General features: G+C 46.1%; 4 protein-coding genes across 4 annotated transcripts; 3 read left to right on the top strand and 1 right to left on the bottom strand.

The window, feature by feature from the left end:
* Nucleotides 1–497: 497 nt before the first annotated feature.
* On the top strand, nucleotides 498–9,507 carry Zyx (zyxin). Its single transcript, XM_032906654.1, has 11 exons — nucleotides 498–825; nucleotides 960–1,182; nucleotides 1,652–1,854; nucleotides 1,999–2,091; nucleotides 2,208–2,717; nucleotides 3,038–3,045; nucleotides 6,816–6,913; nucleotides 7,038–7,207; nucleotides 7,308–7,486; nucleotides 8,194–8,314; nucleotides 8,729–9,507. Exons 1-11 carry the CDS (start codon nucleotides 532–534, stop codon nucleotides 8,831–8,833), a joined length of 2,004 nt encoding a protein of 667 aa, XP_032762545.1. The 5' UTR covers nucleotides 498–531; the 3' UTR covers nucleotides 8,834–9,507.
* Nucleotides 9,508–9,600: 93 nt separating this feature from the next.
* Epha1 (EPH receptor A1) lies at nucleotides 9,601–23,775 on the bottom strand. Its single transcript, XM_032906653.1, is given in 18 exon segments — nucleotides 9,601–9,696; nucleotides 9,791–9,946; nucleotides 11,405–11,598; nucleotides 11,801–11,950; nucleotides 12,077–12,444; nucleotides 12,572–12,757; nucleotides 13,516–13,641; nucleotides 14,499–14,557; nucleotides 14,752–14,848; nucleotides 15,107–15,257; nucleotides 15,483–15,532; nucleotides 15,535–15,609; nucleotides 15,716–16,060; nucleotides 16,346–16,501; nucleotides 16,688–17,090; nucleotides 18,304–18,585; nucleotides 22,676–22,743; nucleotides 23,607–23,775. Coding segments are annotated over 18 exon segments (3,030 nt in total). The 5' UTR covers nucleotides 23,692–23,775; the 3' UTR covers nucleotides 9,601–9,617.
* Nucleotides 23,776–48,762: 24,987 nt separating this feature from the next.
* Nucleotides 48,763–49,647, top strand: LOC116902866 (taste receptor type 2 member 143). The gene has a single exon (XM_032905196.1). It carries the CDS (start codon nucleotides 48,763–48,765, stop codon nucleotides 49,645–49,647), a length of 885 nt encoding a protein of 294 aa, XP_032761087.1.
* Nucleotides 49,648–54,164: 4,517 nt separating this feature from the next.
* Nucleotides 54,165–55,115, top strand: Tas2r60 (taste 2 receptor member 60). Its single transcript, XM_032905226.1, has one exon. The coding sequence runs from the start codon at nucleotides 54,165–54,167 to the stop codon at nucleotides 55,113–55,115; it is 951 nt and encodes a 316-aa protein (XP_032761117.1).
* Nucleotides 55,116–60,948: the final 5,833 nt, after the last annotated feature.

The raw sequence follows: 60,948 nt of genomic DNA, 5'->3' as shown, positions 1-60,948 counted from the left end.
ACCTCCATTCCTGGACTCAAAGCACTGGACACTCTCCCCGGGGCAACAAATTTGCAGGCGGGTCTAGCTCTAAGCGAATTCCTAGAAGCCTTAAGAGGCAGTTTAGCTCAGGAAGTTAGCATTCCCCTAGAGCGCTTAGGCTCCTACTCACACACTAGTGCGTTACAGAAGGCCGGCCTGGGAGCCGGGTGCCAGCAGAGCGAACGTCCCCTCACCATCCCCGCCCACCCACGAGTAGGGTCCCATCTCAGTCCTACGTTCCGGGACTGACCACTGGACACGTGGGACGCGGAGCTGAAGCTGCAGGGAGGGGCGGGGTCAGTCAATGGTAGACAGGCCCGGGAAGCGGGACTGAGCAGCTTCGGGACCTCTGGGATACTCGCCGGCCTGCACAGCCGGGGAGTGCGGACGGTGAGTCAGTTCTCCAGCCCTCGCCGGTCGGGAGGGGGGATAGGGGGTAGGTGGCAGGTCAGGAAATGACATCAGAGGCCTGTGCTGGGGAAGGGTGGTCTGTGCCCGGCGGGGGCGGTGATGCGTAGGGAGGCCGCAGGCGGACCTTTGCAGAGCCTGCAGCCCAGGGCAGGACCCGGGCCCCTTCCTGGGGGAGTTTCCTGCCCGGTCCTCCCTCCCCGGCCTCTCCCCGCCCCCTCTCCGGGCCGCTCCTTGTATGGTCTGAGCGCCGCTCTCTCCCCGCCCCCTCCCTCCCTTCCCTTGCGCGTCGTCCCTCCCCGCTTGGCTAGAAGCTGCTCCGGACCGGGACGCAGAGTCCGCGGACTCGGCGCCGAGGCGGTCATCCGAGACGCGGCTCTCACGCTCCTGCCCGCGGTGAGGCGCGGGGAGAAGCTCCGCAGCCCCGGGAAGGGGACGCGGGGAGGCGAGGGTGGGGTCACCGAGGGGCTCTTGGACCGAGGAGTGTCAGCCCGGCACCGCTCTGCGTAACCTGACGACCCACCCCCCAGCAGCCCGGCCTGACTATGGCGGCCCCCCGCCCGCCTCCCGCGATCTCCGTCTCCGTCTCGGCCCCCGCGTTTTACGCCCCGCAGAAGAAGTTCGCCCCGGTTGTGGCCCCGAAGCCCAAAGTGAATCCTTTCCGGCCTGGGGACAGCGAGTCTCCTGTGGCAGCCGGGGCCCAGAGAGCACAGATGGGCCGGGTGGGCGAGATCCCCCCACCGCCCCCGGAAGGTATGCGGCTGGGATTGGGGGCCCCGATTCTTCTCGGGCGCCAGGTGGGGGGTCGGTGGTTTGGGGAATTTGGGGTTGTCTGGAAAGGCTGTTGTGGAGGGGGCTGGGCTCTGGGTGGCTACCCTGTCCTGAGCAGATGTTCTTACCTCATCTTGGAGCTCCTGGCTGGGAGCCAGAACCCTTGGGACTGTTCCAAGACTCCCGCCTGGGGGTAGGAGGCGGGAATGTGGGCCAGGAATCTTCCCCTCTGGATCCGTTCTCTGAAGTGTAACGGGAGCTGCACGGTTCTTCAACCTAGCTCGTTCTCACTCGACCTGCTTCGCCCAGGGCATCCTGAGCCCCTGTTATGGTCTGCACACGCTCTTGGGATGCAGAAAAAGAGTTCTTGGATTAGGGGGTTAAAACAGTAGGCTGAGGAGAGGAGGAACGAGGGCCGGTACTGATAGCCTTCTCTCTCCTTCCTACCCAGACTTTCCTTTGCCCCCTCCTCCCGTTATTGGGGAGGGCGACGACTCAGAGGGGGCCCTGGGAGGTGCCTTCCCACCTCCACCTCCCCCGTTGATCGAGGAACCATTCCCCCCTGCTCCTCTGGAGGAGGACATCTTCCCCTCCCCTCCACCTCCACTGGAGGAGGAGGGAGGACCTGAGGCCCCTACCCAGCTCCCACCGCAGGTAGGGAGGGCTTGGAGGGCAGCTTTGCTGGAGATGGGGTGGGGGACACCTCCATGGGCTGGAGAGGAGTCTTTAACTCTCTCCCGATGGGAGTGGGACGACAAGGGAAGACTGGGATGGGTGCTCTGACCCCTGACCCTCCAGCCCAGGGAGAAAGTGAGCAGTATTGACCTGGAGATCGACTCTCTGTCCTCACTGCTGGATGACATGACCAAGAACGATCCCTTCAAAGCCCGGGTAAGGGGCAGGACAGTAGGAAAGTCTGGGCCTAGAAGGAGAGGAGGGGATACAGGAAGAGATGTCCACCTCCTCTAAGTACATTTCTCCCCCCCCCCTTCTGCTTCTCCTTGCAGGTGTCATCTGGATATGTACCCCCACCAGTTGCTACTCCATTTGTTCCCAAGCCTAGTACCAAGCCTGCCCCTGTGGGCACAGCACCCTTACCTCCTTGGAAGGCCCCTTCTAGCTCCCAGCCACCACCTCAGCCGCAGGCCAAGCCTCAGGTCCAGCTCCATGCCCAGCCTCAGGCCAAGCCCCATGTCCAACCCCAGCCTGTGTCTTCCGCTAATACACAGCCCCGAGGTCCCCTTTCTCAGGCTCCAACTCCAGCACCTAAGTTTGCTCCAGTGGCGCCTAAATTTACTCCCGTGGCTTCCAAATTCAGCCCTGGTGCTCCAAGTGGACCTGGGCCACAGCCCAGTCAAAAATCGGTGCCTCTGGAAGCTCCTTCTTCTGTGGGCACAGGCTCCCCTCAGCCCCCTAGCTTCACCTATGCTCAGCAGAAGGAGAAGCCCCTAGTTCAAGAGAAGCAGCAACCGCTGCCTCCACCAGCTCAAAACCAAAACCAGGTGAGGAAGCCACAGGCTGAGGCCAGGGGCTGGATGAAATAGGACTGCAGAAAAAAGAGGGCAAGAGGGTGAGGGTGGGGTAGAGAACTAGAGGAGCCAGAGTGGGTGTGGTGGTGGGGGAAGTGTAGGGTTATCTGTCCTGGCAGAGAGAAAGTTCTTCTGGAGGAAGTCTGGGAGTAGCTGGGGCCTGGGTCAATCGTTACAGCAGCTGGGGTTTAGAAGTAAGAGGATACAACGTTTCCCCTGTGCCTCTGCCCTAGAATGTTAGAGAGGAGAATGAGATCACTAGCCCATCCTTAGTTTTTCCCATTCTTGGGCCTTGACTAAATCCCTAGGCTCCTGGGTTTTCTGAGCACTTCATTGCCTGAGGGCCCATCTAGAGATAAAAGTATAGTCAGCACCAGGAAACACTTGCTGGGCCAGCATCAGCTGAGTGCCAGGCACTGCTCCGTGCTCTGGAGGCTGGGCCTATGGGCTAGAGAGATCTCTCCAACAGGTTCAGTCTTCTGAAGTCACAGGTTCAGGGTAGAATTTCTAGCCTGTTTCTCACAAGTTGTTAGGCCCTAGTAAAATTGGGTGAACTTTGAACACACACACACACACACATACACACACACACACACACACACACACACACACACACACACACACACCACACACCCATCTTTGAAATAGCTACCCATCCCAAACAATGGTGGAGTGCAAGTCAGCTTATCTTCTTAGTCTAGCACATAAGAGCTCAAAATAGAAACAGACAGTACAGTTGTTGCCTGTTAGTTCAGAGAAAGAGATCTTCTGAGTTGAAGGGATTTTCTGGTTATCTGACTGGTAACTGTAAACGTCTGGATGTACTCAGACACAGTGTAGGAATAAGTGTAGCTGGATTCTGATAGCTCAGAATCTGAGTTACAGGGATTTGAAACTATGACCCAGCATGGGGGCTGGCAACTTAGGAACAGCTTCACAAGGTTGGTCTGCCTTCAGGTACTTGAGGACTTGAGAATCCAGAAGGGATTGAGAAGAGGATTAGGTGGATAGATCTTGTGGAGAATTCCAGGGTACGGATAACACAGGAGGGCTATTTGGAGAACAGAAAGCACAAGGCTCCTAGCAGACAGACTTTGAGCTGTGCTTGAGATGGGTGGAGATTTGTGGCAGAAGCACTAGAGAACAAAATCTCCAGTAGGGAGCTTGTGCGCATTGGAGAATCACTGATGGTGTCTCAGTTGTGTGTGGTTTGGCCAGGAACACTGGTGAAAAGTAATACTGCAAAGCTTTTCCAGCCGAGGTGCATATTAGAGGTAGGGAGATCTGGGATGCAGGTGAGTTCACTCCTGGGCCACAGTAGTATTAGTTGCAGTGAGAAATAAGATCCATGGATGAGAGCTGTTCCAATGGAAGGGCCTACAGGAGGCTGCAACTGAGAGCAGCTGGGGTGGGAGAACACAAATGCCAGGGAGGCTCAGAGCTGGGTATGTTGAGGAGTAACAATATTACTGACAAAATAGAGAAGTGCAGATGGGGAAATGGTTTGAACGGGAAGAGGAGGGGTCTAGATGTCATCGTGTTGAGCAACAGGCTTCAGGAGCACTTGCCTTCAGCTGGAACTGTCATTCAGCTAACGTGGGACTGTAACACAAGGGCAGGCCTCAAGTTAGAGGTAGCTGACAAGTCTTCCAAGAATTCCATAGCAGGAAGTTAAGAGCCTCAGGGACCTTGGGCCACTTTGTGCTGTGCAGAGAGAATGGAGGAAGATCCCAGGACGGGATTCTTAGAAGTGGATGATGTGACCTTGGGAACTTCATGTAGGTTTAGGGAGCATGACTTAGATAAGCAGGGGTTCAACTCTTAGGACTTCGTAGATGGCCTCAGGACTATTTGGACTATATATGGTGGTGACAGAGGTTGAATGAATAATTGGTGGAAACATGGAAGTTGGTAGTGTAGCCTGATCTCAAAGTTTAGCCGTGAAGTTGAGTATGGTAGTCTGTAAGATACAGAACATGGAAAGTTGAGGCAGGAGGATTACTAAGAGTTCCAGTCAGACTAGAGTGTGAGTCTCAGTCCCCCCCGTGTGTGTGTGTGTGTGTGTGTGTGTGTGTCTCACCAGCTTCAACTTAGGGGAAGAGAATCCAAGTATACATTTCAATCAGGAGGCAAAAGCCAGTGGGGAAGAAGCCAGAGATCTCAGAGAGCAGCAGTTGACCCCAGAGAGGCACTGAAGGGAGGAAGGACAGGGTGACACACAGTGTTTGATTGGAGAGAAAGAAGGACGAGGGAAGTTAAACTGGCTAGCTGCCAGGCATTTAAGGGGTGAGCTCATCGCTGTGTGTGATGAGGGGTGGGGACTGTTGGGGGCTCGGGGAGATGGAAAAAGTTTGGAACAGCTGCTGTGGGGAAGGCAACTGGGAATCTGGCAGATCCAAATACCAGAGAGGTTGGGGCTGGAGGGTGGGAGGGTGTGGCAGGTGCTGCAGTGTTTTGGGAACTCTGCAGTGTTCAGTGGTCTCTCCACCTACTTTCTGCAGTGTGGAGGCAAAACAGGAAACAGGCAGTGCTGTGGCCCAGGGTTAGAGATTGGACCAGATAGCCTAGGGTGGTAGAAGAAGCCTTTGTTGAAAAAGCTAGACCAAGGCACTTGATTGACAAGGCACGTGGGCAGGCCCTGGGACACTCAAGACCTTCTGTTTGGCTGTTAGAATGGGTGGTGAAAGGAGAGGTGGGAATATTTGGGGAGGATCTTGGGACCAAAGTTCTGATAAGCGTAGGTCCAAGGTCCAAGATGTCCTGCGGTAGATGATATGGAAGAAGAGAATTTTGAAGCCGAGGGAGTTGAACAATGACATTGCTGCTGACTGGCAGAGAAGGCAGCAGCTGATAGTGTCCTGCAGGAAGGACACGCGTACCCACAGGGAGACGTGTGGTTGAGCAGTTTATCCTTCCAAACGTGGGAATGGCCATTTATAGTAGCATTCACTAGAGAGCAAGGATGAGCTGCGTCCGTGTCCGTTTCCCTGTACTCAAAGGGCAGGGAAGGGAACTTGGAAGAAGTGAAAGGTGAAGCTTGCATTCAAGGACTCCTGTTAGTGAAGAGTAGAGGGACTGCAGGAGTCAGTTTTAGGGAAGGTGACTAAGGTCTGGGGGACTTTTGTGCTTTTCTTGGGAAGGTGCAGCATGGGAGGTAGAACTCTGAGTACTAGAGAGGAGATAGTGAAGGGCTCCAGAGGTGGAGGGATGGAGGCATCAGAAGATGATTCAGGCCACAGTGTCCTGAGTGCATGTAAATCCTGCAGTCGACTAGACTCACCCGGACACGCTGGGACAGGTCATAGAGTCCCTCAAGTTCTTGCCCTTAACCAAAGAATGTTCTCTCCCCTCAAGGATTCTTAGCCCTCAGGGTCTTCTACATAGGAGGAGTGGGCTGGCTTAGGAACTGACGTTTTGCCCTCCCCTGGAGACTTTACTGGGGAAGGACTGGGGTCAGATAGACTAGAAAGCCCTCACTTTGATCACGATGTCTGTTTGAAAAGCTTAGGGCTGGCCTCCTACACACAGCTTTTGGGGTTTAACCTATGCTTTCGACCTATGTTACATCCTCATACTGACGGGCCACTCAACAGCAGGCAGGGTGTGTGTGTGTGTGTGTGTGTGTGTGTGTGTGTGTGTGCGTGTGCGCGCGCGCGTGCATATGGTGCGGCATTTGTGGTAGGAGGAGGGGGCTGTCTGAGCAGGCCCTGTGAAATTGGTGTTGTGGTCTGGTATATCTGATGCTTTTGTGATCTGAGCTGCTGTGTGTGTGATTCCCACTGCTTAGTTGGTCTGGCCTGACTGAATGCCAGGGGTTGCAAGGGTTTGTATTATATAAATGAAGATGTCCCACACAGTAGGAGATGGAGGCTAAGGATAGTCCTGTCCCCACGTGTGGTGCTAGGGGTCAGGAAAGGGAGCCGGGGAGAGAGGAGCTTGAGGAGACCAAGCATCACGGGAGGAGGTAAAAGCTGAGTTCAGTGTAAGAAGGGGTCAGCAGGTCCATCTGGGAGGATTTAGAGAACATAAAAGAGTGCTTTGGTTTGGTTTTTCTTTTTATTTTTAAGGCGTTCTCCTGAGGCCCAGGCCCTTGACCCTGAAGGAGGTGGAAGAGTTGGAGCAGCTGACCCAGCAGCTGATGCAGGACATGGAGCACCCTCAGAGGCAGAGCGTGGCGGTAAATGGTGAGTCCAGCACCCGCTCTTCGGGGACACCTCACCTATTGGTGTGTTGGCTGGCCATGAACTTCCAAGAGCTCTCGTGAGCTTCTGTCCTTCTGGTTGAGATGCAATTTTTTGGTCCTCCCAGAGTCCTGTGGCAAATGCAGTCAGCCACTGGCCCGCGCACAGCCTGCAGTCCGTGCACTGGGACAACTGTTCCATATCACCTGCTTCACTTGTCATCAGTGTCAGCAGCAGCTGCAGGGACAGCAGTTCTATAGCCTGGAGGGGGCACCGTATTGTGAGGGCTGCTACACTGTAAGTCTGTCTGGGGACTTCCGGTTGGGGTGGGGCTGGATGAATCCTGGAAGAGACTTGGGTACTCTGGTTCCTTCACAACCTGCTAACTGTCTCCCAGGACACTCTGGAGAAGTGCAACACTTGTGGGCAGCCCATCACGGACCGCATGCTGAGGGCCACTGGCAAAGCCTACCACCCACATTGCTTCACCTGTGTGGTCTGCGCCTGTCCCCTGGAGGGCACTTCCTTCATTGTGGACCAGGCCAATCAGCCCCACTGTGTTCCTGACTATCACAAGTGAGGATCTGTCGTGTCTGTTTTCTGTTCCATCCATGTTTTGTCTTGTAGCCAGGCCCCCACCTGGCTGTAGGTCAGCCATAGAGCACAGATCTTGGTTGCTGGCCATAATTGTGGCCTTAGGCTGTTTCCACGTTAGCCTCGACTCCCTTGGGCTGCATGGGATGTGCCTTGTGTTCAGCAGTTGGTCCTAGAGTGGCTAGATTCACATGTAGGCTGGGTTCTCAGAGTTCCTGTGGAGCACAGCTGCTTGGGGTGCTAGCTTTTTCTCAGAACTAAATAGTCTGTTACCGGCTTGGACTGTATGTCTGGGGCATTTTTTGGGGGTGACTAGGATTCCCTCTTCTTTCTCTGGGGTCAGGCTGGAGACCTGCACATGCAGGTATCTTGTGTTCCACTTTAGGGTTCCTGGTAAAGTGTAGTGTGGGTGGGGTAAGGGTGTGGAGGAACACCTGTGACCGAGGTGTGGGAGATGGAGCATTGTGTGAGTAGAGAGGCAGGAAATTTCTCTTGATAAGGACCTGCTGTGTGCTACTTGTTCTTTGGCCTTTCTCATGAACTTGCTCCACCCATATGTGTAGAATAAGCAGGTGTTCCTTGTGGCCACACAACCCGTGCTTCCTTATCCTGTGCCCTCCTGAGGGCTAAATGCCTGACAGGGTGCCTGGATCCACTGAACCTTCTGGAACTGCTTTCTGACCCTTTAGGCAATATGCTCCGAGGTGCTCTGTCTGCTCGGAGCCCATCATGCCTGAGCCTGGCCGGGATGAGACGGTGCGAGTAGTCGCGCTGGATAAGAACTTTCATATGAAGTGTTACAAGTGTGAGGTCAGTTGTCCCTTCTGTCTTGAGAGATCTCTTTGAGCCTTGGGAAAACTAAGGGACTTGCCAATGGGAGGGAAGAGTTGTGGGTTTGCCTTTTTTTTTGAGTGTGTATGTGCATGTATGCACTGGAATTGGGGGTGTTGTAGCAGTGAGACGCAGTCAGAATGGAGTTGGGATAGGATGGGATAGGCTCCAGCCCTGTGGTGGGATGGCAGTGGGGAGGTTCCCTGCAGACTGTACTACAGAAGAGGCCTGGTAAGGAGCAGGGAAGGTACTGTGATCAGGAAGACAATGCAAGGCCAGGACGTCAGCCCTAGGCACACTTGGTCTTCCCACTTCAGGTGCAGCTGCAGCACAGTAGTGGGTGAAGCAGGCACCTTCCTGGCCAGCTTTCCTCACACCTTTCCCCCTTTCCAGGACTGTGGGAAAGCCCTGTCCATTGAGGCAGATGACAACGGCTGTTTCCCTCTGGATGGCCATGTCCTTTGTCGGAAGTGCCACTCTGCTAGAGCCCAGACCTGAGTTGAAGATGGACCTCCTTCCACACCACAGGTCCATCCCCCACCATGGACCACCCACAGAGGCCAGTCCTTGCCTCCACCCTCCCTGCATTCCAAATCCCTCCCTTGTGTCTCAAGTGCCCTGACCCAGGGCCCCAGCATGGCCTAGAAGTACTGAGGCTCCGTCTTGGTGCTGAGGCCTAGCCCTGGGCCCCAACCCTTGCCTCTTCTGCAGGGATCACCTATCATCCTGAGGTCCCCAACCCAAGGGTCACATTTAGTGCTGCTGCTTTCACTGCTGCACCAATGCCCTTGGCTGGCCTGAGCAGCCTATGCAATGTGCTTGCTGAGGGTGGAAGCCCTAACCCTCCGGGAGCGTGGCTCCAGCAGCCTGGACACCCACCTTGCTCTGTGCTGCTAGGTTGTGGCCACAGCTAAGATTATAAAACCTCATTTTCCAGAATTGCTAGCACTTGGTTTTTTGATAATACCCTATACTCTTGGAGTTGAAATAGAGGGACTCGATGGGGAAAAAGATCAAGGGGAGGGATAAAAACTCAACTCTGTTTATTTACAAAAATAGATAATGCATATGTAAGTATATATATTAAACCCTCCCCAGCACCCACCCACACACGGTCCCCTTCACTTGTACCCCACCCACCCCCTTTATAAACAAAGGCTCCTTGGTCCAAAGGCAGAGTTCTGATTGACTGGGCAGGAGCAGCACCAATAGCCTACATTTCGTAGGCTGAGGAAAGGCCCAGGGAGTGGACAGAGGGCTGGAACATCTTTTCAGTGGATGCTCAGTCCTTAAATCCTTGAATACTGCAGAGAATGCGCTTCTGGTGCCCTGGCAATGTGATTCCCATCTGCGTCAGGTCCCTGTGGAAGAGAGGAGGAGGCTGTGAGACTAGAAGCTCAACCTCAGCCACCCTCCCATGCCCATGTTGGTGCCGCCTGGCCCCAGCGTTCTCACTCGGCTGTCAGCTCCAGCACACACTCCATGGTGTCCAGGCCTGCCGAGCGGAAGTGCAGGATGTAGCGCTTCATGCGTATGGATTCAAGCCACTCAGAGACACTTCGATAAGGGATCCCATCAGAGCCGCTCAGGCTGGGCAGACGGAGGGTCACCCTATGGGAAACGATGTCATGTTTGTACCCCTGAAGTACAGGAGCTGGCTGGCCTGGGCCACCACATGGCAGCCAGCATTGAGTCAGATGCTTGTGTTAGCTCATCTAGGCTCTGCACATAAACTGGCTGCTACTTGAGCTTACTTCCTGGCCTGTTTCCTGGTACGCTCTGCTCTCTCAAAGCAGCAGGCAGGCAGCACGCTGACCTGTCCCTTAGGTAGATCTAGAGGGTGGTTGCCGTGGCCATCTCTAGTGCAGTGAATCCTTTAGACATGAATGCTTGACTGAGAAACCAGGCGGCAAGAGAAGGGGCTACGGCAGGGTGCTCCCTTCTCCTAAGATGTCCACCTAGGAGCAGCCCTCACTTGCCATATTCAACCCGGACTGTTATTCTTACACTCTGATAACCACAATACAATGAGTGTTCCTGTAGGAAAGCCAGCCAGAGCCAAAAACCATTAGCAAAGTAAATCTGCTGGGGGAAAAATATCCAGCATTCCAGAAAGATTAGCACACACAGTCTCCAGCGTCTGAGGGAGTTGTGCTCCAAAAGATAGTCTCAAAAGTTGGAACATGAAAACAATTTCTCCCAGAAACAAGGTTATATATGGTGGATTTGATACTCGGGCGGGTACACCAAGCTGCTTTTCCCGATAAAGCACTTGAAGTCCAGCCTCGCCTGGCTCCCAGCTTGACTCCCTCCCTCCTTCCACTTCATTCTCTACATTCTGGCCATGTTTCTGGACAAAGACAGTTTTGGGAAACTGGTCACCATCTCTTGTTCTCACAAAGGGCTACCTTTTCAGCATGGCTGGTCCTCTGTCCTGACCTTGGCTGCCTACCATTCTCAGGGCTGCAGCCTCTGCTATTCTGTCCTGTCTGTGATCCCGTGTTCCTGCCAGACTGGCCATGTAGTCAGAGGCCCCCTCAGACTCCCTTCTGTCCCTACCCTAATCCAGCTGCCTATGTTCTCGGGAGCAAGTTCGAGGCTGTAGCAAAAGAGCTTGAGCTAGTACGTCCTCCAAGATGTGTCAAATCTGTGACCTTTCCTCCACATTTGAGAATATGTGTGTGGGGAAAGGGAAATATCCCAATTTTCAGATGGCCACAGGAAGTGAGGCCAGAGGTGAGGGCCCAGTCATTAATTAACATAGTAGGGGTGACAAGCAAGAGTGACTCTAAAGGTTCCAAGGGAAAGAGTGAGAGGTGGGTAACCTACGTCTGACTCTTTAAACCGTACGTGCTCTCGGCTTTTTACCTTGCATCAAGTTAACACCATGGTAGCTGATCCTACCTCTGTCAGCCTGAGTTTCCCCAGAAGACACGGACTGGGTGCTATCTCATGCTGGATTCTGTCCAGTGCTCCCCAGGGCCCAACACTCAGTGGATAGGATGGAATGTCCATTCTTATTTTTCCAGATTTGACCTCCAAACCCCCATCCTTCTTGGACATACTTACCTAGGGTCAAAGTTGGCAATTGTCCTTAGGGAATGGGGGTCCGTGAGCAGCTGTTCCAGATGTGCCTGCAGCTGGAGGAAGTGGGGCCGACGGGCATGGTCATAAGCCCAGCAGTTCTTCATGAGTTCATACAAGGGGGCAGGACAATCCACAGGAGGGGGCAGCCGGTACCCATCCTCAATGCTTTTCATTACCTGGTAAAAGAGATGGAGAGACACCTGTAAGTAACCCCAGCCAGGATAGCAAAGAAGTAACAGGGAAGGGAGCACAGGAACTAGTGCCAAAGGTTGGAGTTGAAAAGTAATACTCATAGGAAAAGACCGTGGGTGTCGGGGGTGGGCTTAGAAGAGACAGGAATTGTATCAGGGATGACATGGGGAAACAGTCCAGGTTTACCTCTTGATTGCTCATCTCCCCATAGGGTTTGTCGCCAAAACTCAACACCTCCCACATTACAATCCCAAAGCTCCACACATCACTGGCTGTGGTGAAGATCCGATGGGCAATAGCTTCTGGGGCTGTCCAACGGATAGGGATCTTTCCTCCCTAAGAAGGCATTGCAAAGAAGAGTGCTGTTTCAGGGCACGGACTAGTACAAAACTGGAAAGGAAATCTTGCTTGAGCATGGGTCAGCAAAAGAAGTGTACATGTGAATGTGGATGGGGCTCCAACCTGGGTTTCATAGGTGCCATCGAAGTCATCCAGGAGGCGGGTCAGGCCAAAGTCAGATACCTTGCAGCACAAGTTCTGATTCACCAAGATGTTCCTGGCAGCCAGGTCTCTATGGACATAATTGTGGCCACTGAGGTAGTTCATGCCTGATGCTATGCCCAGCAGCATAGCCACTAGCTGACCAGGAACGAGCTGGTCCTCCCGTTCCTGTAGTAGGGCGAATGTATATATCAGAGGATGAAAAGTCTGTGAGACATGAGACTCCAAGGTGTGACCCCTCCTGAACTGACCCTCTGCCAGCCTCACCTTCAGAAAGGCATCCAGGGCTCCGTTTTCCATAAATTCTGTGATGATCATGATCGGCTTTCCTGGGACACAGCACACACATCACAGCTAGACCCCGGTTTTCTCCACTAACAGCCTACTCCCCTCCTCCATCACTCGCACCCCTCTCCCACACATTCCACTCCAGTTCTTGGGGACCACTGCACATACTTTTCGTGATGACACCTTCTAGGCGTAGAATGTGTGGGTGGTTGAACTGGCCCATGATAGTTGCTTCTCGAAGGAAATTCCACCAGTAGCCATCTGGGGATGTGTCTTTCAAGGTCTTAATGGCCACAGTCTTGCAGTCTTGGCTGGGGATTCTCAGGGCTCCCCGATACACTTCCCCAAACTCCCCTAGATGAGAGGAAAATAAGGTTGTGGCTTGATGCATTCAGACTATCCCATGATCAGGTGGTGTCACCTCCAGTCCTCCGGTTTCTCCTCATTGGGAATCTGAGGAAGGACAGAGCTCAGGTTGCCCTTCCAAAAAAGCGACAGTCTGGAACCAGCACGAAGCTCTTCGACCCAACCAGTGCTGTCTTCCATGGCTAGCATGGACCTAGGCGTACGTCAGGTATTCAGTAACTATGCACTGTGTTTATGAAGGATAAGTTGGTCCAGGGCTAATGACCGCATAACAGAAGGCCTGCCTGTTTCCTGTGAGTGAGATCCCTGGTCACAGCTCTTGCTGGCTCAGTTGCACCACTGACAAGGACACTGCTAGGCTTTGTTCTCAGTTGAGATCTATTTTCCTTGGTGACCCAGGGGATTGGGGCAGCCCAAGGACACTGGGCCCCTGATGGGGTAGAATGCTCACTTAGGTAGGCTCTGAATCTCTCCTGCTTTGGGAATCCTCTGAGAACAATCTGCACCTTGTCATGTTCACACCTCTATGGGTAGAAATGGTGTATTTAACATTCTTTATCAGAAACCCCAAAACCACAGAGCAAAGTGTGTAGGAGGAAGAGGCTGCTCCAGGGCATAGAAATTCAAGGATACAGGATAAATCAGGCATGGGCTCACATGGGAACTCAAGGCTCGAAGAAAGGAACCTGGTAGCGGCCATGTGCCCCCAACCGAGGAGACCAGATGGGGGTCACAGCAGAGCTTACCTTCTCCTATGACAGTGTCCACAATCAGCCAGGCAGGGTCCAGTTCCTGGGCAAAGTCTAAGGCTCCCTGTGCAGGGTCCTCATAGGCCTGGAGGTCCACATAGGGTTTTAGCCACAGCTTGTCCTCTGGGGGAAGGGGGCGGGAGAACAAGAGGGCTCAGCCACTGTAGCACAGGGATCAGAGCACGGGAGGGAGGGGGCTAGGAAGGGCAGACAGCTGAGCCCATTCCCAGTACTTCTTTGCTCTCTGAGGTGAGCCTGGCTTTAGCTCAAACAGAGAAAATCTCTATTCTTAGCCATAAAGCTACCATATGGACCCCAGCCTTTTTCTTGTCTATTTTCCAGGCTTTTTTGTCCTACTCTTCAGGGTACAGCAGTGGCTAGAATTCAGATCCTGCAGTAAATTCCCTGCCCTGAGTTACCCGATATTCCTATGACTTGTGACCCAGCTTCTGTCCCCATGTTGTCCAAGTCACTTACAGCTCATTCACTCCCAGATGAAGCCTCCCTTCAGTGCCAGCTACTCGGATAGACAGCAAATGCTCCCTCTGGCAGAGACAACTAATGAGGTGACAAGCAGGAAGCCTGCTACATATCTCAGAGGACTTCAACCTCTTCCTGCCTGGCCTTAGCCCATAGACCTGGCCACCAGGCTGGGGAACATGGTACAGAGCCCAGAGAAGCTGTGCACTGGTACCGAGAACTCGTAGATAATTGCATCAGAGCTGCTTGCTGACAGCTATCAGGGCAGAGTTAATTAACCAAAATTAATTAGGTGGCAAAACACACGATCCTTAGGGACAATATATTGCACCAGCATTCCCAGAGTTGACCTGGGTGTCTGTCAGTCTGTCTGTCTATTTGCCTCTCTCTCTTTCTCTCTTCCCCCTCCCCCTCCCCCTATCCCCTCTCCCTTCCCCTCTCCTTCTTCCTCTCTCCCTCTCTCTCACCCCCCCTCTCACCCATTCACACTCCTGGCTCACCTCGATCGACATTGGTGGTGCGTTCACGCTGCCTCTGCTGTCTCTGTCGCTGGCCTCTCCTGTGGAAGTAGGGCAACTTCTTCAGGGACTCGGGGAAACCTCAGTGGTCCAATGAGCTCTGGCTGAATTTGCCACAGACATGAGAACTGGGTGTAGGGCTTTGGTTTTAGGGGACAGGAGGATCATTAGGGGGTACGGCCTTCTAACAAAGTAAAGGGACCCCGGATGAATGGGTAGGGAGGACAGCCAGCACCTTGAACGGAAGACATAAATCCCGATCAGCAGAGCTATTCCAAGCAGCAATCCAAAGATGATGGCCACAATCTCTCCTCCAGTCAGGCTTCTGGAAACTGGGTGTCAGAGTTCAGAAGGCTGAGGGCTCACAGCCATTAGAGGTAAAAAAGGCTAAAAGTAGGGTCCCAAGTCTACCCAGGGTCAGTTTCTAAATGGACATTGGGCCTATGCTTCCCTTAACAGACATTATTGAATGGGCACATTATGTACATAAACACAGAGAAGAGCAAGGGACACTTAAAAATCGGAGCTGAAGTGTCTGCAGGAGATGACAACTGTGTATGTTTGGGTGGGACACAAGATAAGTAACCTACCTGGTGGGCTTGTCCGGAACTCATGGTCAGGGGAGAAAGGGCCAGGCCCCAGTGGGGTCAGTGTTCGTACTCTGACAATGTATGTGGTATCTGGCTGAAGTTTTGTCAGCAAGACCCTGGGTTCCAGCACCATTTGGTGCCATTCTTCATCCTGTGGGCGGGACTTGCATTAATGAGGCTGTGTTGAGCCAGGCTTGATAAAGAAGATAGACATGGAAGGGCCTGGACAGGGTGGGCTGTCACAGTAAGGTCAGGGTCCTTCGCAGACCCTTTCTCTATCCTGAGAGAGTTTGCTTTGGCTATTTCTCCCCATCCTATACCCCAAGTGAGGAATGTAACCCAAACCCTGAATGGTGTCTCCCAAGTGTTTTCTGACCTGGTTCAGCACGTGCAGCTCATAGCTCAGATTCCCCCCAGGTTTTGGAGTCGGGACCCTGCCCAAGTCAGCTCCAGCTGCCTCGGCTCTTTCTTCACCAGCTTCAGTGACAGGCCAGAGAGTGACTCTGGACACCCGGAATGACAGCGTTGAATGGGGAAGAAGGAATGACTTAAGTTGTACCTCTGCTGCTTCCTGTCCATCACCCATCCCTGTGGTCTGAGGTGCCTCACCTGCTTGCCCCATGTTGATACTGAGAGAAGCGCTGCTAGGGCTGGAACTGTCCAGTCCCGACACTCTGTTCTGGGATTTGATGGTAAACGTGTAGTTGGCATAAGGCTCGAGGCCTTCAACTTGCACAGTAGATGCGGTGAGCCCGGAAGCTGCCGGGGAAAAGTGCACACCTTTTCCACAGGGTTGGCAGGGACCCCCATCCTGTGCAATGCCCTGACACTGCAAGCACTCCACACTGTATCTGATATCTTGGCGTCCCCCTGTATCTCTTGGGGGCTCCCAGCGTAGGGAGAGCTGAGTGCCTGATGCAGAGAAGCTCAGATTTTGGGGAGCTGATGGGGGACCTGTGGGAGAAGAGGCATTATGAAATTAGTGTCCGTTTGCTCTCACCCAAGCCACTGACCCCTGCTTCTGTCCATCATCCCAATTACGTTTCCCAGTGAACTCTACCACAGAGGATGTAGTATATAACACACTTCTGCATTGTAGAGAGAACAGAGGGCAGGGGCAGCTATAATCAGTGCCCCACTAACTGGGTCCCCATTACTTGGTAAGCTCTGGAAGTTCTGGCCCCAAGTAGGGCCCTAGCACCTGTTGCCAGATCACCAGGCCCTGACGGCAAGACTTACGCGTGCATGCTACCTGGGGGCCCTCCCCAGGGGCTCGGTAATGTCCATTCTCACAGGTACAGATGGTAGACCCCTCAGACTCTGCTACGCTATGTTGGGGGCACTTGAGACAGTGGAGAGTATTCATGTCCATTCGATAGAAACCAGTAGGACAGGCTGGAGAGAGAAGGTAGAAGCATGGTTTCTGTTGTTTTATTTTACACGAAGAACAAACCCTTTAGCCCCTTCCTTATCCCCCTTTGGTGGAATTGGAACACCCCCACAGACATCCCACTCGGGTTAAAAAATCATGGAAGCCCCACCCAGGTGGTCCCTGGGGTTTCCCACGTCCCCATTTCTTACCAGTGCATCCCACATTTCCACCGCTTTCCTCATAGCCAGGCTCGCACTGGCACTGACCCACAGGCACCAACCACTCGCCATCAGGGCTGCAATGCATGCGTGGTGTACCTGAGGACCCCAGGCTGATCTGTGCATGGGAGAGGCAGGTTCCAGCTACTTCTACCAACCCTGCAGGTCCAGGGAGAGTGTGAGGGAAGTGGGCCAAGCCATGCACAGTCTCTGCGCAGCGCTGGTAGAACACCCTTACAGACACGAGCGCCACACAGGATCCCGGGTTGTGGAAAGCTAGGTAGAGACCACGGCGGGTGAGGTGACCCAAGGAGCAGCGCTCTACGTTCAGCTTTACAGAGCCAGAGGCCAGGTCTCTGATGGTGAAGCTCTGGTCTGCTGCCACAGTTGTTACCTAGGCGAGAAGAAGGAATGATGTTAAGCCCCTGCTTTATCCTGTATAATAAACAACTCTTGATTTAATATAGGATGGCTACCTCTAATCCAAAGATCTAAACCACAAAGAGCTTCCAAACCTGGCAATGCCTATAACATGCCCCAACCGGAAACTTTCTACATACGTGATCAATCACAGTGAAAGAATGGAATCGAACTAAAAAAAAACTGTCTAAAATTCCTTCAAGCTACATGTATAAAACATAAATAAATTCATAATTAGAATTAGGTCCCATTCCCAAAATATGTCTATATAAATACTCCAAAGTCTGAAATCTGAAACACTTTAGACCCCAAGCATTGTGGATAAGGAACACCCAATGTATCCAGCCGTGACGGACAGGACCAGCTCGTGATGTGCAAGGTCCCCAGGTGAGCATTTTATGGACTCGTTTTTTTGGCTCAGGCAATAACCCTGTGAGACAAGATGCCTTACCATTTTACCTGACAGAAAAGGAAATTAAGGCTACAGCAAACAAGTTCTTCTAACAGACAGTATAGCTATGACACAATGGAGCTAGGACTGGAACCCAGACAGCGGAATGCTACAGACCATAAAATTTCCACCACTGGGAAGTGTTCCCAAGCCTGATGCCAATGAGGTGATCAGTTACAGAGTGTGTCATAACTAATTTATTACCAATAACAAACTTTACAACCTTCGCTCTTTGGAAAGAAATGAGAGCACATCCTATAATAATAAGCTCGAGACTGGTTTGTATTCTAGCATGTTTCCACACTATGAGAGAACGGCGTAGGACTGGTGAGTAGCGGTCTGGAACTGTCCTGTGTAGTTCCAAGCAATACTCTTGGGGGCATGTCACCTATGAAAATCATGGGCACCAAAGTGAAACATCTGAAAATCTTCACACTATGCTTTCCCTTCCAACAACAGCATCAAGCTATTTCAATGGATGCCAGCAATAAGGATATTATATGATGAGGTAACTCCTGTTCGGAGAGGTTAAATGATGCCCTTAAAGCCAGTGCACAGCCAGTGGTACTCAGTACAGCCTTTCTGTACTGGTGTCCGGTCCTGCCTTCTTATTCTACATTCGCACTTGTTTCCAGTTTCTTCTCGGTTTCTCCTTGGCTGAGCTGGGTCATGTTGAGGACCGAAGTAAAGACCTATATCAGAGAAGGGATGGCACGGCACGAAGGGGTGGCAGCACCTTTTGGAACAAAGGCCGTCGGAGTTGAATGCCCACATCCTGGTCACTCTCCATGTAGAAAAGGTTGAAGGTCTCTTTGCATCCTAGAGGCCCAGCTCCCCCTGGGAAACTTTTACAGTCCCGCACAGTGAACTGCAGCTCTACGTGGACACGTGAGGCTTCCTCTCCTCGGTAGATCCAGTTGGAGCGAAGCCAGTGGTCAGTATCTCCACCTTCCTGAATTGGGCAGTCTTGGTACATGTACAGGGGTGTCCCGTTCAGCATTTGTTGCACCTCACTCCACTGCAAGAAGAGAATCAGACTCAGTGACCAGAGCTGATGAAGAGGAACATGGAGTCAGAGCTCCAGGTTAATGGACCTCACTGGACCTTCCAGCCCAGGATGGACTGGGAGAGATAAGATAGCAACCCTTTAAGAACCTACCCAGCCCTGGTTGGTCCCTTAATTTCTTCTGCTTCAAATACAAGGGTATGGGTAGGAATTTTGTCCTACTTAGTCAGCAGAACTGTTAGGTACCCATAAAGGCAAAGCTCATTCGAAAGCTATCCTTCAGTTTCTTTAGAGCCTTATTTTTCAAACAGTAAAGTGTCTGCCCTTGGAGAGCGGGCAAGCAAAGAACTGTTTACCCAGGGATCTCACCATCTCCGATGTGCCTCCTACTCATAGCCACTTCCAAAATCTCAACAGTTAGCTGGGCTCCCATGTACCATCTAGTCTACCCCTTGACTTTCTTTTCACATTGAGAGGATTCTTAAATCTACTTATCATAATGGCTGGCATTACCATAACTTGCCACAGGCCACTGATACAGAGCCAGTGTGGAGTGGCTTGCCCGATAACTGAGGCAGAGCTGGGGTGCAAAGGCAGGTACTCCAGGCACAGAATTTATGCTCTAACTTCACATCTAGCAGGTTCAGGAATTGACAGACAAAGGTTAGGTCTCCACATCCTTCCACCTTCATTCAAGCCATTATTTATGGTTGGAAATAAAGCTGTCTAGACCACCTTCAAAGCCTCCTGAGAGATAGTCTAGATGGTTCTGCCTTGTTAGAATAAATGTCATACAAGGGTTATTCTGTAACCTCTTCTGTTGTAACAAATGATGCCCTCAAACTATGCCTATAGACTACATACAGACTCGTCTCTTGCTGCAGTCTATAAACAGCATATGAGTATATGGATGCACCATAATCATTAACCATTCGCCTGTTGTTGGATAATTACTTAGCTTCTAGCTTTTTTTTTTTTTTTCCATTTTATTCTAGGAAAGCAGACTGATGAATGTGAGATTTCCAAGAGTCGCTGAATCAATAGATAGGTCTCAAATTTTATAAGATGTTGCTAACTTGGCCTCCAAAGGTTCTTATCAGTTTACACTTCCGTGACAAGTGCAAGAGAGTTCATTTTCTAAAAGGTTTGTCAGGAGAGATATTAATGTTCTTCTTACATTTTGCCAGGTCTGTTGCCAAGGCAGCCTCGTTGTATGCTTGACCGTACGTTTCTCTTTTGTTCATCGGCTATGAATGTTTACTGAAGTCTGTTATTCACTTGGGCGAGTTTTTAAAAAAGTGCAGTATAAATGCTAATTATTTGCTTGATATCTATGCTTCAAATACTCTCAGTCATGCCACAATTCTCAGTCATGCCACATTTTTGCTAATGGTATCTTTTATGTGAAAACACATTTTCATTTTTTGCATAATAACATCATGGATTTAGGGCTGTGTGTTTTGGCTGAGATCATAAAATTCTTTTTATCTGTTGGCTTGAAATTTTTGTAGTTTTTTTTTTTTTTTGGTTTAAACTTTATTCTTACTAGAATTTATTTTCGTATGTGCTCATGGAACAAGGAGCAGAGTTTTTCCTTTTTTCTGTCACAAACCTTAGAGACATCCAGTTGGCAGTATGGTGACCAATCAGTACGTTTGAGGGTCAGTGCACACCCTCAACTATATTTATGTGGCATTGTTTGAGATGATTACTAGGAAAAAACTATAGATGCAGGATTCGCTCATACAAGCTGCCCTTTGGTAAAAGAAACTTACATCTTTGGAAGGGATTTAAATTAGTGAGCTAACACTGCCAGGAAGAAGGCTGCTCACAGAAAACTTCTCTAACCCCAGAGACTTGTAAACTGGGCACGGCAGGACAGCCTTTGTTCATTTCACACTTGGGCCTGTCACTACCTCCCCACCCCAACTCCTTTCCAAAGCTCAGGGTAATATGCACGCTTCAATCCTCTGAACTTTGCTAGAACTTCATCCTGTGTGAGTAAAGGTAATTAAAATAGTGTTTCTCCCGTTCATTCATCATCCGTTGTCACTTTCAGAGGCTCACTGAGGGGGAGGGTAGGAAGTATTTCTGTCCCAGCAGTACTTTCCACATTGACTAGAAACTCCATGGTCACCCGCATGAGAACACTGTACATGTGGATCCTGTGTTTGGACTTTCTACTCTGTCCCACTGGCCTGGGTTTCTCATCATCATTCCAAGTTTTGATTACTGTTGATGTTCTGATTATCTGTGGGGACAGATACCGCACTTCTTCAGTACCATTCTTTCTCTTAGGTGTTTCTTTGGCTAGATGTAGTTATGAAAGGCCACAGATTTCACAAAGTAGTTTACTGATATTTGGGATGTCATCCCATAACTCGATGGAGAAGAGACTGAGAACCTAAGAAAGTTCACTCTGAGATTTTATTCCACTCCAGCGAGTGGGCCCTCATGACTTAAAAAAAAGAAAAAAGTATCACTAATTAAGAATTGATGGGGTGGAGCCATTTCGAAGCATATAATTCTGTATTATGTCAGAGTTCAAAGGTGAAGAGGGGAGTCCAAAGGCCACAAAGCTGGAATGAGAGGACGCCTGGAGTCTACTGAGGGCAAACTTTGCTAGGAGCCTAAGAGGAAGGCCCAGGGCCCAGGCAGGTGGACGGGGTGATTGTGGTACAGTGGCAGACCAGTAGCCAGACTGCCAAGGCTGCAGCTGGAGCCTAGGGAAACAGATGCTCCCAGCTGTAACTGTCTCTTCCAGCTCCAACAGTGACAGATGGGGACAACTCTGGGGCCAGGAACAGCACTGAGGATCCTTTCACTTGACACTCAGGAGCGGTTGGTTGCTACACGGGTGTATTTTGGGAGCTTGGCTCCAAGGACTTAATCTGTTTTAGAAAGAGGGAAGGGACATGAAAGAGGGTCGGAGTACAGTTGCTGGTGCGTTGCCCTTCTAGCATCGGACAGGAAAGGGGCCTTGCTTCCACTGGGGCTCAATTAGGGACGAGTTATTTGGGTGGGGCTGGTGGAGCTTAAAAAAGAGCCAGTGGGAGCTAGCAGATGGTCCTGCTGCCTTCCTTGTGGGTGATTAGCTGGTTTATGAGATGAGGCACCTATTAAAGCTGGCCTAATCCAGGATTTTCCAAATGGCCCCTCCTAGAGGATACATTATGATTTAGTCTATTAACTCTAATTGTAGGCCACTCTGTGGAAGAGCTCAAAGGGGAGCCTCGACCCTCCGGTCCAAGAGAGAAAGAAGGCAATAACCCCAATCCCAGAAACAGCAGCAGCACATTTCTTAGGTATTGGAGGAAGGAAGGAAACCAGAGAATAGGTCCAGGACCAGTAAGTCTCCAACCCTAGAGGTACCATTCTGTGGTTCAGAGGCAGCTCTACTGGGTTCCAGCAAGGGTGTCTCTGGATTTTGGGTCTGAATGCAGTCATTATGACACAGTAACTGTCCACCTCTGCTCACTGGGTCTCAGGGACATCTAAGGAGGTTAGCCACTTGGAGCTGTATTTTTTTCTTTCTCAAACAGCTGGAATACATGGTGTTTGTGGAGCCTGCCTGGGAGGGGTGGAGAACAAGCCTAGTGTGCTGGGGCCTTGGACGGGAGCAGCTTTTAAGTTTGAGGGAGTCAAAATACCTTTGAAGACTTTGATGAAAATTTTGGCTCTCTCCTTCAGGAAGAAAAACCCATACATCATTTACACGTTTATGGAGCCCTCTAATGTTCTGAAATCCATCCACATGACTCCACCGTAATGAATAGAGCTGAGACTGGGGGATGCTTTCCAGGTGTCTCAGCTCTCGGCCAGCCTCCCTTAGCATAAGCATGCTCTCCCTAGGGGAAGAGAGAGCTCATCCCCCACTATGGAAGGAGGGTGAGGGAGTGGAGATAGTCCCCGCTGAGTGAAGCCTGACACCCCCCAACTACCCAGGAGTACCATTCAGGAGGCTCTGACTCAGCTTCCCCTCCCCCTCTTGAGGAGACACTTCCAGTTTTTCCTGCTCTTTTCCGTTCCTCCACCCACCTCTCCACCCCATTTCCCACTGGCCTTCAGATTTGAACTTCCCCCAGGTCGTTCAGACACTTACCCCAGTCTCTGGGGGATCCAGAAGCCAGCCCAACTCTCCTTGTGCTGTGCTCGTGTCCATTAAAGTGACTGGATAGGGGAGAAAAGGAGGATGTCACCCTAGGGAGGTGTCCAACCCCCTACATTGGGTATTCTGGGACTCCCCAGTCCTAGGCTTCCACAATGTCTTCCTAACTGTGTGACATCCTGAGGCAGAGGAGAAAGGCAGAGTGGGGCACGGGCTGGGGGACTGGTGCCTGAACCAGAGCATTGGAAGAGCAACCCCAGACATGACACCAACAGAGCCCGGGAGAACATCCGCAAGGATGCCAAGGGCAGACGTCAGGGAAGCAAAGCCTAAATAGTCCTGAGTGGGACCCTGGCAGGGGGATCCTTCTGGATTTTGACTCCAGTTATCAGTGGCCTGCTCTGGTAGGTAAGGGTAGAGGAGGTGGGGCGCTAGGCAAAGCTATGATTTTGGGAAGTGGGAGGGGCATGGTCAGAGGGCGTGCAAAACTTTGGGTGTGAGGTTGGACCCCTACACCTGGCAATCCCAAAAGTTCTAACCCTTCCACCATTGGAGGACTATTTTGATCCGGTTAGGCTGGCAGAAGGAGGCTTTCCGCCTCAGACTTCTGAGTGCTGCAAGGTCAGGGGTGGGCACATGGAGGGTCCCATGGTGCTGCAGTGGGAGTGCAGCTTCCTGGCTGTGGTCAGAAACTCCCTCTCCACCCGCAGCGAATAGTGCTGGCCAACAGGGTAGGGGTGACTGATCCCGTAGGCAGGAGTCTAGGGTTAAAGATCAAAGATTGGCCTGGCCGATCGATCTCCCCGCTACTGGGGAGAAGCCAGGGAGAAGTAGTGGGGCGAGGGGAAGAGGGCCTCCTCAGGAATGCCGGCTCTTGCAGGCTGCTGCCCGTCAGCCGGGAAAGGGAGAGGGCGGGGGTCGGTACCTTCCTCGGCGCGCGCCCCCGGGGGCAGCGGGGCGCAGAGCAGCAGCAGCAGCAGTGCGAGCCCCAGGGGCCAGCGCCGCTCCATGGCGCCGGCCGGGACCTGGGACCACGGCCCCTACGGCTGGGCCAGGTCGCGAGGGACTGGGCGATCCAGGCCGGCAAGGCGGGGGCGGAGGGCGGGGCCAGATGAGGGGCGGGGCCTGGGCCTCACCTGGTTCACCTTCTTAAAGGGACAGTAAGACAGGAAGGAAACTTGTTAGACAGGTAATAAACTTTAAAACCTGGAGGCGTCTTAGTAGGAATGAAACTGAGGGCGCCCCCTAGTGGGTGTTGCTAGGAATTGACTAGACATTCTTAAGCGTATCCTAAATCCAACCCAGTTTTGATCCAGCTTTCAATTGAATTCAGCTTGACTTGAAAGAGATCTCCGTTTTACTCCTTTTCTTTTCTGTGGACTCGAGACTTGTCATGCTCACTTGGAAATCTAGGAGTGGGAGACACTCCTTCATCCTTTTCGGCTCCGATGACAACCATGCAAATTGGTACAATCCTTTGCAAAGTCTGGAGGAGTCCTCAGGGAGAAGCTGGCGTGACCAGGGTGTTTAGTGGCAGAGAAAGATTGAGATTGAGAAAGGCCTGCAGGCAGGGAGCCTCAAGGTGTGCTCAGGGAGTGGTACACGAGCCAGTTTGACTGCTGGGGTACAGCACTTGTCTTGGGAGCCAGGGCAGAAAGACAGGTGCGGACCAGAGCCAGGAGGTTTTGGTAAACAAGAGGAGGAGTTTGCACCTCCCACAGAGCATACACCAGGATCTGGATAGCATTCCCAGTATAGTTTTAGTGAAGAAAGGAGCTTGCTACTTAACACGACCTTAGTGGTGGCATATCTGGGCTCTCTTTGGGACTGCCTCCCATCCTACTTAACAGATGTCTGTTCAGCTTTCACTGTGTATGTCCTTTAAGCTCAGAGACAATACAGCCCTTGTCCTAAACAAACTACTTGTCTGAAGGGGTAGGGGGAGCTGAAGTCAGCACGCAGATGACTTAAAGGTAAGCAGGACTGAACCCCAAAGAGGTGAAAACAGGCTGACAGTGTGAGCTATGCAGCCAGTCACTGATAGCTCCCGTCCCTGGGGCCCCTCTTTTTCATCCTTTTCTGGCTTCAACACATTCATGTGACTCACACGTATCTTCTCTACCATTTACACTGTTGCATATTTTGATCATTGTACTGGAGGGGAAGAGGTAGATCCTAGATACTATTAGAATTAATGCTTCTTATTATTTCCCATTGTTAAAAAATACAAGAATTGCTAGACAAATATGATCCCTAATTTCTTGGTCTAGCTTACTCTTGTTGACATAATGTCATATATAACAGTCATTAGGGGAAAAAAAAAACCCATGTTCAATGGGAAGAACTAAGTGTTGAATAGAACTCTCCTTCCCCCACTCTGTAAAATGCCCTAAGTTAATCACCATCTATTTTTCATAGTTCCTCTCAAAAATTTCTCCATGTCTGCGTACTATTTTATACTCCCCACACCCTTTCCCTCCACCCCTCTACACAGACATGCATTTAAATTGTGGGCAGCGGCTAAGGGACAGAGGACACACACTACTTTGCACTGGGGATATCTTCCCCTGATGTTTAGCATCTGGCAAGGAGAAGGCCCATGCCTGCTCTCTCCATGCGGAACTTTGTGATTTCAGCAGGGAGGAATGGATGAAGGGTGCAAAGCCAACAGAAGGGGGGAATGGAGCAGCATTGGACAATCACTGCTAGGAAATAAGCCAGACTCTGGTGAGGTAATGCATGTGCTGTTTTGTGGAGTTTGTTAAAGTTAGAAGACCCTTGGGACTCTAGGGGATGAGGGAATTATGTCATGCAATGGAAGTCGGAGTGTTGTTGAGCAGGGAAAGGAGACTTGCTTTTGTGTTAGGGTAAATTTTCTATCCTGGTGTGCATTTTTTTGTTTTGTTTTGTTTTGTCAACTTGACACAAGCTATAGTTATCTGGGAACAGGCAAACTCAGCTGAAGTACCGCCTCCATCAGATTGGCCTGTGGGCTAGTCTGTGGGGGGATTGCCTAGATTAATGACTAGTGTGGGAGGACCCAGTCCACTGTGGGCGGTGCCATTCCTAGGGCAGGTGGTCCTAGGGAGTATAAGAAAGCAAACTGAATAAACCTTGGGATGCAAGCCAGGAAGCAGTGTTCTTTTATGATCTCTGTGTCAGTTCTTACCCCAGGTTCCTGCCTGGGACATCCCTTCACAATGGTTTGGTCCATAAACTGAAATAAATCCTTTCCTCCCCAAGCTGCATGTATATGGGACCTGAGTCCTTCACCTTCATTCAAGGTGATCTCAAGGTGACATTGCTTTCTGTGTGTTACACACAAGAGGCACTTTCCATTTCGGACTCTGTCTTTGGCTAGCAGTGTGACCCTGTCGAGATATTTACACACCCTGGAATTCACTGAAGCAGCATTATATCTGAGTCTATTTCCAGGGCCTTTCCTGGCCAATGGACAGACATCAGGACTCTGAGTCAGAAAACTTAAGCCAGTTCCCTTAATTGTTCTGTGCTTTGGTTTCCTTGCCTATAAAATGAGGTTAATCAAGCCCAGCTCCCAAATCAGATGGGTGAAAGTCCTTCCTTATCTGTTCTACCCTGAGCAAATGCTAATTTTCTAGAAGAAAAGTGGGGTCTGGGGCTTGGGGTGCTCTCCCATGGGCTTCTTACCTTACTCCTGAGCTCAACAACAACCTCTGTGACTAACATATCATATTTTTTTTTCCTTTCAAAATAAACTTTATTGAGGATGGCCATGAAATAAACTACACCCCTTCTGAGTATACAGTTCAGTAGGCTCTGACAAGTGTGTGTGCCCTCATCACGGCCATCTCAGCACCGATACAAATTGCTCCCACTACTTAGAAACCTTTCCTTGTACGGCTTTGAATGATCCCACTTCTGGCCTCAGGCATCTGTCAGCATAGATAAGCGTGTCCTTTTCCAGAATTTCATTAGTCTCTGGGGTCTGGCTTTTCCTCTTTAGCAGGATGTCACCAAGATTCCTCCCCATTGCACATGTGTCAACTGTTGGCACTTGTTGCTAAGCATCGTCCTCTGTGTGGATGTCCTAAGACATTACTTAACAATTCTAAGTGAAAACGGAAACTTCTCCACTCTGCTTCCCTAGCAGGGTAGGCCTCTGATCTGAGGGCCTTCCACTCGGCCATGGCTCCTTCCTAGTTGAAGTTGTCTGGCTTCATCCCTACCCAGGAAGGAGAGTTGCAGTCTTTGCAATTTGGGCTTCCCCTGAACTCTTGCTTATTCCTGTAACCCTGAACTTCACGCTGCTTTGGTGAGTTGAAACGTCCCCTACTTCATCCCCTGACTGGTTCCTTTCTGACCTAGGATAAGGTTAAATCACACCCAGCTTAGGTGAAGGCCTTGTAAATCCATAAAGCTCTGGTTAAAATGCAACTTAGAGCCCTAGAAGGGTGGCCTATAAGGCAGCTAGTAACCACGCTGAGAGCATTAGTACAAATTAACTTATCAGATCAGAGTCAGGTCTTCTAACAAGGGCTCATGTAGATGGGACCAGAACAGCTCTGCTAGTGAAAAGGGGCTGGCCCATACTTGCAGAAGCAAGATTTAGGAGATTGTGTGGGCTGTGGGAAGGAAACCCAGCTAGTACCTGGGCAGCGTTGGAGTGGATTCTGTACATCTTTGATCATAGTCTGGTCTGGTCCTTCCCTTCCCTTCTTAGCTGTGTGCTTACCTATCTCCCCTCTGATCCTAGTTTACTATCAGGCACAGGGGCGGGGATAATAATAGTTACCGTTTATTACAGCACCTACGCATGCTGCTAGGTACTTTACATATATTATGTCTCTTCTCACACCAACCCTTTGAGCAGTGTATTATTAGTCCATTTTATAGACGGAAAAACCCACGGCAGAGATAGGGGAAGGCACTTGTTAAAGTCACTCAACTGTAGAACCAGTATTGAACTCAGTTCTGTAGGACCCTTTGGCTAACTAACTCGTGCTTTTCAGAAGGAAAGATGTCAGGTTCACTCCTTCAGCTCACTCCCCCCAAGCCCCTGGGCACGCAAACTAACCTGTATCTTAATATAAAGTCTAATCAAATAAGAGTCTCCTAATTTTGCATTTTATAAAAGAATGGAGTCACCTGGAATGAACTTTTTGGCATTTGAGGTCTTTGGTTCATCTTGCAGGTGTGAGATTTAGTCATGTGGTTCCATGTCGATTTCTTCTCCAAGTGCATGATTCACTCTTATTCATTGTATGAAGAACATCTTATTTTTAAAGGCCTCTTGCTCTATGGCTAAGTGTTCTATGCTTGAATTGCTACATTGGGTGACTCCCATTGTTTACCTTGCTTGCCCGTGTGCCTTCCAAGCAGGTTTAATCCCACTGAGAGGAACTTCCATTAAGATTTGGCTAACTTTACATTGATTGATCAACATATACTGAGGCAGCCTGGGCCATTCTCTTTACTCCAGATGTTTTTTCTCTTGATCCACACACCACTTGGCTAGGAGGGAGACACTCACATCGTTCAGGTACCCGAGTCTTTATATCAGAACCAGGTCTGTTCTGAGACAGTGACAGTTGGAAGTTTCTCTGATGTGTCTGGGGAGGTTTTAATACTGTTACCTAATAGCTAGTGTGACATTATGCAAACCACATGCTTCCTTAGCCTCAGTTTTGCTTGTGTACAAAACGAGGGGGGGTGGTGATGCTATGATGTGAAAGTACTCGGTCTACACTTTATGTATTGAGAATTTAATCCCTGGTTCACATACTTGGGGGTCAGGCTTTTGGGAAGCAACTTGGATTAGATGCTATCACTAGGGTAGGTCTCATGAAGGCTTTATACAATGAAGAAGACGCTCAGGTTTTTATTTTTACCCTGTCTCTGTCTTGTCCTGTTGCGATGCAACCAAAAGGCCCTTAGCAGAGGAGTTTTTGCTAAGATACGAACTCTATATTTTGACTTTTCCAGCTCCAGAACCTAAATCAATTTCTCTTTTTCACAAATCACTCAATCTCAGGTATTTTGTTACAGCAACAGAGAAGAGGAGGAGGAGGAGGAAGAGGAGGAGGAAGAGGAGGAGAAAAGAAAAAGAAACTAAGAAAGGTGGCAATAATATTGGTCATAGATAGGGCAAGGAAAATATGAAATATGAGAACAGAAGCTCCTGGAATCGGTATGTGACTTAAAGATAAAGGCATTTCACATGCATGCCCAGGTATACTTGTAAAGAAGGTTTGAGATGTCAATGGTGAAGTCTGCTGAAACAAAGAAGGACACTGATTAAAATTAGTCTCTGGGTTAAACAGAGATGTTTGGCTGAAGCTAGCTGGAGATGAGAACAGACAAAGCTAAAAATAAAAGAGAAACAGAGAGAAACCACTCAGGTCGCCTACGTTAAGAATCATTAGGCGAATAGTACCTGCCACGTTGACACTTCCGAGATATACTGCATATCTCTCTGTGTTTAGTTACACTATATGCTCCCTGTATGTCTCTGAAGTATTAACGCTCTCTAAAGCATTCTGGTTTTCCTGGAATAAAAAGGGAGTGGAGAAGCTGGGAGCCAGTGTTACTTGCTTACTTAGCCTGGGTTATATGGGTTGGGGGGCGAATCTCAGGTTGGAAAATAAGCACAAGGAGCCACAAAAGGGAGGTGAGCTGATTGTGAGGCTGCTAGAAGGGGAGGGGTCAGGCAGGCACTGTGTGGGAATTAGCTCGGGAGTTCTGCCTCACACCCAAGTGTGTATTTAGAGAGGAGCCTTTACCTAAATACCTTCTTATCCACCGTCCTTATCAGATCTCACAACAGAGTGCGAAAGCATCACTACATAGCGACTTTAGTATTTCAATTCATTTCTGCATCATCAGAGTGTGAGAGTGGACAAGTCAGTACTGCGAGGAAGCTATGATTCAGACTCCTTGTGGATAGTACTTGTGTATGTCTTGTGAGAAAGCCTGCCTTCCTACCCTGCCTTGTTTGCATGACAGCCTGAGAAGACAGCAATGCCAACCTGAGGAATTAACGTGTGGTTTTTAGTAACACCCAGGCAGGCAGGTAGATGGGTGGGAGGGAAAGGAAGAGAGCAAATGTCTTAGTGAACCCAGGCATGTTAAAAATTTAATAAGGGCAGGCCGAGGCAAGCTCTGGATACAACCCCCCAGGAACACAGAGAGATCTTGGTCATTGTCAAAAGTTTACTGGTTAGATCTTGGGAGAGGAAAGGAAAATGGCAAACTGCTCGTGGTTTAACGTTGATTTTTAGTTTAGCAAGCACGAGAGAGGAGAGGGCCAAGTATGTCTTCCAGGCTAGTAGAGTTTATTTCTACAATGTGTTGCCAGTCTAGGCTGAAATCTCTCGGGAATTCACTTCTACAGAGAGCCAGGAAGAAAACTGGCATGAGCCACACTTGTTTTCCAAGTTAAAAGTCCCTTAGTTTTAAAATCTTGTTTTGTCTTGTCGAAGAAGTACTTCTAGTACTCGGGAGGCAGAGGCAGGGAGAACCCCGAGTTTCGGGGCCGGCCTTGCCAATACAGTGATTTCCAGAACAGCCAAGGCTACAACAGGGAAATCCTCTCTGTAAAACCAAAACCAACCCTCCCACCCCCAAATTGAAAAGAAGTTAGCAGTGTGAGACCTTTCATTTGAGCATAGATTGCATCTCTTTCAAATCTAATAGATAACTTAAAATCGTGTCTTAGTTAAAACACTTTTTTTTTTACTGTGATATGAGTAAGGCAACCTATGAGGAAGCAGTTTTACTTTGGAATTACAGTTGCAGAAGGTTGAGGTCCATCGTGACACATCACAGCTAGCTGGGGCAGCAGCTGAGAGCTCACCTCTTGGACACCAAACAGGAAGCAGAGGACGAACTTGAAATGGTGTGAATCCTTCGAAATCTCAAATCTGCCCTGCTGACGTCCTCAGGCTTCACTGCCTCATCTGTCCCCATGGAGCCACTCACTAGGAACAAATTCAAATGCCTGAGACTTATGAGGGGCAGCTCATTCAAACCACCACAACTTTCTTCTAATTCTCTTAGAAAGGTACTATTCTGATAAGTCGCTGCTACATATACTATATATTAAAAACACATCTTATAGAGTATTACAGGTGCAGTTTACATTATATGTTCCAAATACTACTATAAAGTTACTATTATACATACTATATATTACACGTATTCTATATACAGTTTTAAAGTTATTATTCTACAGGTGTACTTATGCATACACATTTGCACATAAAGACAATTACACTGCTAAATCTATCCCAGAGCTTCAGAGTCCCCCCCACTCCCAAAACCAGGTCATACAGTCTGAGAGCCACCTAGCGATCAAGGTCGGTAACTGCATCTGCTCGCTAGCATTCCAGGTAGTCCAGCCAGTGAAATTTGTTTACAGGGATCATAGAAAACCAGGTAAACACTTCAGTGAAACGTGTTAGTGATAGGACTTAAACATATTATCATGATTATAAAGATGGGTAATGAGGCAGAACACTTCCTGATTTCCTCATCTCGGTAAGGACGGCCTTCCAACCAGGCCGGGAAGCAAAGGAAAAGTTTGGGATGAAATAGCTTAACTCTTGAACCCAAGGCTTCAGATACAACAAAAAGCAGAGAGCAAGTGGTTGCGGAAGTGCCTGCTGTGATAAAAGGGCAGCCGCTCCGGGCTTTTGGGGCTTCATTCGCCCCAGGAGAGAGGGATTTTACTGGGTTGGAGTATTCTTATGCTAACTAACCTCTGGGTAGGGCAATGATTTACAAAAATGTAGAGTTCTTTTTCTTCCTCCATCCCCCTCACTTTCTTCTCTTTTCATTCATTTCTGTTCTTCCTTCCTCCCTTCTTTTTCTCTTTTTAATTCCCTCTCTTCTCTCCTTGTTTGGAATTCCTATATAATAAAGTAACTGGAAGGCCTGAAACCTGAAGTCCTAGGTGTTTAATGTACTTAATTTTTATTGTTTATTTTAGTGCTCCTGGAGTCATGGAAAGTGCGTAAGACCGTAAACTAACCTTCCCGAGTCAGAGAGACTTTTTCTGATGGAATCCATAGATTTCTATGATCCTTCTACGTCAGTGGCCAATCGCTGCATTATGTGAAAGGCAACCTTGTTAGAGACTGAAAGAGAGGGCCCAGGGAGTGTGGGAAGCTTGTTGGCAGGATATATATGGAAAAGGTGATTTTTATATTCACCCTGGCAGTGTGACTTCAGTTTGGGCCCATTCATTCCACAGAAGTTTACTGAGCTCACCCTGTAGACTGGAAACTGCTCTAAGTGTTGGAGACACAGTGGCAAAGAAAAAGAAAGCCCTAAAGAAGAAGGGGGTTGGGGGGAAGAGGAGGAGAAGACGGTGGAGGAAGAGGAGGAGGAGGAGGAGGAAGAGAGAGAGGAGGAAGAGAAAGGTAGTACCTTAATAAGTAACAAAACACATTTTTCATCTGGTTAAGAAATACTAGGAGACAGTTAAAACAGGTGAAAGGAAAATCAGATTATTGGAGGAGGTGTCTATGATGTAGACAGGAGTGGGGCTTGACCAGAGTGTCAAAGAGTGGGAACATGCTCTATCTGTTATCAGAGGAAGAACAATTGCTGAGGGCAAGGCAGGAAGACGGGACACACAAGGAAAGCATGGCCTAAGCAGAACTTGAAAGGAGAATCCTTGAAACAGGTTTTCAGTGGGGCATGCTGGGACTGGGGACAAGTCAGTTGGATGCAGACACTACTTCAGGCCTGGGCAGGCAGGGTTTGATAAGCATACACTGTGAGAGTAGCATCTGCCCAAGAACTGTTGTGCAGTGTAGTCTGGTGGGCAAGGCTGAGGTCGGTAAGGAGGAGGGGAGATAAACTTAACAACGTGGGCTGGAGCTGGCCTTGGAGACTGGCGTGTGGAGTCTGAACAACCTGCTCTGTAAATCAGAATCAGCAATAATTCTGTACATGGAAGCCATTTGTTTAGATGGATGTTCTTAGCCTGATTGTCTGAATCAAGGAAGAGGAGGGAGAGAGCAGAGGCTGGCCAGAGTAAAGAGTTCAGGGAAGAAATAACAATGGCTCATATGTGGGTTGTTGGGGAGGAGTGATATTCACTTACAGAATCATAGGGCATGTTGGCTGGTTAGAAGTAGAGGTGAGGGATGTTAACAATTTCCTAGCGTCGTGCTGACAGCTGTGGTGTTTATTTTTCTGAATGTGAAAGTAAGAGAGCTGGAATGACTTCCTTTTCCCCCTAGGAAAATGCTTTCAAGGCAAGAGTGAATGGGGAAGGGAGAGGCAGTGTAGCAGTTAAGAGGATTACTGCTTCTGGAGGAACCTGAGTCTGGTTCCCAGAACTCACAAGGCAGCTCACAACCATCTCTAACTCCTATTCTGTAGGATTTTTTAATCTCTTCTGGTGGCTGTGAGTTCACACACACACACACACACACACGAAACACCCATACACACAAAATAAATATAAAAGAGTGAATACATGAGAGAATTACATGAGTTCCTATGGGTTCAAACTCCAATGTGTATGCAGTTTTCAGGAGAATGCTGACTCAGGTGAGCTCAGCAAGAGCTCTCCATGGTCATCTCAGACCCCAAAATAGTTACAGGACATTGTTTCTAGAGCATTCTGTGCCACTATTCAAGAGGGGAATGCCGGGGATGAGGTGGGTGGGTGGGGGAACACCCTCACAGAAGCAGAGGGAGGAGGGATGAGATAGGGAGTTAATGGATGGGGAAACTGGGAAAGGGGATAACATTTGGAATGTAAATTTAAAAATATATCCAATTAAATGTCAGAGTTGGGAAAAAAGAATTAGCAAAGACTAATTAATATACTAATATGGGAAAAGCTGCAAGACTAGTGGTTGACTGAATAAAGTTATTTCAGAAAAATTCACACACATTTACTTTTTTTTTATATATATATATATATATATATATATTTTATTATTAACTTGAATATTTCTTATATACATTTGAGTGTTATTCCCTTTCCCGGTTTCGGGCAAACATCCCCTTCCCTCCCCTCCCTTCCTTATGGGTGTTCCCTCCCAACCCTCCCCCTTGCTTCCCTCTCCCAACAGTCTAGTTCACTGGGGTTCAGTCTTAGCAGGACCCAGGGCTTCCCCTTCCACTGGTGCTCTTACTAGGATATTCATTGCTACCCTATGAGGTCAGAGTCCAGGGTCAGTCCATGTATAGTCTTTAGGTAGTGGCTTAGTCCCTGGAAGCTCTGGTTGCTTGGCACACATTTACTTTTTTATCAATGTAGAAAGTATATACACAAATTGTAGGTGTCTGAGTCAGAGCGGTCTTGAGGTGATGGGGCAAGAAAGAGCATCCCCATCAGAAGCTCGAGGGGCTGTTGCAATGTTAAGGACACCAGAAAATCAAGGACTCCCCCGTGGGCAAGCCTTCCGAATACACTACACTTATATTGCCCAATTTGAAGGAAGATGCTTTACATTTAAAAGATCAATTCGTGTGCAGCCTGGGGGACAGATGTCAGATGACAATGGCACTAGACCTTGTGTACCAAGCCAGCATGTTGAATGGGTCTCCAGTGCGAGGCCCTCCCCTTGTGGGTTTGCACGCCCCCACACAGCTGCTCTAGCCTCTCCCACAGCTGTTGTATTCCCGCTGCTGCTGTCCATCTCCCGCTGCGGCTTCCTGCCCTAAACCTCCCCTAGTCACCCGGCCTCCTGCTGCTCCCAGGAAGAAGGCCCATCTACTAGAAAGATGTTCTCTTCATCACCTTTGGATTTCTGGTTCTTTAAATGACCACTGAGACCTGCCCCCCCCCCAGAAGACTCACTTTAATTTCTTTTGAAGACTTTTCCATTTGGTTTTATGAATATGTTTTAATGTCTGTGCCTGTGTAAGGTTTATGTGCATGTACTGCCTGCAGAGTTCAAAGGGCCAGCGATCTCCTGGAACTGAAGGGACAGGTGTGTTTGTGAGCCACCTGATGGGGGTGCTGGGAACGGAACCTGGGTCCTTGACAAGTGCAGTAAACGCTCTTAACCTCCGAGTCACTGTTCTTTCCCCAGGAGATAGTTTATTTTTATTTTTATATTTTTAGATTTATTTGTTTTATTTTATGTATATGGTGTTTGGCCTTCGTGCATGTATGTGTACCATATGTATGCAGTGCCCAGGAAGTTCAGAAGAGGGCATCAGATCCCCTGGAACTGGAATTATGGATGGTTTAAGCTGCCATGTTTGTGCTGAGAGTCAAACCCAGGTCCTCTGTAAGAGCAGCCAGTGATCTTAACAAGTGAACCACCTTTCTAGCCCCTCATTTGCTCATATGATGGATGAAGAGCTTGAAACCAACAGAGGCCAAGTAATCATCTCCAATAACTCTCCACTAGTGCCTCTACTCTGGTATGAACATGGGCAGGGGTTCCAAAGGCCCTTATAGTAAGGACTGGTCCTCTGGGTAGTTCCTACGAGAAGCTTTGGACACTTTGAGAGCTGGGCACTGGCAGAAGATTTTAAAGCCACTGCTTTAAAATGACTTGAGAAGACATTACTGGACTCAATAAGTCAGTCCTTTCCTCTGTCTTGACCCTTTTCCTAGAGCCTATCTTGCTATTTCTGCCACTATCTGCTACCCTCATGAGGTCAGAGCAGCCAGGCCTTCAGATGTTGGGCTTTGGAACTCCAAGGCTGTGAGCTAACCTAATTTTTTGTTTGTTTTTCTTTTTTTTTAAATCAAATATATTACGTTACTTGTCACACAGCCTTTTTTCCAAGGAAAATCTTAGGGAATGAGTACTATACACTATTGAAATTAATGAATAAGACAGTATTTTAAAAGTATGATTAAAAACTAAAAATAATGTCTTCATTATAACATAAAAGTATAAAGAAAATGTGTTTATCGTAAACAAATATTCGTTTTGATCACTTGTCATGAGTATATACGGGTGACAAAATGGAACACACAGTTGCTTGCCCATGTATAGGGTTCAGATCCAAATATAGGCAGGTTTAAGGTGAGTGTTGGTAACTTAAACGTTGTGGAGGAGTTGTCACCAATCCTTGTCTTTGCTCAGATGATCAAGAACTTACAAGAAAGGTTCAAAGCAAACAAAATTTAAAAACTTCTGGGTTTATTTGGTTGTTCTATTCCTGGAAAAATCATTACATCTTAGAGCAGTGCAAAAATTACTTTGTGTTTATATTTAGTGTAGTTAAATTCTTAGCTCAGATATTTTTCACCCACACAGATGTCTGGTGGAGAAACTCAATGTTATTGCTGGGGGTGGGGGATTTTATTGTTGTGTGGGACAAACACATCTTGGCCTCTGTCAGTAGCAACCCCTCCCTTAACTGACGACCTAGAAACACCTAGATAAATTCCCTAAGAATGTCTAAGGAGGTGGTACTGTCCCCATTTAGTAGAAATGCTTTAATAATGACATTTATTGTTTTCCTTGCCCTTAAACTTTTTTTTTTTTGAAAGAAAGCATCAACTAGTATCTCTATATGTCAGAAAAATCCTCAGGAAGGATGTGGTGTATGGCATTTTAACAAAGGGACCTCATGAGTAGGTTTGAGCATGAGGTCTAACTTCTTCAGAGTAAAGTTTCCCTGTCACACGTTCCTTTCTCCTCTTTGTGTGACTCCAAAATGTAGTTTCACTTGGAAAAATCCAGAATCCTAACTTTAGCCTTTTGAGTCTGCTCTTCTCTGCATGGGGACACAATCATAATTTCAAAGAGCTCTCCCTACTCCATTAAGAGTGATCCCGTCAGGTATTCCAACTCATCTCCTATAATCTAGTACTTGAATTCTTAAAGAGAGGTTTAATCCACATTTGGTGGGTACATGATGACTTGGATAAATGTCAAGTTTAGAATGGGAACAAGATAGGCAGAAGCTAATGTTTTTAGGTTGCCTTTGATGAGTAAGGTAACTTGATTGTGCATATGGAAGATCGCAGATGGCTGGAGGCATTTCTTGGAGAGACAATACTATTTTGGATGTGTGCCCATAGCCCATGTATGGGAGCCCTTCTCTCTAGTGCATTAGCACTGGAAGATAGGACTTTTGAAAAGTGATTAGGTCATAAAGGTTCAGCCTTCATGAACAGATTATTGGCATTTCTGTAACAGTGCATTTGCTGGAATGGTGGGCTATGTCCCTGTTTGTCCTCTCTTGCCCATATCTACCTTCTGCCACAGGATGACAGGGTAAGAAAAGTTCCTTCAGGTGCCAAGCACCACTTCCCTGCATGCCTAGCCTCCAGCACTGTTAGACAAACATTTCAGTGCTTTGTAAATTACCCCGTCTCTGGCGTTTTGCAGTGGGACAATGGTAGGTGGCAAAGTTGGACTTTTTTTCCAGAGAGGCTGATGAAAAGGAAAGAGATCAAGGTTCCTAGACAGTAATGAGAAAAGGCAGGAGTCAGGATCCTGGAGTTACAACTGGCAGGAAGCTTTGAGGATTGGTCTTGGGCTCTGAATGTGATGCTGTGAAGGGGGGAGCCTCTTAGGGTACCAGAGATGAAAGAGGAAGCTACTGAGTGTTCTGAAAGGAAGAAGCAGGACTCCACATTATTGAAAAGATGCGGTTAAAAGACTGGAGATTTATTATATGTTAAAACACAATAATTACTTTTTGTTTAACCCAAGGAAAGCGTATGGGTAAGTTAGCTCTCTGGATAAAGGTGCCTGCTGCCAAACCTAATGACCCGAGTTCAATCCCTGGGACCCATGTGGTGGAAGGAAAGAACTGACAAGTTGTCTCTGACTTCCATCCACGTGTCATGGTATTCCTCCATCCCACACACGTACAAACAAAATAAAACTTTAAAAGCCAACAAGAAAGAAGGCATTCTCGGCTTGCTTTCTGATTCTTCTTTGGATCCACAACGTGTGTGTGTGTGTGTGTGTGTGTGTGTGTGTGTGTGTCTGTGTCTGTGTGTATGTGTGTGTGTGTGTTTGTGTGTGTGCGCGTGCGCGCTGTGTTTATCTTGCCAGTGACTGTAAAGAGCGTAGTGATGCACAAAGCACAAGCCTTTATTTATATACTTATATTATTTAAGACAGGGGCTCACCTATCCTAGGCGAGTCTACAGTTTTCTATAGAGCTGAGGTTGACCTTGAACTTCTGATTTTCTTCTTTCCACCTTCCAAGCACTTGGATCATAGGTGCCCACCCATTGCCATCCAGATTATTTAGTGCTGGGGATTGAGCTTAGAGCCTCATGCAAGCCACGAAGGCATGTTACCCAGTGGGTGGTAGCTGGAAACTGCCCCTAATGTGTTATTGCTTGCTCATGAGCTTGTCTCGTGTTACTATTACAGTGGCTTGAGGAAGAGGCATCTCAGATTAGAACGAGAAAGCAATGGATACCGAACTGAAGGCAGATCAGAATCCGAACTCCGTGCTTCTTTACCACAAACCAGCTCTACGTTCATTAGATTCTGAGACTGTCAAGATGAGCGTTTTTATTTTGCACCTCTCTTTGGAATAATATGTTATTTTCTTAGACTGCTTCTAAATGTTTGCCTGCTTGGGCGTATTTATTCATTGCCACCTGGTGGTAAATAAGAAATATTATGAGGAACAGGAGAAGGAAGAAGGTGAGAAAACAGTTGTTAGTGACTCAGAATGGCAATCTCAGTTCAGAAATGTGAAACAGAGTTAGTCACTGAAAACATGGCAACAGAGATAAAGCCTGCTCGTTTTGGCTAGGATAGGCAGCAGGGAATACAGAGAAGTCCTGCGCTTTTAGGATGCTCAATTCAGGGCAAAGGTGGACTTGCAGAACCTTCCCTGTATTTCTAAGAACACAGTGGAGCCATAGACTATGTATCTAATAATAAAGAGGAAAAGTGGGACCACATATGGCACTTTAAAATACAATTACACAAAGGGAAGATGATTGCAAATGAGCTAAGCACAGTGCCAGCCATACAGCCTTTCAAAATAGGTTAGTCAATTTGAGATCAAGTTTCTTTTCTAGGCCTACTTGAATACCTTGTGATTAATTTTTTTTTTTAATTTTGTTCTACCCTTATGTTTGTTTCCCTGGTATGATGGGAAGAATTGATCTTACCTACCAGCCCTCCTATCTCAAAACACAAAGCTGTTGATTCATACAGAACGTACCTGGTGTTTGTGCAGCCACCGGCCGTCTTTCTCTAAGTTACCCTTTTTAGCCACAGTGGATTCTCTCTTTTTATCTCATGCAGATAAACGCAGAGCTGGGATTTTCTGTAAGGATTGTCAGGGGATGCTGCACTTTGGGGACTTTTTTCTCCACTATGTTCAAGGGAAATTGGGGGAGTTTCCACATTGTTTTAGGGAAACAGTGGGTCCTTCTTAACTTGCCTCTCTTTTATCCTCCAGTTCCCAGCACTAACTCAGACTGGTATGTAGGTCATCATGTTTTGGCCTCACCCCAAGAAGATATTTCTTCACCTGCTACCACCAACACTCCCCTCAGACAGACCTGTACCTGCAAGAAGAGATATGATGGCTGTTTAGGAATGGGAGGAGAGGGAAGGAGGGGAGCAGCAGTCAGAAAAAAAATGAGAAGAAAATTACAATCGGGAGATGGAAATTTTGGGTTATGATTTTCAACGTAAGCAAGAAGATTACGTAACTTTAGCAGATGTGACTCACATTGATTTTTACTCCTTTCTTCTTCCAAATGATTATGAAGATGGAATGAACTTGGAAGATCTGAATGAAATTATGAGAGTTAGATGATTCTTATTCATGGAGGACAAAAGTCCAAAAGTGAATTGAAAGAAGAAAATGAACTTTTACTTTTAGGAGGTACCACCATTGGTAAACATCATGGGAATATAACTTGGCTTTTTTTTTCTTTTTCTTTTTTTGCACATAGCCCTTACTCCAGTTGCTGCCTTTTCTCATTTTCCCCCTGAGATTTTGTCAAAATTACATTTGCATCTGTTCCAAGGAGTCAGATATTTGTACTTGATCTATTTTGAAAAAACAAAACAAAAGGAAAAAAAAAAAAAACCTCTGATAACCTTGATTCTTGTTCTTGTCCTCTTTAATGTTCCCCTTTTAAAGGAAGCCGTTTTGATGTCTTTTAACCTTTTTGTGCACATACATATATGTGTGGGTGTGGGTGTGGGTGTGCATGTGTGTGTACGTAAATTATATACTTGTGAATTTTTGATTTTTCAGTTATGAGCATGCTCTCCACTGTGGAAAATGAAACTCTTCCTGTATCCCACTATTTCCTGTAGTTCTAATATTTTTAAAATACGTATGCAATGTTTGGCTCTGACAGTAGAAATGCTCTTTATATCGAAAGAATGTTTTAAACTAAGACCACTTCTCCCTTTCTGGACACAATTTTTCTCCCAGCTCAACAGTTGCTTGTTTGCGTTTCACTCTTCTACCCGTGTCATCAGTGTAAATCTTTCTTTACAATTTTATAAGCACTAGTGTTCTGGTTAGTTTTTATTGTCAGCTTGACAGAGTAAGAGAAAAGGGGAAGAAAGTCTCAGCTGAGCTATTTCTCAGATCATACTGGCCTGTGGCCACGTCTGCAGGGAATTGTCTCGGCTATGTATTGATGTGGGAAGTCCTATCCGGCTGTGAGCATTGTCACCTATGGGCTGGTGGTCCTGGGTTTTATGAGGAGAGGGACTAAGCAGGAGCCAGAGGAGGACAACCCAGTCAGGAGTGTTTACCCTTGGTTTCAGCTTGAGTTCCTGCTCTGATTTCCCTTGGCAATGAACTCAAAATGTGCACTGAAGTAAACCCTTTCCTTCCTTAAGTTACTTTTGGTCAGAGTGTTTCACCACAGCAACAGGAAAAAACAAAACCAAAACCAAAACCAAACCCAAAAAAAAAACAAAACAAAAAAAAACAAAATAAAACCTAGAATAAGCAGGAGCAGCAGAATTTTATTTGCCTGGGAACATCCTCCCAGAGCCTCTTGGTCTGCCCCAGCTTAGACTTGTCATACTAACACCCTCCTCCTGCCCTCCCTCAGCATGAACCTTCCTCTTCATCTCATCCCCATGGTGTTCCTTTTCTCTTCTACATCTTAGAGCATGTGTTGCTTACCCCTGTTTTCTTTTGCCTCAAGAGATCCTCTAACATTGGAGTACATGTTCTCCAGGGGCTCTCAGGAAAAGTGGATATAGAATAAACTTTTTCTTGATTTTAATTTCTACCCTCCCATAAGCATGATGGATTTTGTCAGAGTATTTATATATATAAACTATATATAAGCATATATATATTTTACATGCCACTATACTCTGTATTTTTGATCTTCTTCCTTCCCTTCTGTCCTCCCCCATCCCATCTCCCTCCCCAATTTTTCCCCTTTCTGCCTTCATGTCTCTTGTACTTCATTTCTCTATTTCTTCCCCATTCCCTTTTCACATTATCGTTTAAGATCTCCTCAATCCCTTTCCAGTTTTCTTGCCACCACTTTTATTTGGATCTGTGTGTATACACACACACACACCCTGTGAATCTAGAATCTTCAAATGAGAGAAATCACGCAGCATTTGTCTTTCTGAGGCTGTCTATTTCTCTTAAATGATCCATTTTCCAGCAACCATAATGACTTTATTTTGTGAATTTACCTTGTATAAAGTTTCTTGGAGCATTTGTCTGTAAAGCCTGCAAAGTTGCTCCTTGACCTACATATGGCCACAGTCCAGGAAAGCCATTGTCAGTTGAAAACAGTGTTAGCTAAAAGTGTGGTAAAACATCTAACCCCACGGGTAGCATTGTTGTCTAGGAACTGCCCAGCATCTTAACAGCATATCACGGCCTCGGAAAAGCTTAACACACAAAATCCAAAGTGCGATTTTAACCAACTTTGTATAGCCTTTGCACCGATGTGATGTCAGAAAAATGGTGGGTTTAACCCTGTAAGTCATGAGTAATTTACCCTTGGCACTGAGCAAGTAGAGAGTTCTAGGTTAGCGCCAATTTTCCTTCAGCGAGGGACACAGGTTTGTTCATCATGAGATTTGCAGTTTTAAGTATGTTCCCCTGTTTCTACTATGACAGTGCCTCTCAAAGAACCTCTTTATGCTCTGCAGAGAATACACATAAATCTTTTCCTAGGGTGAGGGACGGGTGGTTAGCCCCACTTATGCAAAATGCAGGAGATGATCTGGGAACTAAAGTTCTTTCCTCTGCACTCCTTCCCTTCTTTCCTTCCTTTCCTGCCATGTTAAGGGTCAAACCTTGGGCCTTCTGCATGCTGAACCAAAGCTTTAGTTCTGAACCCACTTGGTACAATCCGCATCCTACGTTGACTCTATACTTTCCTCCAGTGGTAGCCAGTGCCATTTTCTCCAAGTGCAGGTCAGGTATACTCCGAACTCTCTCTGCTACTCAGGAAGGATTCAGTTCTCACAGAGAACTTGTCTTTGACAGCTTGTCCACCTACCTTTCAGCTTTCCACGTGTTTTGTTTTCAAGTCTCTTTGTTATTATGACTTGATGCCCTTAAATAATTTATAACAATCTCCGTGCTGCTATTTTAGAAGAGTTTGGAGAAATGAATGAATGAACAACAAAGTCCTGGCTTCTATCTGTCTTTGTCCACTTGGCTGTGTTTTGGTCAAGAACAATAGTTTTGGATTTGATTTCTGCAGTGAAGTCCTGATTTTAAAATCTCCAGTGGAAACTCAGGATATAAAATAATTGTCAAGAGATCAGCTCTGTTGGATGAGAGCACCAAGCTTTTCTTTCTCTACTTCTTTTCAGTTGTGGCCCATAAGAACATACTGGAAACAGAGTCTGCAAACCACTGAGTCAGAGGCTCTGAACATCTTTCCCATATACATGTTGAACTTCATGGCATTAAGAAAGGAGCATTGATTTATTCCTTAAAAGATTTCTGGTATTCTTTCTGGTTATTCAAATGGTGTAAGAAAGCAAGAAAGAGAGCTAGCGAGATGGCTCATTGGTTAAGATTTTATACTGCCCTGGCAGAGGACCTCAGTTTGCTTCCCATCATCCATGTTGGGCAGCTTACAACTGACTGTGACTTCAGTTCCAGAAACCTTTGACTTAGTGTGCATATACTCACCTCCAATGTACACCCAGTTAAAAACACCAAAAATAAACATTAAGAAAGTGTGAAGGCACCATTTAATGATTAAAATAAAAGTGTATGAAGAATCTCCTTACAAGATAATCTTATAATTGTAAAAATAACCTGAAAGTCTTGTTTTTCAGTGGAAAAGAAAGTGTAGAGATTTATTTGAATATTAACAATATTAACCATCTCTAGATTGTGTGTGTGTGTGCTATGCTGAGATTTTGATAGTTAAAAACTGTTTCCTTTTGCTTTTTTAAAGATTTATTTTTATGTATGTGTCCTTGTATGTGGATGTCAGCATGTGTGTTGGTGCTCACAGAGGCTGGGAAAGAATGTCAGATCCCTTGGAGCTGGACTTATAGGCAATCATGAGCTACCTAATATGCAGGGAATCGAACTCTGTTCCTCTGCAAGAGCACTAATCACTTCAACCTCTGAGCCATTTCACTGGCCCCATTTTTTTTTTCCTTTTTGAGACAGGATCTCATTGTATAAATAGTGTAAGTGTGCTTTGCCCTTGAAACCCTCTTGCTCTTGAGGGCTGGAATTAGAGCCTGAAGTCCCACACTCAGATGTATGCCTTGGTGAATGGAGTTATGGGAATTCTCCAAATTCATTCTCAGAGAGCTAAAATTCCATTTTATAGTGACTTTTATTTATTTATTTTTTTATCAGAATCCATGTTACAACCTTAAATTATTTACTTAAAGAGAGTGATGAGAAGTTTGTAGGACCAGACAAAGATATTCAGAACATTTTTAAGGAAAACAATTCTTAACTTTATGCATGGTTTGACCTAAAATGTATATGTGGTTTAAACATTAAAAGAGAATTTCTTTCTCCAACCCCCTTTTCTTGTACAGCTATGCGCAGAAATCCTATAAGAGGGTTGGAGAGATGGCTTAGCAGTTAAGAGCACTGACTGCCCTTCCAGAGGTCCTGAGTTCAATTCCCAGCCATCGCATGATGCCTCAAAACCGTCTGTAATGGGATCTGATGCCCTCTGCTGGTGTGTCTGAAAATAAGATAGATAAATAAATAAATCTTTAAAAATAATAATACAAAAAGAAATTCTGTAAGAATATGGAAGTGTTTATTCACTCACCACAGGGCACACAAAGGTCCCATGGAGAATGAGCTAAAAGATTTAAAAAGCTTGCCAAATGTAGCACATTTTTGTGTGTCTTAAAGATGACACAATGCTTTACAAGTAATAAGGAAAAAGGCAAAACAAAATGAAAAAATTAATGAACAGAAATGAACAAACAGAAACCATTTATTAGTGTAGAGACTTAAAAAGAAGGAGATATGGGTAGCTCTTTGCAGATTTTCCATCTGGAACCTGAGATCTTACTGGGACTTATTTGACACTAGCCCTCTCATAGAGGACCTAGGCTTCATCCTGAGAAATAACATAACCAATTGTGGCACAGCAAAGAAGCTATTAGCTCATCTGGAGGCACCAGACACCTTTAGGAGAAAGAAACACCACCTAAAGTTTTATGAGAGTTGATGTTTTGATTGGTGTTCTGTATTTGAAGGACTGTTGAAAACAGCTAAGCTGATGGGTCTGCTTATACTGTCATTTGTTGGTAGACTGTGAAAGTGTCGGAACTCTGAAACTTGTCAGATGAACCACTGTGAGACAGAATGGTGTTTGAGGAATCCTCCTAATCCTCTTTCTCTTCTTTTTCTTTGTTTTTCTGAGCCTAACTTTATAGCCCAGGCTAGCCTCAAATTCACTACATAGAATGATCCTCTTGCCTCCAGTTTCCAGGTGTTGGGATCGCAGGCATGTACCACCATGCGCAGTTGCTGAGGACTGAACTCAGCATATAAGGCAAGCATTCTCCCAACCGAGCTATATCCTGGATCCAAATTCAGCTTTCTCCTGGAAGGGAATTGAGACATGAGATTGTGTAGCTGTCAACTGAAGAGAAGGCAAAGTCTTTGGGGAGAAGGGACTGTTTCTGGCCAGGGATGTGCTTTGGTGGTAGAACAAGTATCTTGGAGATGCCTGTGAGCACACAATGTACACTTGGTTACACATGGCTACAACAGGGCGTGTGTGTCATGGCCTCAACTTGCTTGATGATGACATCAGGAAGTTGGCCTCCGGCCCAGGAATTTTGAGAAGAGCCAAAACATTGTGAAATGTTCAGAGGCTGCTCTCTGTTGCTATCTTCAAGGAGAAGCCGAGGGAAGCCTGCAAAGCTCTAGGCCTAGATCCTGGAGCTTCCTACTGAGTCAATCTATTTGCCTTATTGTTTCTTCAATAACCTTTTGCAAATTTACTAAAAGACAAAGCAATTCTCCAATCAAATGCTCTTGTCTAGTTGGCTGTCTGTCGTTTCCCTATAGTTTCCACTATAAATCTGTAAATACTTGTACCTGTTTTCACCTCTCTTTGATATTTCATACATAGGCCCCTCACTTGTGGAGTATTGACTTGGGGGTGTCATATGAGGCCATTTTCTGTGAGCCGTCCTAGTAGACCCTGACTTCAGGATGACTGGCATCTCAAGAGGGAATTCCTGTCTTAACTTGCCCCAGCATCTTCACCTTGTGCTTCGTCTTCACTTCCTCTTCCCCCTTTTCTTTGGTGTTTCTATGCCCGCCGTTCATGGGCATAGGTTCTTGGTTCCGTCTTCACTTGGTTAGATCCTTTCACTGCTCCCTGAGCTGGGCTGGCTGATCAGGACCGGCTTCCTTTGTATGGTTGGTGGTGAAGGCAAGATGCAACCTGTGCAGCATAAATCACCTGGTGAACAGCAAGCCTTCGGGCAGGCTAATTATTATGATCTTGGGTATTGTTTTAGAATGGAGCTCACACCACATAAGGCAGCTTCTTCTTTGGGGCCTAGATTTGCCTTGCGCTTGTCCTGATGGAGTTTGGTTTCCCAACTCCTACTGTGATGTACTCTCTGGGCCACTTTTCCTTCTCTGTCATCTTTTCCTCCTCGCTGCTGTTTGTTCTCTCTTCAGAGTCATTTCAGGAACAAATACATTTTATTTTTCAAAATGTCAAAACTAAGGTGTGAATAGATAGCATATTTGAACATAGCACATGAAGGAAGTTTGTATTTTAGCTAGGAACTCTGCTATAGAGTCTGATGTGAAGTTTGAGAGGTCAGTGGGTAGGGAGATTGTCTAAGCCTTGCATAGCTTTGCTACTGACCTAAGGGGGTGTTAGTATAGTGTCTAAAGGACACTATGAAATGTTTACTCAGGGCATGAGGGTTCCAGGGTTGGTTCTGTTTTAGAGAAGGAAATATGAATAGCATATCTTTTAAGAATTACTTTAGAGGGGGTTGGAGAGATGGCTCAGTGGTTAAGAGCACTGACCGCTCTTGCAGAGGTCCTGAGTTCAATTCCCAGAGCCACATGGTGGCTCACAACCATCTGTAATGGGATCTGATGCCCTCTTCTGGTGTGTCTGAAAACAGCTACACAGTACTCATATAACTAAAATAAATAAATCTTAAAAAAAGAGAAGTCCTTTAGAAGGAAATAGTATATTGAAGCAATGTGTTTGCCAGTCAAGATGCTGTCACTAGTGCTGTAGTGATATGACTCTTCTAGGACTAACAACTGTTTTCTGACTGGATTTGAGGGCTTGCTATAGAATAGGGATTTCTTGCCTGCTTCTGTAAACCTGACCAAAAGTCCATGGTATGGTAGGTCATAGACTCTATCAGGGAATATCAGACTACTTTCTAAATATTTGTGCATTATACCCAGAGATTTATGTTGCTCTCGACATTAGTCAATGAAGTTTCTTTTTGAAGTGGTTACAATTAATGCAGAGACTTTATCGCTAACGGGCTGAGAATAAGTGACTGTGTGAGACTCAGCTCTAAACTGGACGTTTACATCCCTCTCCCTGACCCGCAGTAAACATCATGGAGGAAGTGATAGAAAGACTATAAGGACTGGGTGTGGAGGACTGCTGTGTGACACATATGACAGGCTATTGCACTGATGAACTCATTGTAGCTGTGGTTGCCTGCACAAAACCTTCCCACAGTCAAGACAATCAAAATTTCAGCATGGCTAGAAGGATGTCATAAAGCCCCATCCTTAGCTGAGAAGCTAATTGAAGAGTCATTTTTCTTCAGAGATGTGGCCATGGGTAGGTTGCTGATGTAGCAGCGGAAGGCTGCATACTCATATCTCAATGTCTATATGGGAAGCACTAATTGAATTTAGTTATATAAAGCAAGCAAGCAGGCAAGCAGGCAAGCAGGCAAGCAGGCAAGCAGGCAAGCAGGCAAGCAGGCAAGCAGGCAAGCAGGCAGGCAAGCAGGCAAGCAGGCAAGCAGGCAGGCAGGCAGGCAGGCAGGCAGGCAGGCAGGCAGGCAGGCAGGCAGGCAGGCAGGCAGGCAAACTGAAAACTGAAGACATGAAGTTGCATGTGTGCATGGCATAATGTTCTGGGGGAGCTCTAGGAAGGGAGTGGATATTGTTGTAGGCTTTTGAGTGAAGAGACAGGATACTGAGGAGTTTTTAGAACAACAGCTTTAATATGCAGGCTCAGATGAACTCTGTTTTGTAACAAAACTGATTGAAAACTACAGTAAAACATTTTTTTTTTTTTTTTTTTTTTTTTTTTTTTTTTTTTTTCGGAGCTGGGGACCAAACCCAGGGCCTTGCACTTGCTAGGCAAGCGCTCTACCACTGAGCTAAATCCCCAACCCCTTTTTTTATGCATTTTTTTGGTTTGCCTCCATGTTAGTAATATTATTCCATTGGTTATTTGATAGCCTGTGGTAAGATTCTAATGTTAGACATGGAGGAAGGGAGGGGCCCTTGGGAGACGTAGCATGGTCTCACATGAATATTTTGCCAGAGTCTAAATCACATGGATGTCTCTCTCTCCTTCCCTCAAGGTCTCTGGGAAGGCTTATTAAGCAAGGATGGGTCACAGGAGAGATGTGGTCAAGGACATTGCTTGGCTCTTGTGGCTGTTTTCTCCTTTTCTTTTCCCTGGTTATCAGGAGCCATATAATAACATGATCTGAACACATTGTGCCCATGTATGAAAAAAAAAAGAGAGAGAAGCCACTCAACATTTCAACATAGATGGGGGAAGGACTTGTGAAACCCCACTCCTACTGAGAGGCTGTTTTCATCTGAAAGATGTTGGGGGATAAAGACTCATATTTCTTTGTGTGTGTGTGTGTGTGTGTGTGTGTGCATGTATTTGTGTGTCTATGTGAATGTGTATGTGTGAATGTATGTGTATGTGTGTGGAACTATGTGTGTGTAAATGTGTGTGTCACTATGTGTGTATATGTATAAGTGTGTGTAATGTGTAAGTATGTGTGTGAATGTGTGTGTTTGTGTGTGTGTGTGTGTGCGTGTGTGTGTGTGTCTGTGTGTGTCTATGTTTAGGTAGCTTGTACTTGAATGAATGGCCCTACATCCAAGTATATTCAGGCAATGCAAATTGGATGAAGCAGGTTATTAAAAACAGGAGATACGAAGGGGAGAGGATGTATATGGAAAGGGGATTTACACACACACACACATAATATATATGTAATATATATATTATATATATATGACAAGATACATTGTATGCAAGTGTGGAATTGTTAAAGAATAAATGAAAATATTGGAGAGAGAGAGAGAGAGAGAGAGAGAGAGAGAGACAGAGACAGAGGCAGAGACAGAGAGAGACAGAGAGAGGAAACACTCTTCAAGTAGGGGTATTCCCAACCACTCCTTAGTCTCTCCTGCTCACATTTGCCTGCACCTGGCTGTGGCAGGGTAAGCAAATACAGGTTATACAAATTGGGACAGGTGTCATTGATCTGGGAGTGATTTGCCTGTCTAGGGAGACTAATTATTATCGTTCAGGTCCTAGGTACTGGAGTTTTGCTGCTGGGTGGGCTTTTGCATGAATCCAGGGTGGAAGCTTCAATGTTTTTAATCCTGATAGTGGTTTGGCTGTAGATTCTGTTTCCCCCTAGCAGTTTCAGCGCTCTGGAGTCTGTCTGAGCAAATCCTCCCTCAACAAGATGCCCTCCACACCCACCTTGATCTTCATTGTCATCTTTTTTCTGGTATCAGTGGCCTCTATGTTGCAGAATGGCTTCATGATCATTGTGCTGGGCAGAGAGTGGATGAGGAACAGGGCACTGCCGGCAGTTGACATGATTGTGGCCTCTCTTGCTTCCTCCCGGTTCTGCCTACATGGGATAGCCATCCTCAACAATTTCTTGGCCTCCTTTGATTTTTGTTACCAAGCGAACTTTGTTGGCATCCTCTGGGACTTCATTAATACTCTCATTTTGTGGCTTACTGCCTGGCTTGCCATCTTCTACTGTGTGAAGATCTCCTCTTTCTCCCACCCTGTCCTCTTTTGGCTCAAGTGGAGGATTTCCCAGTTAGTTCCCAGGCTGCTGCTGGTATCTCTCATCATGGGTGGCCTGTCAGCCATCATATCAGCTACTGGGAACATCATTGCCAATCAGATGATCATCTCCCAAGGTTTCCATGGAAACTGCACTTTTGGTCACATGTCACTGGACTTCTATCGGTATTATTACCTGTCTCACGCAGTGCTCATGTGGTTCACTCCTTTCTTCCTGTTTCTAGTGTCCATTATCTTCCTCATGTTCTCACTGTACCGGCATGTGGAGAAGATGAGGGGCCATAGGCCTGGGCCTTGGGATCTCCGTACACAGGCACACACCATGGCTCTGAAATCCCTTACTGTCTTCATCACCTTCTATATATTATTTTTTCTGGCCCTGATAATTTCTAGTACAAAAAGTAAAACTATGCAGAGTTACTGGTATTGGGTCAGAGAAATTATCATCTACACCAGCATCTTTTTGAACTCCATCATCTTGGTGCTTAGCAATCCCAAGCTGAGAAAGGCCCCAAAGATGAGATTTTAGGATATACATGCTGGCTGATGACTAATTTTGAAGGCCTTGGACTAAAGGTGTCTCTGTTCTCAAATGATCAGTGCTGTGACAAAGGATCCATAAGATTTGGGTACACTCTTCTTTCTTTCCTTCTTTTACATTTCTGTCATATTCCACATAGTCTTCTTCTAACTTTCTGTGTTCCTATTGTCCCCTTCATTTCTATTAGTTCCTTCTCTGAGTTCCAAATCACCCAGGGTTTTCTTAACCAAAGTCCTCAGTTCCTCGGAGGCACCGGTGATTCTATGAGGGCAAGCCAAATCATTTTCTTCAAGCTTCATTTCTGTCTGTCCTCTATGTAAGAAGATATGTGATCATTATCAGTTGGTTTTGTGGCAAGGATTCCTGCAGGCCACCCACTTTGTGACCCCAGGTGTCCCCCTCAGCTAAGTCCTAACCTTTTTAAGTACCTTACTTCTAACTTTCACTTCCTTCCCTGCTTTTCTTTCTTTTACCAATCTTCACCACCCTCATAATGTGTACCCTGACTAAAACTGATCCCGCCACAAGGCCCGTTTCAGATCTAGGTGACTGAGGGCAGTAAGAGCTTGTCCTGTCCACAACTTCAAGTCCATTGCAGTTGCATTATATGACGTGAAAAGATCTTTAGGTTTTGGCCGATGAAGAAAGATGGAAAACAAAGGGAATTCCTAGATTTTGTTTTATTTGTGGTCGTGCTGGACATCCAGCCAAGGGTATTACCCTTGCTAGATGAGGACTTTAAGATGGAGCTATATTCCAGTACCTTGGTTTTTTGAGATGACTTCTTATAAAGCTCAAGCTGGTCACAATCTTCCTGCTTCGGTCTTCTGAGCTCATTGATTATTGGCAAGAGCTAAACTACACGGTGACTGTTAATTTGGATCCTTTTAGTCCTCCTGATTTTGCTCGCCCAGGGGTATTTCCTGGATGCTGCTGCTGATCCGGTTTGCCTTCTCCAGACTGCAGCTTGTGAAAAGTGATGTACTGGGAGTGCAAAGGAAAATGTGGCAATTTTAATGTCCATTAACTTTTAACTTATCACCTTTTTGTGTGTGTTTTACTATGCACATAACACAATGATAAAGCTAGGCATGAATATATTCAATAAATATGTATTTGGCTGTCTGTGTCTTCCTTGGTTTAGGCTCTGTATCAGAATATCATAGACCGTGTGACTCTTTCTTACAGGGCTAGAATATGTGGTGCCAGCATAGTTGGGCTTCTTTCTGGTGATTGCCTTCCTTCAGGTTGCAAACATCTACCTGTACACTAATATAGCAGAGAAGAATCTGGGGTTGTTTTATAGCCCAACTTTTTAACTAAAGACACCTTAAGTGAATCCCTGATGGAACTCAAGCCTAGTATAAGTGCATTTCTTTTAAATTTACTGTGTGTGTGTGTGTGTGTGTGTGTGTGTGTGTGTGTGTGTGTACATGTGTATATGCCACAAAGGCTAGGAGGCTACAGTTACGGGACGTGTGAAGCTGCTGACGTGGGCGCTAGGAACCAAACTCAGATTCCCTGAAAGAGTAGCAAGCACTAAGCTCCCCTCAACCACAAATCCATCTTTCTGGTATAGATAATTGTGTTTTTACTTCCTTTACTATTGCCTTACTCTTTTTTTTTTTTTTAAACATGCACACTTTTTTTTTTTTTTGGGTTTGTTGTTTGTTTAATGGTTTTTTTTTTTTAATTATTAACTTGAGTATTTCTTATGTACATTTGAGTGTTATTCCTTTCCGGTTTTGGGCAAACATCCTTCCTCCCCCCTTCCTTATGGTGTTCCCCTCCCACCTCCCCATTGCCGCCCCTCCCCGACAGTCTAGTTCACTGGGGGTTCAGTATTAGCAGGACCCAGGGCTTCCCCTTCCACTGGTGCTCTTACTAGGATATTCATTGCTACCTATGAGGTCAGAGTCCAGGGTCAGTCCATGTATAGTCTTTAGGTAGTTATTGCTTTACTCTTATGACACACAACACTGCCCTTTATTCCTCCCAACACTGCTGAATTATGTGTGTTGGGAGAGAGGACACATGACACAGGCTTTCAGAAGACAGCTTTCAGAAACAGGCTTTTTCTTCCACCATATGGGTCTTGGGGAATGGAACTCAGGTTGTTAGTCTTGTCAGCAAGTGCCTTTCCTTACTAAATTCTGTCACCAACTCCTCTGAAGCTGGGTAAGAGTTCTTGGGATGAACTGGACAGTACATAGCATTTAAAAGACAGTGTGCAGGGCACTGCTTTCTCTTTTTGATGTGGAGTATTGAGTCGAGCGTTCTAGATTCCTATTCAACTATTTTTCATATTTACCCTTATAAAAACTATAAAAAATTTGAAATGATCAGTTCTGTGTCAACCTGAAAGGTACATCTAAGTAGGAGAAAGCAAAATGCCACAAACATAAGCCGTGATGGAAATCACCATAGATTCTGAGGCAGAAGAGATGTGGTAAGAGCACACACTGCTCTCGCAGAGGACCCAGGTTTGGTTCCCAGCGCCCACACAGTGGTTCCCAAACATCTGAAACTCCACTGCCAAGGGATCTGATGACTTCTTCTGACTTTTATGGGCAGCAGACATGCACATGGTATACATATACACATTTATGCAAAACACTCCTACATACAAAATAGAGTAAATATTAAAAACATACTATAAAACAATTATGTATTTAAATAAAAATGACTACTCATCTTTTTTAATGAATTCAATTTACACATAATACATGCACAGTAAATGTTTGTGGTTTATGATTTCTGTGTGAAAGCACTTCGGCAGCAACTAATTCCCTGTTATAGCCCGACACTTTTCATAGCATTATTATCTAATAGGAGAGGCTTACAAATACTTGTTAAATCAATTGAGGTTAATTACACATCTTTAATCTTATGAGGCATCAATGGTCTAAGAGGTAGGGAGAAGCAATAGAAATTTTCCATACTTCAAGGTCTTTGGCTGTCCAAACTCCAGAGTTCAAAGACCCAGTTTCCCTCATTTCTCTAGGTTCGAGTAGAAAACGGTAAAAACTCAGCCAGAGAAACTAGGACGCAGCCCCCCCACCCCCACCCCCAGGCTGGTGGTCAGCAATGAGGTTACAGATTCTCAGTTATGCTTAGATTTTTCCATGGTTGCTGGGGAGATAAACTCAGACCCTCATACTTGTGTGGCAAGCACTTACTGAGTCATTTCCCACGTCGTAATAATTGCTTTTTAATATTTTTTCCATTCTTCATTTCTATGTGTGTGTGTCCTCCTGTGCTCCCAACAAGGTGTTTGTGTAGAGGCCCGAGGGCAACTTTGTGAAGTTGGTTCTTTCCTTCCATCTCTGTGTGGTTGAAGGAACTCAGGTCTTCAGGCTTGTTGGCAAGTACTTTGATCCACGGTGCCATTGAGCAAGCCCCATGACTTTACAGGAAGAGGGACCTAGTTGGAGTCCACAGTTGCTAACTTTGAATCAGATAGACGTAAATTATATTGCGAACTATCGTGAGAGAGCCAGGTCTTGGCATTGCTGTAGCCCTTGCTCTTTTGCCATGACTTAACTGTGATTTAGATATGGGTCTTCATCTGTAACTTGAGATAAAAGAAAACTCGTTTTTTTTTTTATGTCAAAGAAACGAGTTTTCTTTTATCTATGAAATTCATCTGATTTCTTCATGCTGCCAAATCCAGACTTCAAGGAAAGTCAATGCATTAGAACAAATACTTTTCACGTTATAGAGGTGGGCATAAGGCAACGGAGGTGTTCTCTGCCGTGCTCAAATGCTCACAGTAAGGAGTGGGGCTTGGGTTGAAGCCTGGCTCCTGGCCAGGACTCTCACTGCCTATTCCATTGGTTTTCGACTATTTTGCTGAGATGTCCTTGTGAAACTCACTGCTAACCAGATATTCCCTTCTTCATTCTGTGCAGTTGCCTCTTCTGCTCGATTCTGTGATGCTGAGTCCTCAGCTGATTAGAACTTGAGCCAAGCTCTCTCAGGAGAGGCTTGGATCTGTTTCTGTCTCTCTGTCCAAGGGGTGTTCTTACTGTACCTCTTCCATAGGGTTGCTGTAAGAGCTAACTAGTTTGCGGGCATCTAGCACACTATCTAGAACCTACCAATCACCTCTCACCCCTATCATGGACATGAGCTCCAATATTCAGTAGGGTGCATGCCCTGTGGATTTCATTACCAAGCACCCCCAGGTGTGTGGTCTTAAGTATCAGATTAGAGAAGCGTAACTGCCTATGTAAGAGACACCATATGCAAGGGACTGATACATTATTCACACTGATGTTGACAATGGGTAGGGAATAGAAAACAGAATAGGCAAATTCACAGGCAGACAGGGGGAGACTTTGGAAACTTAGCCTCGGCAGTATTTGCATCTATTCTGAGGAGAAGAAACCTTCTTATCCTTCTCGAAGAACCTGCATCCTCACCTCTGGCTTTACTTCTCTCCTTAGAGCTTGTGGAGAGACAAACACATTGGCGAGACTTCTTAGAGCAACAAACCACCCTCCATGGGACCCATCATGTCCACAGCTCATACAGTTCTGGGATGTCAGATCACTGATAAGACAGTCATCACTTTATTTGTCATTTTAGTCTTTTCGTGCCTGGTGGCAGTGGTAGGCAATGGATTTATCATTATAGCATTGGGCATGAAATGGTTGCTCCGGAGGACATTGTCAGCTCATAATAAGTTACTGATCAGTCTAGCAGCCTCTCGCTTCTGTCTTCAGTGTGTGGTGATAGGTAAGAATATTTATGTTTTCCTGAATCCATCAAGCTTCCCATACAACCCTGTAATACAGCTCCTAAATTTAATGTGGGACTTCTTGACTGCTGCGACCATCTGGTTCTGCTCTTTGCTAGGTTTCTTCTATTGTGTGAAAATTGCAACCTTAACCCATCCTGTCTTTGTCTGGCTAAAGTACAGGTTGCCTGGGTGGGTACCATGGATGTTGCTCAGTGCCGTGGGGATGTCGAGCTTAACTAGTATCCTGTGTTTCATAGGCAATCATATGATATATCAAAACTACGCAAGGAGGGGCCATCAACCTTGGAATGCCACTGGAAATAGCTTAAGACACTCGCTTGAGAAATTCTACTTCATTTCTATAAAAATAATCATGTGGACAGTTCCTACTGTTATCTTTAGTATCTTTATGAGTTTGCTCCTCGTATCTTTGGTAAGACACATGAAGAAGACTCTCTTGGCCCTCTCAGAACTTCGGGATGTTTGGGCACAGGCCCACTTCAAAGCCCTTCTTCCTCTGCTCTCCTTCATCATCCTTTTTATCTCCTGTTTTCTGACACTGGTACTCAGTTCTGCCAGCAGCACGCCGTATCAGGAATTCAGGTACTGGATGTGGCAGGTGGTGATTCATCTGTGCACAGTGATACACCCCATTGTTATACTCCTCAGTAACCCCGTTTTGAGAGTGGTGATGAAGAGGGGCTGCTGCTGAAGCTGGGGGGTAACCTGAATGGCAGTCGATGTTAACCCTTGGACAGTGGAACGGAAGGCACAGGAGCAAAGGACACAGCTTCGTCTTTTGTTACATTCGATATCTATTCCCACTTTATTCCATGAAGTGTGAATACCATTAGCGCATAGGATTCAAGGTGGGCTCCAAGATCCTGAAAATGAGCTAGTGTCACCACATTATTGGTGGGACTTGATGTCATCAAAGGACCTGAAAGCTATGACATTCCCTGTGATATCTCTTGGATGCTAAAATTATTGGCTGGGAACTGGGTGAAGAGACTCCAACACACCATACGATATTTCCTGTGTTGAGTGAAACTGGAGAAGATGCTTAGAACTTCCTTTTGCCTCTGGATGCATCCTGTGGACCACCCTTTCCTTTTCACTACTTCTCAGAACTTTAGTCATTTGCCATGGTCTTTCTGTCATCAGAGACAAAGCTAAGGCACTCCCTGATTTGAGTTCTACAGACAGACCTCTGCTGCAGTTTGTATTTGGGGGCACCAGTATGTGGCATCCTGAATGTTTATGTTCTCAAATGACCTTCTGAGACTTGTCAGAAAGCCCAGGGTCTTGGATCTGTTTATTGTTGAAATTCTCTAGAATGGCCTGGTTTGTCAGTCTTTTTTCTGGAAATGTCAAGGTTACAGGTCATATTTACCTTCCTTGTGTTGATCCAGGGATGCGCTAAAGTCTTTGATATGTGCGAGGTCACCCATGCTGTTCTGGGGCGTATGTTTAAGAACAGAAAGACTCTTGATTTGATGTGGAACTGCACACTGCATCCCTGCGTCTCTTGATTCCTTTCAAGTCTTTGCTACACTCAGTTATCCCTTGAACAGTTCCAACTGACATCTCTCAACTTCAGGTCCCATGAACATATCTCAGACAGCATTACTTTCTGCTTGTGACTGCTCCTCCCTCTGCATTAGAAGATTAATCCCTGCTTTTGGAGTTTCCAGACTGACATTTGTGCACCCAGCTGCATTTCTCCATTCCAGCTCTTCAACTAAGACAACACACAAAGTTTCAGCCAGTCCTCCCTTATTACTCTCTCCTTCTTCAACAAATACTCTTCTAATGTCTCCTTTCTGAAAAACAAAACCATTCCTTCTCATAACTTCCCCATGACAGAACATGTGCCGATCAGCCCCTTGCTGAGCGCTCTCTGTAGTCTTTCATGGCGTGCCTCTGTTACTCACTTTGAAGTGTGTTTCTGTAAGGATATAGTTCATGTTATCTCAGCCCTCACCCTCCTCTAGGTTTTGGTATATGACTCTCTTGATAGCAAGTGGTTTCTTAAGAAAGTTGACTTTTCTTTTTTTAGAACAAATGTTCTAAGTAATCTTTGTAAAGGGTTAAAAAAAAGATTGTAAATGTGGCTAGCTTTTTATTGTCTAGGCTCTTTATCTCCTGAAATCCAATCCATCCCTCTCCTTCTGCTGTCGCCACTCACACAGCTTTATATATGGCCCGCAGGCAGGGAATTACCAAATTCTAAACCTGTATTTTCTTGCTGAACATTATTGCCTGACAGTTCACAAGCACTTCATACTTAGCAAACTTAGATTTCTTCTTCCTCTCTTCTATGCCCTTTTCTTGTCTCCCTGCTGGCTCTCTCCATTGTCCTGGTGCCTTTATTATGCTACCACTTTAGTGGGGCAAAGTCAGGCTTCTGAGTTTTCATTCCCCATTTGCTATCTGAACAGAACCAGCATAAGGACAGCATTGTTGACATGCTGATGTGGACAGGGGACATTCCACATTGTTCCATCCCTAGATGAAGAGCTTCAAGTGGTTAATGAGTACTGAGAGAGGGAGAGTCAGTTGTCTCCAAGGCTGAACTCCATAAAGGTTGTGCAATCCCAAGGCATCAGCCCTGGACACGTGTACATATGGGCAAAACATACGCAAGCTGAAGCATATACACATACACATACATTACATATACTTTACATATAGCTATACCCATATACATACATATATAGAACGCACACATTGATGCACGTGTGTGTGTGTGTGTGTGTGTGTGTGTAACACCAATAACTAAAGAAAAGATCACGAATTTGGGATTGGGGACAAGGGTAGAGTTGGAGGTAGTAGATGAAGCGACAGGAATAACGTTATTGTTCATAGCCCTGTCTAGTTTTATGTTGCTTTGATACAAACCAGAGTCCTGTGAGAGGAGGGAAACTCAGTTGGGAAAATACATCCATAATACCTGGTTACAGGCAGGCCCATAGGGCATTGTTTTTTTGATTACTGAGAGGCCCCAACCCACTGTGAATGGTTCCATCCCTGGGTTCATTGTCCTGGGTTCAATTAGAAAGCAGGCTGAGTAAGCCATGAGAAGCAAGGCAGTAAGCAGCATTCTTTCTCCATCAGCTCCTGCCTCTCTGTTCCTCTGCTTGAATTCCTGTCCTGACTTCCTTCATTGCTAAGCAGAGATAGGGAAGCGTAAGTAAAATAAGTTCTTTCCTCCTCTAGTTGCTTTTGGTCCTGCTATTTTACACCAGCAATAGTAACCCTAAGAAAGACACTCAGCTGCAAAGATTTCAAAAGAAAAAAAGGTAAAACTATTAAAGAAGAAAGAATGCTTATATGTGCTCCTGTGACACCAAGTTGCACAAGGCAGCCCATGGAGTAATGGACAAAGAGCCCAAGATGAAACTGGTGAAGTTGTCAGTTAAACCATTTCCTGAAGTGGAGAATGATGTCTTAAAAACAAAAATGTAAACAAAGGAAAAAGGAGCAGTTGGGGAGATGATTCACTAGGTAAGAGTACTTGCTTCAAGGCATGAAGATCTGAGTTCAAATCCCCAGCACCCACATAAAAAATTGGGTGTGGCCACTTCTATGCCAGTAGCCCCAGTACACTATAGGGGGACAAGACAAGGGCTTGCTGTGGCTTGATGGCTGGTACCCTAAGCCCAGGTTCAGAGAAAGACATTGTTTCAATGGGAGTAAGGTAGAGAGTGATAGAGCAGGACACCCGACACACCCCTCCGGCTTCTGTGAACTCATACACATGTAAACACACCACACACACACACACACACACACACACACACACACACTCATTTGTCATTTTCCTACTAGCTCCATAGCATATATATATATATATATTATATTATATACATATACAAATATGTATATAATTAAATTGCTACTTGGTGGACTTAAGAAATAGCTTATCAGTATTTAATAAATTAATAAGTTACATAATCTTAAAATTTTCTTTATACATACTTTCAAAAGATTTATTTTTGTTTGTTTATGTGTTTGAGGTTTTGCCTTTATGTATGTGTGTACCATGTGTGTGCAGTGTATGCAGGTCAAACAATTGTGAGTTGCCATGTAGGTTCTGGGAATCAAATCTGGGTCCTCTTCAAGAGCAACAAGGGCTCTTAACCCTTCGGCCATCTCTCCAGACTCCTATATACTTTTTTGAGGTAGGGTCTCATGTAGCTCAGCCAGGGAGACCTGCTATGGAGCTGAAGATAACCTCTTATCTTTACTTTCAAGTACCGAGTTGTTTCTATATTAGAAACTGGAAAGTTGTTAGAAACATTATTTGCAAAGAAATGATGGCTTATTAGATTGTTTTTGATATCTGTGTTGATAATTATGTATGAATTGAAATGTTCCTCAATACGACCAATAAATTATCAATTATAAAAGGAAACACCCCAGTCTCAGGCATTTTATTATCACAACACTAACTGGACTAAGCTGACTCCCCTTGCCAAACTAATCTCTGGAAGGTACAGCTTTAGTCTATTTCAAGAATACCTAACCACATCTTAGTACCTACCAGACAAAACATAGACCTCTGAACTTGACATTTAAGTACCTCTACAGTCTGGTAACAGCTTCTAGGAGAATCCCGTTTCAATGAATTTGGATTGTCGTTGCAATGAGTGAACCTAAAGTTTCCTCTCCCACCCTGGGAAGTGTTTCCTATCACATGTGCCTGTCAGAATCCTAGTCAACATTTTTGCACTTTTCTTTGACTTTTAAAAGTTGTCCCACATGCTTCTTCTCCAATTGAAGCCTTTTTGGATGCTGCCCAAACTTTTAATCTTTCCCACTTTTGAGGATACCTAAGTTGGTATTCCCCGGTTGTGACCTGAATTCGACCTCGTGCTCCTGTTATTTGTTTGCTGTGTCCTCCCTATGAGATATTAACGTCTTGAAGGAATGGGTGATTCATGCTCTTGCACGTGTCCTCTGCGGTGCTTATAAGCACTTGCTGTCTTAAACAGATGGACTACTGCACCTGAAAACTAGGTATGACACACATACATTTGCCTGGACATTTATATGTGGGCTGTCTGTGACTCAATGCCTAGGTTTAAACTATAACCCTTTCATTAAGTCACTGGCTTGCTTTCTAAAACTTTGTTTAGTTTTATATTTGAGGTATATACCATAGAGGAATAATAAATGTAGAGGTGAGAGTGAAGTACCATTTTCTGATGTCTTTCCATCCTTCTTTATTATACATTAGTGTGTTGCTAAGCAACTGTGCACCATCGGGTGTATCACATCTACATGAGAAGCCAGTTCCTGCCTTTGTTACTGCCCCAGACTTCCTCTGCAAAGTGCCCTAAAAAAAGCCTTTCTTTGTTCCTTTTGGTTTTCACATCATTAGCTAAGAGATGCCCATAATCCAAATGACCTCCCCACAGGAACAAGTTCCTTTAGAGCTTGAACACATAGGACAATTCACAAGAAGCAAAGTTTGTTGCATTTAAGAATGTCTAATGACAATTGTTATAACGATCAACTTTTAGTCACAGACCAATTTTTGCATATATTACATTGGTGACATTAATAATGCTCACTTATTGAATATATAGTTTGTGTAAGACATGAGGCTAGAATATTAATTTAGATATTTTATATACTTGATTATTTATTTATTTATTTATTTATTTATTTATTTATTTAGTCTATATGAATGTCTTCTCTGAATGCATGCAAAGGTCAGAAAAAGGCATCAAATTTCCTGGAAGTAGAGTTAAGAGATGTTGTGAGCTATCATGTGGGTGCTGGAAATCAAATCCAGGTCCTCTTCAAGAGCAACAAATGCTTTAAACCACTGAACCATCTCTCCAACCCTTACATGCTTGATTTTTAAATATCATAACAAAGTGGAAGTTGCAACCTAGTCGTATTAATGTTAGGATTAGTCAATAGTAAAAATGGAATTATTGATTGCTCTCACACTTAAAACAGTGTTGTCTGGGAATGTGGATCAGCTAGAGTACTTGGCTGCTATGCACAAGGCTTGAGTTTGATTTTTTGGTGTTGAATGGCCATCACTACCAGACAGTACATACATGAAAAACCATGATAGGCAAAGAAAGCATTGTGAGCCGTGGGGAAAGGGACTATTTAATAGTGCATCAGCAAATTAATGTTCCAACCTGAAAGGACAAAAATAAAGTCATTTTAGTGTAATTTCAAAGTATGTCATACTTAATATAAATGCCTAAAATTTTAAAGCTCAGTTTATTTTTTACTAATGATTTAATTTGCTCCCTATATTTTATCCTATACAATACGATCTCTAAATTGTAAGGGGCCTAATGTGGTTTGTAGTCCACAGGAGGCTGAGGCAGTAGCTTGCTATTAGCTAAAGGACAGCCTGGGCTATATAGTGAGTTCCAGGTCAGCCTAGGCTACAGTGAGATACTGTTTGAAAATAACAAATCACTAAACCAATAAATAAACAAAGAAATGAATAATTTAAGGAAATGTTTGTATACATACCTCATTGCACTGATGTTGTTATACAGCCTGCATAT

Source organism: Rattus rattus, chromosome 6 (assembly GCF_011064425.1).
Source record: "Rattus rattus isolate New Zealand chromosome 6, Rrattus_CSIRO_v1, whole genome shotgun sequence".
In the NCBI taxonomy this organism is placed as follows: domain Eukaryota; kingdom Metazoa; phylum Chordata; class Mammalia; order Rodentia; family Muridae; genus Rattus; species Rattus rattus.
The sequence above is the reverse complement of the archived record's forward strand: the minus strand, read 5'-3'. Positions and strand labels throughout refer to the sequence as shown.

What these genes read in the sequence shown, in the direction of transcription:
- Zyx (XM_032906654.1), top strand. Translation starts at nt 532, where the DNA reads ATGCGTAGGGAGGCCGCAGGCGGACCTTTGCAGAGCCTGCAGCCCAGG. An exon ending in GCAGAGCGTGGCGGTAAATG is followed by an intron (nt 6,914 to 7,037) that starts GTGAGTCCAGCA and finishes TGGTCCTCCCAG; the next exon opens with AGTCCTGTGGCAAATGCAGT. An exon ending in TGTGTTCCTGACTATCACAA is followed by an intron (nt 7,487 to 8,193) that starts GTGAGGATCTGT and finishes CTGACCCTTTAG; the next exon opens with GCAATATGCTCCGAGGTGCT.
- LOC116902866 (XM_032905196.1), top strand. Translation starts at nt 48,763, where the DNA reads ATGCCCTCCACACCCACCTTGATCTTCATTGTCATCTTTTTTCTGGTA.
- Tas2r60 (XM_032905226.1), top strand. Translation starts at nt 54,165, where the DNA reads ATGGGACCCATCATGTCCACAGCTCATACAGTTCTGGGATGTCAGATC.